A 72089-nucleotide genomic window follows, 5' to 3' on the forward strand; every position below is an offset into this window, starting at 1 on the left:
GGCCGGCGCCAATAAGGCCCCCTCCCACACCGGCGGCTGGAAATCCCGAGCCTCTCCCTCACGGCCCAGCCATAGGATCTCCGTCTTCGACGGATTCAGTTTCAGCCTGCTCTGCTGCAACCAACCAGCTACCGCCTCCAAACAATGCTGTAGAGCCGCAGGGGCGGCAACTGCTCCCCCCTCCATCAACAGAATGAGCTGAGTGTCATCGGCATATTGATGACAGATCAGCCCAAAACTCCGTACCAGCTGAGCAAGTGGTCGCATATACATCCTTAGGAATGTAAAGCTAGGGGGTGTATTCAGTAAAACTGAACAGAAAAAAACATTTTTTCAGTATTTTGGGGGGTCAGGGGGGTCATCCCCCAAATAAGACAACAATACAAAGGAGCCAAAAAATAGATACTGAAGTTTGGAGAACATATGAAGAGTTCAACTCTCAGCCACCTGCTTTCAAACACCACATGAGTTTTGGAGGGAGTATTAAGGTCCAGACTCAGCTCTCTGCTGCCTGTGACTTTCCAATACCAGGCTGGCTGATGTTTTGCATTCGGGCTCAATAACAAAAAAAAACCAATTAAAAACTCTAGAAAAGCCAATATGAATATTCTTTTACTTTTTTAAAAAAAGTTCTGGATCTTTTCAACCACAACCAGAAAAATTTAGAAAAAGAAAATAATGTAAACCCCAATTTCAGGCAACTATTCCATGATAAAAACTGTTGATTTGATTTAGGTACAACCTCTGTCACTGTGCAGTAAGAATTGCAATCCTGGGTATAGGATGACAAAACGAGAAGGGGAGCCATTCTGCTGTTATGATTGTATCCAGTGTCCAGAAGGGACAATCTCTGATCATCACGGTAAGAGATGTACACTACAGAGTCATCGGATGGGTTTTCTGCATCCTTACAGGAATATGCCTACAAGAGGAGCAAGATGTAAAATCCAGAAAGGACTCAAGATTAGATATCAAGTTATGAAGAAATTGAAAGCTGGCAGCAGATATCATAGGCCAATATCAATTACAACACACATTCCTGTACTTGCCTCATATTTTAACATTGTTTCATGGTAGAATATCCACTCATCCAGGCTAGCTTCCTTCTGATGTAGATATCAGAAAAATGTACAGTGTACTGATAGTCACAGAAAACCCCAAGGAAAATTTGTATGCAAAACAGTTTCCACTAACATCCACCAAATTCTGGGTGGGTTGTATCGCTGCTACTGTTTTTATTGGGTTTATGTATTTCAATGATGTTATTCAATGTTTTTTGTATACTGTTATTTATAGACCTGTAAACCGTTCTGAGCCCTCAAGGGGTAGAGCAGTTTATCAAATTGAATATACAAATAAATAAATAAATAAAGTTTTTAAACCCTTTTGAGTCATAAAGTGGTTGATAAACTGTTTGACAACATTTCTTGCAATTTGCAGTCAGGTTTCAAGTTGATTGACGTTCATCCACCATCAGACATTAATTATGCAACAGGAAGTGGTTCAGCATGTTTGTTAAATTTTTAAATTGAGTTATATTTCTAGTAAAGTTATTTTGCAAACTAATTAACAATATGGGAAGTTTACATGTCTTAAAACACTGTCTCCTCCCTGTTGTTGCAGACATGCCGGACTGTTTCTGGTGCTCAGTTGATCATTTTCCGAACAAGAACCAGAATTATTGCATTCCCAAGAGGGTGAGCTTCTTGTCTTATCAAGAACCTTTGGGAGCTGGTTTCCTTTTGGTCTCTCTGTCCCTTTTTTTGATCACAGTCGTTTTACTTGGAATATTTATAAAGCACCACAACACCCCCATAGTGAAAGCAAACAACCGGAGCCTGACATACACACTTCTCAACTCGCTTCTGCTCTGCTTCCTGTGTGCCTTGTTATTCATCGGCAAACCTGGAAAGATAATGTGTCTCCTTCGCCAAACTGCTTTTGGCATCATTTTCTCCACTGCAGTTGCTTCTGTGTTAGCAAAAACGATCACAGTGATTGTGGCTTTCAAGGCCACCAACCCTGGCAGCCAGATGAGGAAATGGGTGGGGAAAAGACTGTCCATTTCCATTGTCCTTTCCTGTTCCTTTATTCAAGTAGGTATTTGTACCATTTGGCTTCTAAAATCCCCCCCATTCCCAGATGTTGATATGCATTCAATGGTGGAAGAAGTTGTATTGGAATGTAATGATGCCTCTCCTACTATGTTTCATTGTGTCTTGGGCTATATGGGCTTCCTGGCCAGCGTGAGCTTCCAGGTGGCTTTCTTTGCTCGGAAACTACCCGACAGTTTCAATGAAGCCAAGTTCATCACATTCAGCATGCTGATCTTTTGCACCGTTTGGTTATCCTTTGTTCCAGCCTACCTGAGTATCAAAGGGAAATACATGGTGGCTGTGGAGATCTTCTCTATCTTAGCCTCCAGTGCTGGCTTACTGGGCTGTATCTTTTTCCCCAAATGCTACATTATTTTACTTAGAACTGAGCTGAATAACAAAGAACATCTAATAAGGAAAAAATAGAGAATGTGTTTTATCCATCTAAGGTTATGACATACACTGTAGTTTCATAGCAATGGAATTATTCCATTAGAGTGTAAAAAACACTTGTAACTTTGCTTACTTGTAACTTTGTTCATCTAGTGGCTCTTTGTGCAAGCACACCTTCACTTATGCAGGTCAGGCACTAGGGTTGGTCAATACCAGCCAGATTCGTTCCAATTCGGATTTGGCCCAAATTCAGATCAATGGGTTCGGATTGGCCGATTTCCAAACCTTGCTGGGCCGAATCCTGGAAAATCTGGGAATTTGGGGTGTTCTTTTATTTTTTGGGTGTTTTTCCACGTTCCGGCCTGCAGGGGGTGCATTTTTGACATATTGGCACCAAAATGTCAGGGTATCATCAGGAGACTGTTCTTATGCTACCCCCTCCCCCAAGTTTGGTGAAGTTTGGATGAGGGAGGGCCAAAGTTATGGACCTTCAAAGGGGGTGCCCCTAACCCCCATTGTTTCCAATGGGAACTAAGGAGATTGGGGCTACCCCTTTGAAGGTCCATAACTTTGCCCCCCCCCGATCCAAACTTCACCAAACTTGGGGGGGTAGCATAAGGACAGTCTCCTGATGATACCCTGAAATGTTGGTGCCAATATGTCAAAAAATGCACCCCCTAAAGGCACCCCCTGAAATTTGTCCAAGATTCTTTGTTCTACATTTACACAATCCATTGCTGTCAATGGGGAATTTCTGGGGGTGCCTGCAGGGGGTTCATTCTTACAGCTAGCAGCACCAAACCTTCAGGGTATCACCTGGAGTCACTCCTGATGACACACCCAAGTTTGGTGAAGTTTGGATCGGGGGACCAAAGTTATGGACCCTCAAAGGGGGTGCCCCATCCCCCATTGTTTCCAATGGGAGCTAATAGGAGATGTGGCGACACCTTTGAGGGTCCATAACTTTGGCCCCCTGATCCAAACTTCACCAAACCTGGGTAGTATCATCAGGAGAGTCTCCGGATGATACCCTGAATGTTTGGTGCTGCTAGCTTTAAAAATTCTAGTTTGTGTTTTTCACTGCTCACTCACTCCAGCAGGCTTCATGTGGAGGAGGGGTGAAAAACACAAACTAGAATTTTTAAAGCTAGCAGCACCAAACCATCAGGGTATCATTTGGAGACTGTCCTGATGATGCCCCCCAAGTTTGATGAAGTTTGGATCATGGGGGCCAAAGTTATGGACTCCCAAAGCGGTAGCCGCTATTTTCTATCAGCTCCCATTGGAAACAATGGGGGATGGGGCACCCCTTTGGGAGTCCATAACTTTCGCCCCCATGATCCAAACTTCACCAAATGTGGGGGGCATCATAAGGACAGTCTCCAGAAGATCCCCTGAAGGTTTGGTGCTGCTAGCCTTAAGAATGTGCCCCCTGCAGGCACCCCCAGAAATTTCCCATTGACAGCAATGGATTGTGTAGATGTAGAACAAAGAATCTTGGACAAATTTCTGGAGGTGCCTGCAGGGGGTGCATTTTTGACATATTGGCACCACAATTTCAGGGTATCATCAAGGGAGATCAACTGTCCTGATGATACCCCCCAAAGTTTGGTGCAGTTTGGTTCAGGGGAGCCAAAGTTATGGACTTTCAAAGGTGTAGCCCCCATCCCCTATCAGCTCCCATTGGAAACAATGGGGGATAGGGGCACCCCTTTTGAGGGTCCATACCTGAACCAAACTGCACAAAGCTTGGTGGGTATCATCAGGACAGTCACCTGATGATACCTTAATAATTTGGTGCCTATACATCTAAAAATGCATCCCATGCAGGCACCCCCAGAAATTTGTCCAAGATTCTTTGTTCTGCAGTGACTTAGCTGTATTGCTGTCAATAGGGAATTTCTGGTAGAGGGCTGTGAGGTGCAGATTTCTGAAGGTATGGTCACAAAACTTTCAGGGTATCTTCAGGAGAGTTATGGACCCTCAAAAGGGTAGCCCTCATCTCTTTAGCTCCAATTGGAAACAATGGGGGATGGGGCACCCCTTTTGAGGGTCCATAACTTTGGCCCGCCTGCACCAAATTGTACCAAACTTGGGAGGCATCACCAGAACAGTACCCTGATGATACCCTGAAATTTTGGTGCCGATATGTTTAAAAATGCGCTCCCTGCAGGCCAAAATGCAAAAAAACACCAAAAAATAAAAACGCAATTCAGCTGGTGATCCGAATCTCATGGATATCTCATGGATATCTCATGGATTCGGATCTGATGGGATTCGGACAGCTCAGATTCGGCCCCTGCTCATCTGAATCTGTCCGAATCAGTGCAGATTCGGTCAAAATCCAGATTCGGACTGTCCGAATCTCCAACCCTATCAGGCACAGAACATTTTATTTAGCATTTTAAGAGCTTATAATTATTAGATGAGTACTCTCCTCACCCAGCCTCTGGCTGGGGTGATTTTGTGCAGAAAAATGGCATTTAGCTTTTCTGAACTTTGCGTACTTTTTAAAAAAAAAAGTGGTTGCAAGCTTTGAAGAAGTCAATATATGGCTCTCCCCAAGGCAGAATTCATACTCAGTATGGTTGTCAGATGCCTACAGGATAGAGCCACAAGAGTGGCATGACTTGAAAGGTTCCATTTTAGCTCACCATGAGGTGATGCGGATAGTTTTTCAAAGGAATAACACCCCCCCAATAAAGGAAAACTAAAACACTCCAGCCCAAAAGGTCATCCTAAAATAACTTCTCAGTCCCAACCAGGAAGCTTAGCTGACAACTCTGTAAGACCATAATCACTCCATACGACAGCCCTCCTTCATGGTCATATGATCCTGGGTGGGAAGAGCAGCTAGCCCAGGTTTGTGACTGGGAGGAAGAGAGGAATCATCTAATAACTAAAAGCTCTTCAAATGTTAACCAAAATTCTCCGGAGCTGGCTTGCACAAGCACAGTCCCCACGTAGGACTGCACAGAAGCCACAATGATGAATATTGACATTGGTAACACCCAGTGGTGGTATTCAAATAATTTAACAACTGGTTCTGGTGGTGGGATTCAAATCATTTAACAGCTGATTTTTTTTCAAGCACCATTTTAACAACCAGTTCTGCCAACGTGGTGTGAACCTGCTGAATCCCACCACTAGTAACACGACAATTGAGTAACATTTCAAAGACAAAACTAGTGTGGAAAAAACAGTGAAGTAATTGTATGCACCTAAGTTAATAAGCTACATCATCCTTTCATGGCTATGAAATCATTTCATAGAAGGATAAATATTGACACTTACTACTGCTGCTATTGTTAAGCAACTTGATAGGCCAAGCTTCTTTCATTTCAATAAGACTAAGTGGAGAGATTAGAATGCATGGATATGAAAAATTATACACATAGTTCTTGCACTATTCTTCAAACAAAAGATAGCTGCTAATAAGGGGAAATCAGTGAAGAAGCTGTGAATTTTAGAAAGGATTCTTGAAAATTCTTCCTCAAGGCTATAAATATTGTCACTTCTATATGGCTTAGCCTAACGCTAAGTCACTCACCTTTCTAAAAACACAATTCTTTAACATTTCTTGGCATTTCAAGGGAAGGATTGCAGTTTATTTCTGTTTCTGGTGGTTTAAATGCACAGGTATGAAAATCTATAGAAACATTTCCTTCACCTTCCTCTGCCATGAATTATGAATTTATAGAAAAGAAACTCAAAAAATGCTTGATCTGGGAGTCTGAAAGAGTATCTGACTAGTTTGCATAGACTCCTTGGAGCAATATTTTAAAGGGCATCTGAATAACATCTTTTTCTAGCTTGGATTCTTTCCATGAGTGGAATAGAAGATAATGACAATAGTCATCTTTTTGTTACATTCGAGATATGTTATATAATTTTCATGACTATATTCACAATTTTTAGGAGATATATGCTAATGATTACCCTCATATTCAAGTCTAATATGATGGAATATTAATTATTGATGACTGGAATTTAATGGTTGTTCTGTTTCTTGATCTTTATAAGAATGGATGGCACTAAAAAAAATGAAAACAAAAATAATTTAAATCTGTCTTTCTCTGGTCAAGCATTTAACAATAATAATAATAAAGACACCAGCAAGCAGTGGTCAAGAAGCAAAGGAAAGTTCAATGGTCAAGAAGCAAAGTTCACAGGTCACTGCAAGAGCAATGCTGAGTAAATGTTTAACATTCTCATTCAAATCAATCAGACAACTTTTCATGGTGTTGATTTAGATTTGTTGGGTTGTCTATTATCTTTCTCCTTGGGTTTCTCATGGGAGTTCCTTCATATGCTTACCGCCAATGCCACGGAAATTTACTCATCGACTCAAAGGACCAGACTGTATGGCCAGGAATACTCAGTCTTTCCTGGAGTGCTGCGCGAGGTAAAAGCTCTTGTTCCCCCTCTATACTTTGGGAATCACACCCCAGATATCTAGCCCTGCTGTATATTTAGAACAGCTTGTCAACTCTAAGTGCAGATGGGTCATGACTCAGAGGAAGGTGCGCAACTCATTCCCCAATGTCATATCTTCAAGGTCGTTCCTCAATGATCCCACGAAGTGCGAGCCGCTTGTTGTCGGTACTGTCCCAACACTATGGACTCAATTCCTCATCTCCTGCTTTACTGTTCGAGGTATAATGATATTAGAACTGATCTGGTAGCTTTACTACCTCTAGAATTTATATTTTTCTTAGACAAACTAAAAATGTCTATTGAACAGCCCTCAGGTAGAAGTTTCTGAAGCAGTGGCCACATTTTTAATCTGAGTTCTACATGATGTGTAACAATGATCCTGTTATTGTACTTGGAATGTATGGTATTTCTGGTTTTATGCCTAATAAAGGTTTTTGGATTGGATTGGGTTGTCGGAAACAGAAAAAGTACGAGACATCGGATCCATGGTAGATGGGGATGCTGCAGAGTGGTTTGTGGAATTACATGAAATAGGTGGGCCCCTGAGCTTCAAACTGTGGCTGCCTTACTCCAGGGGCTTAGACTGGTTTCAAGATCCGGAGGAGGCAGTAAACAAGGCTATTAAGACTAGCTTAAAACCATCAAACAAGGTACCAAACCTTTGCTGAATTCGCTTCGAGAATTCGCTTGGCAGCAAGCAAACTACCAGACTGGCCTGAACGCGTGAAATGTGAATATTTCCACAATGCTGAAATCTGATCCCGAAATCTGCACCTGGGCAGTGATGGTGCATGAGCCACGCACCATCGCAGAGTGGATTGAAGTAGGCAACATCATCGCGGCCCGACACCCCCGTTCCAAGACGAGAAAAACTGCAGCTGCCAAACTGGCTGCCAAACCTGCCACTGCAGCTACCGCCGCGCCGCTGAAGAAAACAGATGGAGGGCCATCAGTCACCGAGTCCACCTCGGATCGCCGCCGCCGCCACCTTGGATTATGTCTCTATTGCGGGGGATCTGGACCCACATGATGCTAACCGCCCAAAGAAGCAGAAAGCTCCCACCCCCCCCGCCCCTGCTAGTAAGTCGTAACAGCATGGACTCCCACACAATGCCAGGGTCCTAAGGCTCTGGCCCTGCATAAGCCGCGCAAGCCGATTTGATGATCTAACCAGGAGACCGATGACATCCGAGCCCTGGAAGGAATGAGCATCTTCGTCAGCCCCTGCGGAAGAAAGTCCAGCTCCAGATGTGGTGAGTGACGGGTGCCCCTACAACTATTATGAATCTCTTTTAACCAACACATCCAAAACATACGCGATATTAGCATGCCATCTTAATCTAGTGTGGATCTCAGGTTGCTCCCACTTCTTTATGGCGGCCTCAAGTGGCAGAGCAATTAGGACCTCGAACGATAGCATTGCCCAAGCCCATTCCCTTTCTACACTCAAATGGATGGCAGTCCTTTAGGCACCGATGGGTCCGCCCGCTTTAAGACCCAACCAGTGCTCCTTTACTACGCTATAAACACCGGGGAGAGACGTAGCTTATCCTTGCTCCAGTCAGCCAAACACCCCATCGTATTGGGGATGCCCTGGCTACTCTCCATGAACCCACCATTTTCTGGGGCAACGCGACGTCCGGTTCCACGGATCCTCGCTATGTGGGGATCAAGATGCATGGAGGAACCACCGAAGATTCTACCAACCTCCCGATGAACCCCCTTCAACCAATGGTTTCGATGTCACCCCCCTAGTCCGGGTTGATCAAAATCCCTGAAGTCTACTGGGATACACTGGCCAAAGTTTCTTTGAGGAACAAGAGTGCAAACCAACTACCTCCCCATCGATCACAGATCTGTAAAATCCTCTTGGTTCCAGAGACGCAACTTCCCAAAAGGTAGAATATACCCGGATGAGCCCCCAATCCGAAGAGAAGGAGCCTCGTGCCTTCCTAGATAACAACAACCTGGCCTCGCTGTTTTCATTCGCCGGGCCACCAAGAAGCACCCATGCAGCCCTCGCTCTAAGTTTGTAAAAGAAAAGATGGGACGCCATGACTTTGCACTGATTATTATTGAGGGGTCTTCGAATGCCGCCTCTATCTCAAATAAGTACCCCTTTGCCCCTGATCCAAGGACCTCTCGATGCATTGGGAAGGGCGATTTTCACAAAACTGGATCTACTCTGGTGAAGCCCTATTTACCGAAAAAGCGCGATCACCGAAGGGAGTTTGAACATTTAACAGCTTTAATACGAAATTTGGTCAATAATATGAATACCTTTGTAATGCCTTTCGGATTATCCTGAGCCCCCCAGGGGCTTTCTTGCCTCGCTATTAATGATGTCCTGCAGGATTTTCTGTTTAAGGGTGGTGGTGTATTTGTAGACGAATGTCCTTTTATATACTCCCAATTGGAGAGGAAGAGCGCGCGCTCTGGTCAGAGCTGTAGTTAAATGTCTACTCGGCTACCAATTCTCTATTCTCGCGGAAACTGTCTAAATGTGCCTTACATCAGACCTCCATGGATAATTTGGGTTATCGGATCTCTCCAGAGGGCCTGGAAATGGATCCGGCAAAGGTGGCTATTGTTGTTAGTTGGTCCGGGCCTCACCACCACAAGAGTGAACTTCAATCCTTTTAGGTTTTGCCAATTTCTACCGACTTTTTTGTATTCCCCAATTTGGTTAAAATTGCCCTGCCTCTCTCACAGGATTTGCTTCAGCACTAAAGGAAAAGGTCCTCATCACCGCCCAAACCCGGGCTTCCCCTTCCCTGGTCCCCAAGTTGTCAAGAATCGTTCCAAGCTCTAAAAACCGCCTTTACTACAGAACCAATTTTGAAACACCTGGATCACACCCTGCCCTTCATCGTCCATGTCGATGCGTTGGACAAGGCCTTAGAAGCGGCCCTCTTGCAGAAAAATAAAAACAATAAACTTGTTCCGTGTGCTTATTTGTCGAAAAAAACTATCGGGTCCTGAACTTAACTGGACTGTTGGAGACAAAGAAATGGCTGCCATCAAGGAGGCTCTTAGTACTTGGTGGCACTGGCTGGAAGGTGCTGCTCCACCCCTTCCAGGTTTGGTCTGACCATAAAAATCTGGCGGCTCTATCCACACCACTTAAAATGTCAGCTAAACAGTTGAGATGGGCCGGATTTCTTCTCCAGGTTCACATTCACAGTCCATTTTTTTCCAGGCAATAAAGCAACAAGTTGGTCTGGCGCCTTGTCCCGCCTCGCCTATAGGGGCGGATACCTCCTTTACGTGGATATACACTCGCATTCATCCCCTGCCTACAATTAGGGATTGAAAGTGCAACCCCATCCCAGATGGCCGCTTCCCCGCACCTCCCGCCGAACATTCTCCTGACGTTGTCTCGCCATTTCTACGCCACTTGGAGGAGGTGGGGCTTATAGTGATGTTCCTTTGGCGAGGAATCCGACCCCCCTCTTACACAATTGGAAAGGAGTGTGGAGTGATGAGGGTGACTGGTGCTGGTATGTCCTCACCACCCTAATCTCAATGCAGGGCAGGTTCTTCTGGCAGGCCATTTCCACGCCAGACAAGCGGGACATTTCGATTTTAAAAAACGCCTCCACTTCATCTAAGAGGCTTATTGTTTTGGTGGCTTACACCCATGCGAAAGACATTGAAGCCGCATATTAAGGGTTGTCCGACATAATGTGCGGAGGCTAAATCCATCCCCCGGAAAGTTCCATGGATTGCTTTGCGCCATACACCCCATTCCTCCAGCTGCCAAAACGGTAAGTAAGCGGAGTGATATCCATGGATTCTCTATTACGGATCTCCTGAGAGCCATGGGAATACATACAGTCTTATGGGTGGTGGTGGATCTTTTTCAAACAGGCACACTTTTGTTCCATGTCCCACCATCCCCTCATTAGTGCTCCAAGTTGGGGCCAAATTGTTCATTCTAATATGCCAACGCTTGCACCTCTCAGCCTCCCGAGAGAGAGTGCGCAAATCTCCCGACTGCGCCCCAATTCATATCTAGGGTTTTGGAAAGCATTCCTGGAGATTCTGGGAACCCGCTGCAGCTGTCGCTGCCCCGTACTGACGCGTGCAAAGTGACAGCCAGACCGGAACGGACCAACAGAACGCTGGAGCGAGTACCTACGTTGCTACACCCGCCAACTACCATCAAGACAACTGGTTGAGCTTCTTCCCTTTACTGAGTATGCCTTATAATCAATGCAGTTCATAGTAGCACCAATAAAACCCCGCTTAGGTGGTGTCTGGTCGCTTCTTTTCCCACCCCTGCCTCAACTTCCCTCGATCAGGTAACCCTCGGATTTTGGCTTTACTGATCCAGTCTTTGGCTGAGGGCTGGGAGACGGTGTCTTCTCGCTTGCACAAGCGCAGGAAAGCGCAAAAACTCAAGCAGACAAGCTGTAGGAACTGACTTTCCTCTCTACAAGTTGGGGACGCGGGTTTATGGGCTTGCTCGGTTCACTAGAAACCTTAGAGACGGTGCACAAAATATTCCCAAAGCCAGGCAAGAAATTCATAGGGTTCGTTTCGATCACCCAGGTGATCAATGATGTGGACTGCTCGCCTAGAATCAAGCCGTAAATTCATTGGGCCATATTCATCTAACTTGTGTTTCATTCTAGCTTACCTTCACAGCTGGCTCCAGATTCCGATGATGACTGACACGCGACTCCAACCGGAGGGTTCCCTCCCGGGTGATTGTTGATGGCCACAAGCATTATGAAATCGATGCCATTCTGGACTCGCCATTCTCTCGAAACGCTTTGCAATATCTATAGTTTCTTGGGTGGGGTATCCTCGGTCATATAATCAGTGGGTTTATGTAGAGAATATTGATGCCCCCCCATTGATCTCCTCGCTTTCCATAAGTCTTCTTCCTGCACACAGCTGGGAGGGGAGGGAGCTTTCTAGGAGAGGCGGAATAGCTTAGAATTTAGGGTAGCTGATGTGTGTTTCCTGTTCAGGCATCCTGGCCTTTGGCACATTTTCCTGCGCAGGATCAGCCCTGCGTGCCCAGAGTGGCTGGGGAAAGTGAAAAAACGGTTTCTTTTGCGATTATCATATGTGTGTGTGTGTGAAGCTTGCTTTCTTGCATCGTGGGAATAGGTTTGGGGAGGCCTGGGAGGAGCCCCATGTTCTGTAAAAGAGGCTGCCTATTCCCGGGAAGGTCAGTAGAATCTGCACATTAGCGCCGTACTGTGATCGCTGGAAGTTTATTATGAATAAAGAGCTTTTCTAAGTTGCTGTATTTCGGGTCCTTCGAGGTTCCTTACAGTTACTATGTGAAAAACGTGTTTCTTTGTTGAATCCATGATTTTATTGCTCTTTACTCAAAGATTTTCAGAGTAGCATGTTTGGACTCTCTGAATGTCCCCCTAACAGTGGCTGTGTGCATTACGACTTGGTGAAGTTAGTACTTCATTATGAAAAGTTCATTGGCATACACAACTGTGTGACTTTCTTTGAAAATAATCATGTTTAAATCACTTGTCCGTTAGGAATTCGACTGACAGATAAGAAGTTGGGCCCCCTGTAATTACCCAAAGGACTGTAATTAATTCAGTGACTGCCTGAATTTCCCTGCAGAAGCCAGGAAAATAAGTGTTCAGAACTACAGTGTCATGTGGCATGTAAACTGCTCTTTGTTTCTCAGAACTGGAGACAGCAAGAAGTCTGCCTGGGGTGATTTAAGTATAATTGAATCAAACCTTTGACTTCAGGCTTAATTCATGTGTTCACCTGTTCCCTATTTAGGACAATGTAACCATAGAAAGTTATCCTCTTCTTTTAACCAAAGGTGGCACACATTGAACAATAGAAAGTGCTAGCACCACAGCAACAGTATAGGTGTGTTACTGCTATAGAAAGAAACTGGGGAGCCTATTATCAGAAAAATTCGTGGTAATTCCTCTAGGATGCTGATATTAGTGATGGTGGTGTTACTGGTTTTTTGGACGTGTTGTGGGCAAGGCGCGTGTTATTCAGTGTGCTGGTGTGTGATAGCTTACTCCATTCTTCTTAAGTATCTTTCTAGCCAGGGAAATCTCTCATCAAGCCAGTGCTCCTTGTATCTCTCGGTGGACCATTTTTTCCCACCAGTCCACAGTAAGACTTCAAGTGCCAACCTCCTGGGATACTATCGGAAGAATTTATTTATGTAAATTGAACAACATTTCTTTTAAAAAAATAGAATATTCCCCAGTTTATATTTCCTACCTGAATAATCATACAAGTGCTTTCCATCACATTTTGTTGTTGCAAGTATTTCCAGAGATTGTGTCAGTGTACCCAGATCTTGCATCATCACCATTGTTATTACATATAGAGACATCTCAAGGTGGGAGGGAGGTCCAAGTCAAAGCCAGTATTTTCTCTAAAGAAAGAAGTTGCTCATGATCCTAGGCAAACTGCGGATTTGGCTAATGTGATAGTATCCAAATATGTGGTAATCATGGTGCTATTTTATCAAGATACCTAGCATGATGAAATCAATTAAAATGCATACCTTCCTTGGCTCTGTGGTGCTTAGCATATGATCATTTAATGCTACACTTAATAAATCAAAATCATAAGTCACAAACTTTGATCCATCTCTTAATGCTCAATGTGTTAATATTGTTATATTGAAAGAGATCAAGCTAGATATATGTTTACTAAATAATACTATAGTTGTAATTATTATATACATAAATTATTATCTCCGTATTTTCTAAACTTATGTCTAATCGGGCAAATAATCTTATGAGAGACTGCGCATGGCGCAAGGATCAACCCTTGGGTGCGCATGTGGATGGCATCATTCAAACCTTGTATGCAGCTTTGTGGCACCCTAAGGACGACAGAGATGAAGCTTGGCACCTCTCTGCATCTAGTGATAGTTGTCGCCAGCAGAAAGGAGGCTAACAAAGGCAATAAGCAAACTTTTAGAGCCACAGAGGGGACTACCCCCTTCCCACAAAAATGAAATCAATCTTAGCAGAGGCTACCCTCAAAAGTATAAAGTGTCGCTTTTGAATGAGCAGTGATTTGGACCAATGACTTAGTTATCTGAACTAGTGAATAAAACCAATGAAACCCTCACATGTTTATCTTGTGTGACACATATTTCAACTTGAGGCTGGGGATGAGAGACAGGTGTAATTGAAGGAGATACATTTCTGGAGTCTGGGGCAAAGTGTAATAACAGTATGTTAAGCCAGTCATGGCTGTACTAGAAATATGAACCATCATTCCGTGGTATTACATAAATAGCTAAGTCTTGAATAATTATTGCCACAATAGTCAAATGTTGTCTGGTGATGTTTCAATGCAACATCAATCAAAAAAAGGTTTTTTATGGTTTAAGCCTGCATTGTAATTTCAGCTAAAAAAATTATGTGCATGATGTGCAAACAATAAATCTTTTATTTTAAGGACAATTCCTCAGAACTACAACAAAAAATAATAACAATTGGCTTTTGGTGGCATTTGCTGTCAAGGAGATCAACGAAAATCCACAGATCTTGCCAAATCTCACGTTGGGGTTTTACATTTATGAAAGCTATATGAATCCAAGATTGACATATCGTGCTGCTCTACAGCATATTTCCCCAAGGAACAGATTTGTCCCCAACTATAGGTGTGATATGCAGGACAAGGTAGAAGCAGTTCTTGAGGACATTCATACAGAAAATTCAGAACTTGTCCATGAACTTTTGAATATGTACAGGATCCCACAGGTAGGCATTTGGTCTGGGATACATAATTTTGCCAGTTATTTACCTGTACCATTACAAAGTAGATGCTGATTTCTTTTTACATTCTCATGGTCTGATTTAATCTGTTTTGTTTGACAACAGAATATGGTATAAGCATTCCTTTACAGATATTTCTCGGCCTTTCTACCTCTTCATTTTAGTATTAATCTCTGAAGTAGTTCTAGGTGTATGTTCTGAAGGGAATTTTTTTGAAAAAAACCATGCATTAAATTCATTATCAGTATTACTTTACATACTCTATGCAGTTCATAGTGCATTCAATATTTCTGGAGTGGTTAAACTTTGTGGCTGGTTTATTTCTACTCACAAAGCATATTCTGATTTGAATTCTGTAACATTGCTGAATAACAGTTCAATTGTGCATTAATATCAGTCATTTCCAACGGATGGGAAAGCACAGTTTGGGAACAAAACACAGTCTATTCTTGGCACATTACTACAGATATCTCAGAAATAGGATAATGTTTGAGGATGAGCTTCCCATATCATAAGCCCTGAAGCAATACAATACAATAAGCCTTTATTGGCATATACAGGATAGTATAAAAATACAGTTCCAGTTTAAAAGTGAATAGTAAAAAACTTCGGGTTTGTCATACATTCAGTTTACAAACTTCTGACAAAAACTTTGCCACTATAAGGCAACAATGAAAATCCTGACAATTTAAAAGCGTAACTACTTTATCTGATTCAGTGTAATCAATCATAGGGTCTATAGCTTGGGATAGCAGGCTGGATAGCAGTTCTTGGTATAATACGCAGTTCCGGAGAATGTGTGGGATGGAATCCAGCTGTCCTATGCTACCGGTACAAAACCTGTTATCGCTTGGAAGACCTTTAAGTCGTCCTCTACGAAGCCCTGAAGCAGAAGTGCAGTAATGAATAGTTTAAGTTTTTCTTGCCTTCAAACCATAGAGGACAGGAAGTAGGACCTATATGTTTTTGGCATTTGTGTGTGTGCCCATGTACTATTCGCGTGTTTTTTTCTAGCTCCTCTGGTTGACAGAGCAGGTTGACGCTGCTAATGGACCTTGGTGCTGGAGGAGCTACTTTGCTTTCTCTCTCACTGAAAAACCCTTTAGCTTCTCAACATTATTGCAATTGGGTGGGACATTTTTGCAGCTTTGTACATTCAGGTATGATTTACACAAAGGATCTGACCAGGTGGACAGATTTAGAACAGCCACGTTGACCCCCCCGCCCGCCCCCCCGTGCAAAGTGGCAATGTGCTCCTCAGCTTAATGGTTACATGGAAATAGATGTGAGTTTAGCCTGGTTCCTTTGATGTTGAGAGAAATGGTTGTTTATTTGCTGGCCTCAAGAAAAGTATCTCTGTTTTTCCCTGTAATGTCACAAATACATTTCTTTTACAAGGTAATATATTAAGGTAATATGAACTGGTTATTAGTTTTATATATTATCCCTGGTTTTTGCAAGCCCTGCCAATGGCTAGAAACTCACCATAATTCTTTTTAAATATCTCGTTCTGTTCTCTCTTATTTCTTATTTATATTTTTTCATATTTTATGGTCCTTACAAGAAACCGTGAAATATACCAATGCATGCACATGCACCTCTTTCATTTCTTAAATCTATCTTCAGATCTTATATGGTCCTGCTCCAGTGATGATGGATAACAGCCAACTCCCATCCTTCTATACGATGGTCCCTAATGAAACACAACAATACCTGGGGATTCTCCAATTACTTCTGCATTTCAACTGGACATGGATTGGGTTTTTTACTATGATTGGTGAGATTTTAGAATGGTTCAGGCAGAGGATGTTTCCTGTCTTTTCCCAGCATGGCATCTGTTTTACCTTCATGTACTCAAAGCCAGACACAGAACAAAATGATTATATGACAGACTTTTTGAAAAGCTTTTCAGAACTGTATTTAAAAATGTTGGGGAGCACCGCTAATGTCACCATCTTTGGAGGACAAGCTCGTAATTTTATACATTTCAGATGTACTATGCGATTAATGCAAACCAAGTACAAGCTGCCAAAACCAAAAGGTAAAGTATGGATTGTAACAGCTCATGCAGAACTGAAAGCCTATGGCAATGGAAAATGTGGGGATGTGCAAATCTTCCACGGCATGATATCAGTTGCAACTCACTCCAATGAACTTCAGGGATTCCAAGAATTTTTCAAGAGCAGAAAGCCATCCAGTGCGGAGGGAGATGTGTTTCTCAGGGACTTCTTGTCATACACATTTCATTGTGCATTCCCAAATTCAGTTCTGGGCTACATGCATCAGACTAACTGCACTGGAGATGAGACCCTGAAGGACCTTCCTGCATCTGAAATGAGCATGACTGGCCACAGCTACAGCATCTATAATGCGGTCTATGCTGTTGCATATGCTTTGCATGCTTTACATTCTACAAAGGTCAGACATGGAGAGAGAAGGAAGCTTCAAAGTCAGCAGCCCTGGCAGGTAGCTCCTCCCTTTGGTAATCTGGAGATCAACATTGTCACAGGCTGAGAGCATTTGCAACACAAATGTTCCCTCCCCTACACTGAAGTTCCAGAAGGGTCCAATACTCATAGGTTTTCTACCTTATAAAGGGTTATTGGGGCATTCTCTTGTGAGATTTTAGATTGTCTTCGGGCTTTTCAAATGTGGTTTTATTGTGATTTTATCATTGTTGAGTTTTTTTGTGATTTTTACAGTAACCTGTCCTGCGACCATGATAAACAGCAGAGAATAAGAGCCAATAAATAAATATATAAATACATGAACAAATAGATAAACACACACACACACACACACACACACACACACACACACACACACACACACACACACACACACACACACATACAGTGGGTGCCCAGTGATGGCCACATATATAATCATTTGTTTGGCTGTTTGAAACATCTGTTTGCAATGAACAAATCAGCTACTATTATTTTGATACGTGTTGCTTTTTGTTTGTTTGTTTCAGCCTATGTTCTAACAAAGAAGATTGCACAAGATTAAATTTTCATTAAATAATGTTCAAATGTCCTCTAAATTCATTGTCCATTCATTTGTGGGAGAAAGGATATAATTGTTTCTATTCCAGGCTCAGATCAGCTTATAATCATATTCAAATGAAAAGCAGATGCAATGAACTCTCCTTACAAACAATGGTGAAGTGCAAACTGGTGCTGATGTCACTTATGCTTTGCATGCCATGCATTCTTCAAAAGTTCAAGCAAAGATGCAAGGAAATAGAAGGAAGATTCAAAATCAGCAACCCTGGCAGGTAGCGCATCCCCTTTGTAATCTGGAGGTCAAAATTGTCACATGCTGAGACTATTTTCAACACAAATGTTCCCTTATTTACACTAACGTTCCATAAAAGTAATCCTTTATGGCATCATGTTCAACATGGAATCACTTGGAATGCATTGCTTGTGCCAATCAAATGAAGACTTATAATTAATGCCTTAATTTCCTCCAGTGTTTTCTGACAAAATGTCCTAATCCAATACAAATACATGCAGGTACATGTGTAATCACTAGGAAGATGTCAATTGGCATTTTCAGACTAAAAATAATGATATACGTAGCCATTTATTTATTTATTTATTTATTTATTTATTTATTTATTTATTTGTTTGTTTGTTTGTTTGTTTGTTTGTTTGTTTGTTTGTTTGTTTGCTTAATTCCATTTTTATCCTGCCAATCCACCAAAGGGCTTGAAGGTGCCTTACAAAATAATTAAAACATAATGCAATAATTAAAAACAATACAAAAATATTGCAAAAATAAATATTCACATATAAATATGAAAATACAAATATTAAAATTAAAAATTAAAAATTTCACTGAACAAATCATAATCACTGGCGTATTTAGACATAGGATGTGGTGGCCTCTGATATTTGGATTTTTTGTATCTTCAGACTTTTGTTTAATTTTTCAATGTAGCTTCATCACTTTCTTGGACGCATCTCATTTAACAACAGTGCTGGAGACCAGATTTCCTTTGACCACAACAGAGAAATGATAGCAGAATTTGATATTATCAGCTGGTTAACATTTCCAAACCAATCTGTTGTTAGAGTGAAAGTTGGCAAGATCTCTCCCCATACACATCCAGCACAAAATCTTCAGATAGATGGAGAAGCCATGGTTTGGCCCACCCGATTTAATCAGGTAGGATCCTTTTAAGCAAATATGGCATAATGGAATGGAAGAGTATCTATGTTCAGGGATGTTATCTCATTATTCTTTGGAAATTAACAGTAGGTGCGAGCTCTCTTTATCCTTAGGAATGTAAAGCTAGGGGGGTGGATTCAGTAAAACTGAACAGGAAAAAACATTTTTTCAGTATTTGGGGGGGTGGTCAGGGGGGTCATCATCCAAATAAGACAACAATACAAAGGAGCCAAAAAATAGATACTGAAGTTTGGAGTCAATATGAAGAGTTCAACTCTCAGCCACCTGCTTTCAAACACCACATGAGTTTTGGAGGGAGTACTGCGGTCCAGGCTCAGCTCTTTGCTGCCTGTAGCTTTCCAATACCACACTGAGTTTGAAGGCTGGTTGATGTTTTGCATTCGGGCTCAATAACCAAAAAAAAAACCATTTAAAAACTCTAGAAAAGCCAATATGAATATTCTTTTACTTTTTTAAAAAAAGTTCTGGATCTTTTCAACCAAAACCAGAAAAATTCAGAAAAAGAAAATTATGTAAACCCCAACTATTCCATGATAAAAACTCTATTGATTTGATTTAGATACAACCTTTGTCATTGTGCAGTAAGAATTGCAATCCTGGGTATGTTTTCTGTTCAGGCTGAATAACCAAAAAAACAAATTGAAAAAAATCCAGAAAAGCCAATATAAAATATAATGTTTCCCCATTTTATTTTAATTCTGGGTCTATTAAACCAAAACCAGAAAAATTCAGAAAAAGAAAAACGTGTCCTCCCCATTTTCAAGCCATTGTTACAAGATAAATACTCTGTTTATTTGGTTTAGGTACAACCTCTGTCATTATGTAGTGAGAATTGCAATCCTGGGTATAGGATGACAAAGCGAGAAGGGGAGCCATTCTGCTGTTATGATTGTATTCGATGTCCAGAGGGGACAATCTCTGATCATCATGGTAAGAGATGTACAGTATAGAGTCATCAGATGGGTTGGTTGTACCTTTATACAAATGTGCCTGCAAGATATGCAAGAAGTAAAATACAGAAAGGGCTCAGTATTAGATGCTAAGTTACAAAGAAACTGAAAGCTGGCAGCAAATATCATAGGCCAATATCAATTACGACACACATTCCTGTACTTGCCTCATATTTTAACATTGTTTCATGGTAGAATATCCACTCATCAGTTTCAATGAAGCGAGACATTGTTTCCATCTGATGTAGATGTCAGAAAAATGTATAGTGTACTGACAGTCACAGAAAACCCCAAGGAAAATCTGTATGCAAAAAAGTTTCCACTAACATCCACTAAATTCTGGGTGGGTTGTATCGCTGCTACTGTTTTTATTGGTTTCATGTATTTTAATGATGTTATTCAATGGTTTTTGTATACACTTATTTATTGACCTGTACGCCACTCTGAGGGGTGTAGATCAGTTCATTAAATTGAATATACAAATAAATAAAGAAATAAAAATTAAAAACCCTTTTGAGTCATAAAGTGGTTGTTAAACTGTTTGACAATATTTCTTGCAATTTGCAGTCAGGTTTCAAGTTGATGGACGTTCATCCACCATCAGACATTAATTATGCAACAGGAAGTGTTTCAGCATGTTTGTTAAATTTTTAATTTGAGTTACATTTCTAGTACAGTTAGTTTGCAAGCAAATCAACGATATGGGAAGTTTACTTGACTTAAAACACTGTCTCCTCCCTGTTGTTGCAGACATGCCGGACTGTTTCTGGTGCTCAGTTGATCATTTTCCAAACAAGAATCAGAATTATTGCATTCCCAAGAGGGTGAGCTTCTTGTCTTATCAAGAACCTTTGGGAGCTGGTTTCCTTTTGGTCTCTCTGTCCCTGTCTTTGATCACAGTCTTGGTACTTGGAATATTTATAAAGCACCACAACACCCCCATAGTGAAAGCAAACAACCGGAGCCTGACATACACTCTTCTCAACTCGCTTCTGCTCTGCTTCCTGTGTGCCCTGCTATTCATCGGCAAACCTGGAAAGATAATGTGTCTCCTTCGTCAAACTGCTTTTGGCATCATTTTCTCCACTGCAGTTGCTTCTGTGTTAGCAAAAACGATCACAGTGATTGTGGCTTTCAAGGCCACCAACCCTGGCAGCCAGATGAGGAAATGGGTGGGGAAAAGACTGTCCATTTCCATTGTCCTTTCCTGTTCCTTTATTCAAGTAGGCATTTGTATCATTTGGCTAGTAAATTCTCCCCCTTTTCCAGATGTTGACATGCATTCAATAGTGGAAGAAGTTGTATTGGAATGTAATGATGCCTCCCCTATTATGTTTTATTGTGTCTTGGGGTATATGGGCCTCCTGGCTAGCGTGAGCTTCCAGGTGGCTTTCTTTGCTAGGAAGCTACCTGACAGTTTCAATGAAGCCAAGTTCATCACTTTCAGCATGCTGATCTTTTGCACCATTTGGTTATCCTTTGTTCCAGCCTACCTGAGTATCAAAGGGAAATACATGATGGCTGTTGAGATCTTCTCTATCTTAGCCTCCAGTGCTGGCTTACTGGGCTGGATCTTTTTCCACAAATGCTACATTATTGTACTTAAAACTGAGCTGAATGACAAAGAACATTTAATAAGGAAAAAAATAGACAATGTGTTTTATCCATCTAAGGTTATGACATACACTGTAGTTTCATAGCAAAGGAATTATTCCATTAGAGTGTAAAAACACTTGTAACTTTGTTTACTTGTAACTTTGTTCATCTAGTGGCTCTTTGTGCAAGCACACCTTCACTTATGCAGGTCAGACACAGAACATTTTATTTAGCATTTTAAGAGCTAATAATTACAGGATGAGTAATTTCCTTCCTGATTTTAGCAGAAAACAGCATTTAGCTTTCTTGAACTTTTAGCCAAGTGACTTTTTTTTTTTTGAAAAGTGGCTGCAAGCTTTGAAGAAGTCAATATATGGCTCTCCCCAAGGCAGAATTCATACTCAGTATGGTTGTCAGAAGCCTACAGGATAGAGCCACAAGAGTGGCATGACTTGAAAGGTTCCATTTTAGCTCACCATGAGGTGATGCGGATAGTTTTTCAAAGGAATAACACCCCCCCCCAATAAAGGAAAACTAAAACACTCCAGCCCAAAAGGTCATCCTAAAATAACTTCTCAGTCCCAACCAGGAAGCTTAGCTGACAACTCTGTAAGAACATAACCATTCCATACGACAGCCCTCCTTCATGGTCATATGATCCTGGGTGGGAAGACCAGCTAGCCCAGGTTTGTGACTGGGAGGAAGAGAGGAATCATCTAATAACTAAAAGCTCTTCAAATGTTAACCAAAATTCTCCGGAGATGGCCTGCAAAAGCACAGTCCCCACGTAGGACTGCACAGAAGCCACAATGATGAATTGGTAACACCCAGTGGTGGTATTCAAATAATTTAACAACCGGTTCTGGTGGTGGGATTCAAATAATTTAACAGCTGATTTTTTTCAAGCACCATTTTCACAACCAGTTCTGCCAACGTGGTGAGATCCTGCTGAATCCCACCACAGGTAACACGACAATTGAGTAACATTTCAAAGACAAAACTAGTGTGGAAAAAACACTGAAGTAATTGTATGCACCTAAGTAAATAAGCTACATCATCCTTTCATGGCTATGAAATCATTTCATAGAAGGATAAGTATTGACACTTACTACTGCCACTATTGTTATGCAACTTTTGATAGGCCAAGCTTCTTTCATTTCAATAAGACTAAGTGGAGAGATTAGAATGCATGGATATGAAAAATTATACACATAGTTCTTGCACTATTCTTCAAACAAAAGACAGCTACTAATAAGGGGAAATCAGTGAAGAAGCTGTGAATTTTAGAAAGGATTCTTGAAAATTCTTCCTCAAGGCTATAAATATTGCCACTTCTATATGGCTTAGCCTAACGCTAAGTCACTCACCTTTCTAAAAACACAATTCTTTAACATTTCTTGGCATTTCAAGGGAAGGATTGCAGTTTATTTCTGTTTCTGGTGGTTTAAATGCACAGTTATGAAAATCTATAGAAACATTTCCCTCATCTTCCTCTGCCATGAATTATGAATTTATAGAAAAGAAACTCAAAAAATGCTTGATCTGGGAGTCTGAAAGAGTATCTGACTAGTTTGCATAGACTCCTTGGAGCAATATTTTAAAGTGCTTCTGAATAGCATCTTTTTCTAGCTTGGATTTTTTCCATGAAAGGAATAGAAGATAATGACAATAGTCATCTTTTTGTTACATTCGAGATATGTTATATAATTTTCATGACTATATTCACAATTTAGAGGTATAGTTAAGGATACCATATTCAAGTCTAATATGATGGAATATTAATTATGATGACTGAATTTAATGGTTGTTCTGTTTCTTGATTTATAAGAATGGATGGCACTAAAAATAAAACAAAGTAATTTAAATCTGTCTTTCTCTGTCACATGCACACACACAAAGACACCGGCAAGCAATGGTCAAGAAGCAAAGTTCACAGGTCACTGCAAGAGCAATGCTGAGTAAATGTTTAACATTCTCATTCAAATCAATCAGACAGTTTTCATGGTGTTGATTTAGATTTGTTGGGTTGTCTAATCTTCTCCTTGGGTTTCTCATGGGAGTCTCTTCATATGCTTACCGCCACGGAAATTTACCATCGACTAAAGACCAGACTGTATGGCCAGGAATACCAATCTTTCCTGAGTGCTGCGCAAATCTCTTGTTCCCCTCTATATTTTGGAATCACACCCCAGATATCTAGCCCTGCCGTATATTTAGAACAGCTTGTCAACTATAAGTACAGATGGGTCATGACCAGAGGAAGGTGCAACTCATTCCCCTCTGTCTATCTTCAAGGTCGTTTCCTTAGCAACCCATGAAGTGAGCGTGGTTGTCGGTACTGTCCCAACACTATGGACTCAATTCCTCATATCCTGCTTTACTGTTTGGGGTATAATGATATTAGAACCAATCTGGGAGCTTTACTACATCTAGAATTTATGTTTTTCTCAGGCCCTTTGCGCACCGCAACGGTGTGGGGATGCGTCGGCATAAACAATGTCGATGCACCCCCCCGGACCATTCACATGGATGGTCCCGGGGGGGCGGCAGGTGGCAGTGCAGCCTTTGCACAGGCTGCGCTGTCACCACATGCCTACCTTGTTTCCTGGCTTCCAGCTTGTCGTAGCCTGGAGCGATGACTCTGGAGTCGCAGGCCAGGGGGGAATGTCCCCTGGCCTCTGCAACAAGCCGGAAACCAGGAGACAAGGTAGCCATTATGGAAAGGGAAGGGGAAATGCCGCCTTGCAGCCGCTGCTGTTCTCATTGCAGCGTTTAGTAGCTGCTGTTTCCGAAATACCTCGCTCAGGGAGCGAAGTTCGGAAACAGCGGCTTCGCGCCACTCAGGGGTTGCGAGGCTGCCGCCACTGTGATGCGGCGGTGGCGGCCATGCGAACCCCTCCCCAGCGATGCTGTTTTTTGCATCCCTGGGTCGCTGTATTCCGCCCGTGCGGAAACAGCCTCAGACAAACTAAAAATGTCTAAGCTATTGAACAGCCCTCAAATAGAAATTTCTGAAGCAGTTGCCACATTTTTTATCTGTGTTCTACATGATGTGTAACAATGATCCTGTTATTGTACTTGGAATGTATGGTACTTCTGGTTTTATGCCTAATAAAGGTTTTTGGATTGGATTGGGTTGTCTAAGAAAAGAAGAACCTCCCTGGAGTTTTCCCCACGGACCATATACCCTAGGATAAGGAGATGAAACATCCCGGTTCAACCATGGGATGTGTCAACTCAAAAGTGTGATTTGCTCCCTCACTTGGATTGGGCTGTTAGTGTTCTATTGCTGAACATCATTGTTACTATGTGAAAAACGTGTTTCTTTGTTGAATCCTGTATTTTATTGCTCTTTGCTCAAAGGTTTTCAGAGTAGCATGCTTGGACTTTCCAAATGTCCCCCTAATTGTGGCTGTGTGCATTACAACTTGGTGAAGTTAGTACTTCATTGTGAAAAGTTCATTGGTATACACAACTGTGTGACTTTCTTTGAAAATAATCGTGTTTAAATCACTTGTCCATTAGGAATTCGACTGACAGATAGGAAGTTGGGCCCCCTGTAATTATCCAAAGGACTGTAATTAATTCAGTGACGGCCTGAATTTCCCTGCACAAAACAAGCAGCAGTCAGGAAAATAAGTGTTCAGAACTACAGTGTCATGTGGCATGTACTGCTCTTTGTTTCAGAACTGGAGACAGCAAGAAGCCTGCTGGGGTGATTTATATTATAATCAAACTCTTGACTTCAGGCGAATTGGTGTTCACCTGTTCCCTATTTAGGACAATGTAACCATAGAAAGTTAACCCCTTCTTTTAACCAAAGGTGGCACACATTGGACAATAGAAAGTGCTAGCACCACAGTATATGTGTGTTACGGCTACAGATACAAACTGGGGAGCCTATTATCAGGAAAAAAAATTGCACTTAGGATGCTGATATCAGTGATGGTGGTGTTACTGGTTTTTGGACGTGTTGTGGGCAAGGTGCGTGTTATTCAGTGTGCTGCTGTGGACAGCTTACCCATTCTTCATAAGTATCTTCAGCCAGGAAATCTCATCGTCAGTGCTATTGTATCTCAGACAATTTTTGCCACCAGTCCAAAAGACTTCAAGTGCCAACCTCCTGGGATACTAAATGAAGACCATGCGTATGTAATGGAAGATTTCTTTTTTTAAAAAAAAAAATAGAATATTCCCAGTTTATATTTTCCACCTGAATAATCAAATAGGTTCCCTTCACATTTTGCTATTTCCATTTCAAGAGATTGTGTCAGACCCAGATCTGCATCACCATTACATATAGAGACATCTCAAGGTGGGAGGGAGGTCCAAGTCAAAGCCAGTATTTTCTCTAAAGAATGAAGTTGCTCATGATCCTAGGCAAACTGAGGATTTGGTTAATGTGATAGTTTGGTATCCAAATATGTGGTGATCATGATGCTATTTCATCAAGATTCCTTAGCATGATGAAATCAATAAAAATGAATAACTTCCTTGGCATGTACAGGTAACTCTGTGGTGTTTAATACTACATTTAGTAAATCAAAATCATATGTCACCAACTTTGGTCCATCTGTTAATGCTCAATGTGTTAATATGGTTATGTTGAAAGAGATCAAGCTGGATATATGTTTACTAAATAATTCTATTTAGTTGTCTTTTGTATATACGTACGTCACTATCTCCATATTTTTTAAACTTAAGTCTAATCTGGTAAATAATCTTATCAGAGACTGGGTGCAGTGTGAAGGGGTGGGATGTTTCAAACCTTGTAGCAGCTTTGTGGCACCTAAGGACAGAGAGATGAAGCTTGGCACCTCTCTGCATCTAGTGATAGTTGTTGGCTGTGAGAAAGAAGGCTAACAAAGGCACAAGCAAACTTTAGAGCCAGAGGGGACTGCCCCCCCCAAAAAAATATGAAATCAATCTTTAGCAGAGGCCACCCTCAAAAGTATAAGGTCATTTGAATGAGCAGTGATTTGGACCAATGACTTAGTTATCTGAACTAGTGAATAAACCAAGGGGAAACCTCACATGCTTATCTTGTGTGCAACATATTTAAATTTGAGGCTGGGGATGAGAGGCAGGTGTAATTGAAGGAAATGATACATTTCTGGAATCTGGGGCAATAACAATGTTGTCAGTCATGCTTACTCCAATATGAACCATGTTCAGGTATTACATAAATAGCTAAGTCTTGAATAATTATTGCCACACAAATGTTGTCTGGTAATGTCCCAATGCAACATCAATCAAAAAGGCTTTATGGCTTAGCGATTGTAATTTCACTAAAAAAGACTATGTGCATGATGCAAACAATAAATCTTTATTTTAGGTTGATCCCTCAGAACTACCAACATATACTGGCTTTGGCATTTGCTGTCAAGGAGATCAATGAAAATCCACAGATCTTGCCAAATCTCACCCTGGGGTTTTACATTTATGAAAGCTATATGAATCCAAGATTGACGTATCGTGCTGCTCTACAACATATTTCCCCAAGAAACAGATTTGTCCCCAACTATAGGTGTGATATGCAGGACAATATAGAAGCAGCTCTTGAGGACATTCATACAGAAAATTCAGAACTTGTCCATGAACTTTTGAATATGTACAGGATCCCGCAGGTAGGCATTTGGTCTGGGATACATAATTTTGCCAGTTATTTACCCGCACCATTACAAATTAGATCCTGATTTCTTTTTACATTCTCATGGTCTGATTTAATCTGTTTTGTTTGACAACAGAATATGGTATAAGAATTCCTTTAAAGATATTTCTCAGCCTTTCTACGTCTTCATGTTAGTATTAATCTCTGAAGTATTTCTAGGTGTATGTTCTGAAGGGAATTCTATTTTTTTTAAAAAACATGCATTAAACTCATTATCAAAATTACTTTACATACTCTATGCAGTCCATACTGCAAACGATATTTCCGGAGTGGTTAAACCACTCTGCCTCGTTTACTCACAAAGCATATTCTTATTTGAATTATGTAACATTGCTGAAAAACATTTCAATTGTGGGCTGCTGTGTGGTTTCCGGGCTGCATGGCCATGTTCTAGCAGCATTCTCTCCTGACGTTTCGCCTGCATCTGTGGCTGGCATCTTCAGAGGAACTGATAGTAGGAAAGCAAGTGGAGTATATATACCTGTTGGAGTGTTCAGGGTGAGGGAAAGAACCATTGTCTATTAACAAGTAAAAGGTGCAATTAGCAAGCTAGATTTACATGTGTTGAGTGGTATCCATCCATTAGCATGTGAGTAACAATGAAGGTAGCAACATCACTAGGTGAGGGCATATGAATAGAAGTGATATAAGCATTCCTTTACAGATATTTCTCGGCTTTTCTACCTCTTTATGTTAGTATTCATCTCTGAAGTAGTTCTAGGTCTATGTTCTGAGGGGAATTCCATTTTTTTTAAAAAAAAACATGCATTGAACTCATTATCAAAATTACTTTGCATACTCTATGCAGTCCATACTGCATACAATACTTCTATAGTGGTTAAACTCTCTGGCTGGTTTATTTCTACTGTGGGGCCAGGACCGCGTTACTGGTCCTACACAGCTGAGTTAGTTTTGAGAAAAACTTAAAATTTGAAATAAAAGCAAAAGATATCTGACATTAGACACAAACAGACAGTTTTTACTTAGCAGAATATAGATAAGATTACAGAAGGTGACCTCTCCCGAGGGAGAGACACACCCCAGTGCTCTTGATTGAGAGACATGGAATTTAGAACGTTACAGGAGGTTACCCCTCCCGGGTGGCTCTCGAAAGAGGCACACCCTCTAGAGGAAGAACCTTATTTTTTATAGATGCAAAGACGTCACACAATCCATCCCCTTAAGTTTCACGTATTACAAGCATGTATGGTCAAATCCCATTGGTCAGATCTGTCTCCTGGTCACATGAAGACAGCCTGTATTCTACGTATATTCACATTCCTTCCATAATTCAAACGCTGCTAGCGCATGCCCTCTCTGTCTGCCCATATGCAAAAGGGGCAGCCATAAAGCTAGCTTGCTCCTCCAAGAAAAACCCGTTTTGCTAAGTTTCTCCCAGAGAGAGAGCTGTCCTTAGGCAATGCAGAATTTAACATACTTTTAGATCCTTCGATTCTAATACAATGATTTTTCCTATTAACAAATATTGATTCTAACAACAATTATGCCTTTGATTCTAAGACAATAGAATTATGATCAAACACTAATACATGTGAATATCTCATTATCATTTATGTGTTCATTTAACTATATAGAAAAACACTTTGTAATTTAACTAATCACATTCATTTCTAACCCAAAAACCAAAGTTATAAAATGCATTTGTCTTCTGTCACGTAGTAACCTGTAGTTACAAGATGCTAAAGATGTTATCTTAGCTGGCCTGCATAGTCACTGACAAGCCTGGCCTTTTGACCTACTGCAAAAATGCAGGCTTTTGGTCACTTACACAGAAGCTCCCATTTTGATTCTTAGCTTCTTTGGTTCATTTGGATTTTCCATATTTCTTGATTAAATACAATTTATACACATTCTGGCCTGTCTCCACACTACTCACCAAGCATATTCTGATTTGAATTATGTAACATTGCTGAATAACAGCTCAATTGTGCATTAATGTCAGCCATTTACTATGGATGGAAAAGTACATTTTGGGAACAAAACACAGTCTATTGTTGGCACATTACTACAGATATCTCAGAAATAGGAAAATGATCAAGAATTAGCTTCCCATATCCTTAAATCAAGCCCTGAAGCAGAAGTGCAGTGAGGAAAATTTGAGCTCCTCTTGCTTTAAAACCATAGAGGACAGGAAGTAGGAGCTATATATTTTTGGCACTGTGTATGTGTGGCCATGTACTATTTGCATGTTTTTTTCTAGCTCCTCTGATTGACAGAGCAAGTATGAACACAAGAACATAAGAAACAGCCTGCTGCATCAGACCAGAGTCCATCTAGTCCAGCACTCTGCTACTCGCAGTGGCCCACCAGGTGCCTTTGGGAGCTTACATACAGGATGTGGCTTTCTGCTGCTGCTGCTGCTCCCGAGCACCTGGTCTGCTAAGGCATTTGCAATCTCAGATCAAAGAGGATCAAGATTGGTAGCCATAGATTGACTTCTCCTCCATAAATCTGTCCAAGCCCCTTTTAAAGCTATCCAGGTTAGTAGCCATCACCACCTCCTGTGGCAGCATATTCCAAACACCAATCACACGTTGCGTGAAGAAGTGTTTCCTTTTATTAGTCCTAATTCTTCCCCCCAGCATTTTCAATGAATGCCCCCTGGTTCTAGTATTGTGAGAAAGAGAGAAAAATGTCTCTCTGTCAACATTTTCTACCCCATGCATAATTTTATGGACTTCAATCATATCCCCCCTCAGATGTCTCCTCTCCAAACTAAAGAGTCCCAAACGCTGCAGCCTCTCCTCATAAGGAAGGTGCTCCAGACCCTCAATCATCCTCGTTGCCCTTCTCTGCACTTTTTCTATCTCTTCTATATCCTTTTTGAGATGTGGCGACCAGAACTGAACACAGTACTCCCAAGTGCGGTCGCACCACTGCTCTTTATAAGGGCATGACAATCTTTGAAGTTTTATTATCAACTCCTTTCCTAATTATCCCCAGCATAGAGTTTGCCTTTTTCACAGCTGCCATGCAGTGAGTTGACATTCCCACGGAACTATCAACCAAGACTAAGAACTATCAACTAAGAACTATCAACAAAGTAGGCAGCAAGATGCTGCTAATGGAGCTTGGTGCTGCAAGAGCTACTTTGCTTTCTCTCACTGAAAAACCCTTTAGCTTCTTAACATTATTGCTACTGGGTGGGACATTTTTGCTGCTTTGTACATTCAGGTATGATTTACACAAAGGATCTGACCAGGTGGACAGATTTATAACAGCCACGTTGACTCCCTCCCAAAGTGGCAATGTGCTCCTCAGTTTAATGGTTACACGGAAATAGATGTGAGTTTAGCCTGGTTCCTTTGATGTTGAGAGAAATGGTTGTTTATTTGCTGGCCTCAAGAAAAGCATCTCTGTTTTTCCCTGTAATGTCACAAATACGTTTATTTTACAAAGTAATACATTAAGGTAATATGAACTGGTTATTAGCTTTATATATTATCCCTGGTTTTTGCAAGCCCTGCCAATGGCTAGAAACTCACCATAATTCTTTTTAAATATCTCATTCTGTTCTCTCTTATTTCTTATTTATATTTGTTCATATTTTATGGTCCTTATAAGAAACCGTGAAATATACCAATGCATGCACATGCACCTCTTTCATTTCTTAAATCTATCTTCAGATCTTATATGGTCCTGCTCCAGTGATGATGGATAACAGCCAACTTCCATCCTTCTATACGATGGTCCCCAACGAAATACAACAATACCTGGGGATTCTCCAATTACTTCTGCATTTCAACTGGATATGGATTGGGTTTTTTACTATGAATGGTGAGATTTTAGAATGGTTCAGGCAGAGGCTGTTTCCTGTCTTTTCCCAGCATGGCATCTGTTTTACCTTCATGTACTCAAAGCCAGAAATGACACACAATCAATTTACGACAGACTTTCATAAAAGCTTTTCAGCGCTGTATGTAAAAATGTTGGGGAGCTCTGCTAATGTCATCATCTTTGGAGGACATGCTCGCAATATGATACATTTCAGATGTACCATCATGCAAAGTGAGCACATGCGGCCAAAACCAAAAGGTAAAGTGTGGATTGTAACAGCTCACGCAGAACTGAAAGCCTATAGCGAGGGAAAATGTGGGGATGTGCAAATCTTCCACGGCATGATATCAGTTGCAACTCACTCCAATGAACTTCAGGGATTCCAAGAATTTTTCAAGAGCAGAAAGCCATCCAGGGTGGAGGGAGATGTTTTTCTCAGGGACTTCTGGTCATACACATTTCATTGTGCATTCCCAAATTCAGTTCTCGGCTACGTGCATCAGACTAACTGCACTGGAGATGAGACCCTGAAGGACCTTCCTGCATCTGAAATGAGCATGACTGGCCACAGCTACAGCATCTATAATGCGATCTATGCTTTTGCATATGCTTTGCATGCATTACATTCTACAAAAGTCAGACATGGAGAGAGAAGGAAGCTTCAAAGTCAGCAACCCTGGCAGGTAGCTCATCCCTCTGGTAATCTGGAGATCAATATTGTCACAGGCTGAAAGCATTTGCAACACAAATGTTCTCTCACCTACACTGAAGTTCCAGAAGGGTCCAATACTCATAGGTTTTCTATCTTATAAAGGGTTATTGGGGCATTCTGCTGTGAGATTTTAGATTGTCTTTGGGCTTTTCAAATGTGGTTTTATTGTGATTTTATCATTGTTGAGTTTTTTGTGATTTTTATGGTAACCTGGCCTGTAACAATGATAAAAAGCAGAGAATAAGTGCCAATAAATATATATATAAATACCTGAACAAATAAATACATCAATAAATAAACACAGTGGGTGCCCAGTGATGGCCACATACATAATCATTCATTTGGTTGTTTGAAACATCAGTTTGCAATGAACAAAACTGCTACTATTATTTTGATACATATTGCTTTTTTTGTTAGTTTGAGGCTATGTTCTAACAAAGAAGATTGCACAAGATTAAATTTTCATTAAATAATATTCACATGTCCTCTAAATTCATTATCCATTTATTTGTGGGAGAAAGAATATACTTGTTTCTATTCCAGGCTCAGATAAGTTTACAATCTACATTCAAATGAAAAGCAGATGCATTGAACTCTCCTTACAAACAATCTGCAGTTCTAAGTGTTGCTGATGTTGCTTATGCTTTGCATGCTATGCGTTCTTCAAAAGTTCAAGCAAAGATGCAATGAAAAAGGAAGATTCAAAATCAGCAACCCTGGCAGGTAGTGCATCCCCTTTGTAATCTGGAGGTCAACATTGTCACATGCTGAGACTATTTTCCACACAAGTGTTCCCTTATTTACACTAAAGTTCCATAAAAGTAGTTCTTAATTTCACCACACGCAACTTGGAATCACTTGGAATTTGTTGCTCGTGCCAGTCAAATTAAATTAGATGTATAATTAAAGTCTTAATTTCCTCCAGTGTTTTCTGACAAAATGTCCTAATCCAATACAAATACATGCAAGTACATGCCTGATCACTAGGAATATGTCAATTGGAATTCTCAAACTGAAAAATAGTGATATACACAGCCCATTGTTTATTTATTTATTTTATTCCATTTTTAACCCGCCAATCGACCAAAGGGTTCAAGGCGCCTTGCGAAATAATTAAAGCATAATACAATCGTTGAAAAGTATACAAAAAATACTGAAAAAATAAATATTAACATATAAATATTATAATATAGATATTAAAATTAAAAATTTAGAAGTTCTCTGAACAAATCACTGGTGTATGTAGACACAGGAAGTGGTAGTCAATGGAATCTTTTTTTGTATATTTGGGGTTTTTTTGGTAGTTGCGAACTTCTGTTTCATTTTTCAATATAGCTCCATCACTTTCTTGGACGCATCTCATTTAACAACAGTGCTGGAGACCAGATTTCCTTTGACCACAACAGAGAATTGGCAGCAGAATTTGATATTATCAGCTGGTTAACATTTCCCAATCAATCTGTTGTTGGGGGGAGGTGAAAGGATTGGCAGAGATCTCCTCCCAAGGAGCACATTCAACTTTCAAAATCTTCAGATATCTAGAAGGAATCCATGGAGTATGCTCCACTCCCGATTTAACCAGGTAGGACCGGAAAACAGCTTTTTTAGCAAATATGGCACGATGGAATGGAAGAGTATCTGTGTTCAGGAATGTTCTCTCATTATTCTTTGGAAATTAACAGTAGGTGTGAGCTCTCTTTATCCTTAGGAATTTAAAGCTAGATACTGTAGATACTGTGAAGAGTTCAAATCTGAGCCACCTTCTTTCAAATGCCACATGAGTTTTGGAGGGAGTATTGCGGTCCAGACTCGGCTCTTTGCTGCCAGCAGCTTTCCAAAAACACACTGAGTTTGGAGGCTGGCCGATGTTTTGCAATCAGACTCAGTAACCAAAAAAAACAATTAAAAAAACTAGAAAAGCCAATATGATTTTTTTTCTACTTTAAAAAAAAGAATTCTGGATCTTTTCAACCAAAACCAGAAAAAAATCAGAAAAAGAAAATAGTGTAAACCCCAATTTCAAGCTTTTATTCCATGATAAACACTCTATTGATTTGATTTAGGTACAACCTCTGTCATTGTGCAGTGAGAATTGCAATCCTGGGTATAGGATGACAAAGCGAGAAGGGGAGCCTTTCTGCTGTTATGATTGTCTCCAATGTCCAGAAGGGACAATCTCTGATCATCACGGTAAGAGATGTACAGTACAGAGTCATCGGATGAGTTGGCTGTATCTTTGTACAAATATGCCTGCAAGAGGAGCAAGATATAAAATATAGAAAGGTCTCAGGATTAGATGCTAAGTTACAAAGAAACTGAAAGCTGACAGCAAACATCAAAGGCCAATATCAATTATTACAGACGTTCCTATACTTGCTTCATCTTTTAACATTGTTTCAAGGCAAAACATCCACTCATCAAGCAAGGCATTTTTTCTTTCCGATGTAGATGTCAGAAAAATGTACAGTGTACTGACAGTCACAGAAAACCCCAAGGAAAATCTGTATGCAAAAAAGTTTCAAATAAAATGTGAAACCCATTTGAGTCAGAAAGTGGTTATTAAACTGTTTGAAAATATTTCTTACAGTTTGCAGTCAGCTTTGAATCTCATTGACCATCCACCACATTAGTTATGCAAGAGAAAGTGTTTTAGAATGTTTGTTCAATTTTGGAATTGTTACATTTCTGGTAAAGTTAGACTGCAAGTAAATGAACAATATGGGAAGTTTACTTGACTTAAAACACTGTCTCTTCCCTGCTTTTGCAGACATGGCGGATTGTTTCCGATGCTCAGTTGATCATTTTCCGAACAAGAACCAGAATTATTGCATTCCCAAGAGGGTGAGCTTCTTATCAAGAACCTTTGGGAGCCAGTTTTCTTTTGGTCTCTCTGTCCCTGTCTTTGATCACAGTCTTGGTACTTGGAATATTTATAAAGCACCACAACACTCCCATAGTGAAAGCAAACAACCAGAGCCTGACATACACTCTTCTCAACTTGCTTCTACTCTGCTTCCTGTGTGCCTTGTTATTCATTGGCAAACCTGGAAAAATAATGTGTCTCATTCGCCAACCTGCTTTTGGTATCATTTTCTCCACTGCAGTTGCTTCTGTGTTAGCAAAAACGATCACAGTGATTGTGGCTTTCATGGCCACCAAGCCTGGAAGCAGGATGAGGAAATGGGTGGGGAAAAGACTGTCACTTTCCATTGTCCTTTCCTGTTCCTTTATTCAAGTCTGTATTTGTACCATTTGGCTAGTAAATTCCCCACCATTCCCAGATGTTGATATGCATTCAATGACAGATAAGGTTGTATTGGAATGTAATGATGCCTCTCCTACTATGTTTTATTGTGTTTTGGGCTATATGGGCCTCCTGGCTAGCGTGAGCTTCCTGGTGGCTTTCATTGCTCGGAAACTACCCGGCAGTTTCAATGAAGCCAAGTTCATCACTTTCAGCATGCTGATCTTTTGCACCGTTTGGTTATCCTTTGTTCCAGCCTACTTGAGTATCAAAGGGAAATACATGGTGGCTGTGGAGATCTTCTCTATCTTAGCCTCCAGTGCTGGCTTACTGGGCTTCATCTTTTTCCCCAAATGCTACATTATTGTACTTAGAACTGAGCTGAATAACAAAGAACATCTAATAAGGAAAAAATAGAGAATGTGTTTTATCCATCTAAGGTTATGACATACACTCTAGTTTCATAGCAATGGAATTATTCCATTAGAGTGTAAAAACAGTTTTGCTTTCTTGTAACTTTGTTCATGTAGTGGCTCTTTGTGCAAGCACACCTTCACTTATGCAGGTCAGGCACAGAACATTTTATTTAGCATTTTAAGAGCTTATAATTATTAGATGAGTACTTTCCTCACCCAGCCTCTGGCTGGGGTGATTTTGTGCCGAATAATGGCATTTAGCTTTTCTGAACTTTGTCTGCGTATTTTTTTAAGTAGCTGCAAGCTTGGAAGAAGTCAATATATGGCTCTCCCCAAGGCTGAACTCATACTCTACGTGGTTGTCAGATGCCTGCAGGTTAGAGCCACAAGGGTGGCATGACTCGAAAGGTTCCATTTTAGCTCACCACAAGGTGATGCAGATCGTTTTTCAAAGGACTAACACCCCCCCCCCAATAAAAAAAATGAAAACACTCCAGGCCAAAAAGTCATCCTAAAATAACTTCTCATTCCCAACCAGGAAGTTTGGCTGACAACTCTGTAAGAACATAACCATTCCATATGACAGCCCTCCTTCATGGGTCATATGATCCTGGGTGGGAAGAGCAGCTAGCCCAGGTTTGTGACTGGGAGGAAGAGAGGAATCATCTAATAACTAAAAGCTCTTCAAATGCTAACCAAAATTCTCTGCAGTTGGCCTGCACAAGCACAGTACCCATGTAGGACTGCACAGAGGACACAATGATGAACACTGACATTGGTAACACCAGTATGGAAAAAAATAATGGAGAAATTGTATGCACCTAAGTAAATAAGTTACATAATCCTTTCATGGATATGAAATCATTTCACAGAAGGATAAATATTGATGCTTCCTACTGCCACTATTGTTAAGCAACTTTTGATAGACCAAGCAGTGGCGTAGTGGCTAAGAGGCAGTGGCTAAGAGCAGATGCATTCTGATCTGGAGGAACCGGGTTTGATTCCCCGCTCTGCCGCTTGAGCTGTGGAGGCTTATCTGGGGAATTCAGACTAGCTATACACTCCCACACACGCCAGCTGGGTGACCTTGGGCTAGCCACAGCTTCTTGGAGCTCTCTCAGTCCCACCCACCTCACAGGGTGTTTGTTGTGAGGGGGGAAGGGCAAGTCTCTTTGAGTCTTCTACAGGAGAGAAAGGGGGGATATAAATCCAAACTCTTCTTCTTCTTTCATTTCAATAAGACTAAGTGGAGAGAGCAGAACGCACTTCTGCTTCCAGTGGTTTAAATGCATGGATATGGAAATTTATACACATAGTTCTAGCACTATTCTTCAAACAAAAAACAGCTGCTAATCAGGGAAAATCAACAAAGAAGCTGTGAATTTTATAAAGGATTCTTGAAAATTCTTCCTGAAGGATATAAATATTGCCACTTCCATATGGCTTAGACTTATGCTAAGTCACTCACCTATCTAAACACAATTATTTAACCTTTCTTGGAATTTCAAGAGAAAGACTGCAGTTTATTTCTGTTTCTGGTAGTTTAAATGCACAGTTATGAAAATCTATAGACATATTTCCCTCATCTTCCTCTGCTATGAATTATGAATTTATACAAAAGAAATTCAAAAAATGCTTCATCTGGAAGTTTGGAAGAGTATCTGACTAATTTGCATAGTTTTCTTGGAGCAATATTTTAAAGTGATTCTGAATAGCATCTTTTTCAAGTTTCCATGAGGAGGATAGAAGATAATGACAATAGTCATCTTTTGTTACATTCAGGATCGATTATATAATTTTTATGACTATATTCACAACTTAACAATATAGTTAAGCATACCATATTAAAATCTAACATGATGGAATATTAATTATGATGACTTTGAATTTAATGGTTGTTCCGATTCTTGATTTATAAGAATGGATGGCACTGAAAATTAAACAAAATAATTTAAAACTGTCTTTCTCTGTCACATGCACACTCACAAAGACACAAGCAGACAATAGTCAAGAAGCAAAGGAAAGGCACAGTTCACAGATCACTGAAAGAGCAACGCTGAGTAAATGTTTGACATTCTCATTCAAAGCAATCAGATAATTTTCATGGTGTTAATTTAGATTTGTTTGGTTGTCTAAGAAAAGAAAAACCTTCCTGGCGTTTCCCCACTGACCATATACCCTGGGATAAGGAGCTGAAACATCCCCGTTTGGCCATGACTTCCACATAGCTCCTGGGTCTAACTTGGGCCCACCCTACATGATTTCCCTTAACCCACAGAAACAATGCAGGTTGCTGTTGCACCTTCGCACATGTGTGCGTATATCTTTTTACTGACCTCTCACTGATGCGTAGCTATGCAGGCATGCAGCCATGCACAAAAGAACTCCCACAGCCATGCTGATGTCTCACTATACCACAGTACAACCATTTGTACCTGCATGGCTATGCAGATGTAAGCTGGGAAATTTTTTAAAAGGAAAGCACAGCTGAATGAAGTGCCTACTGCCTGGCCATTAACTCGCAAGCATCTGCAGCAAAGGATTTTTAAAAGACTTTTGAATAGTGTGATACTAAAAAAAAACAGTTTGTGGAAAATAGCACAGGGCAGACTCACTTTAGGGGCAGGAGTCAGGACCTATGTGAAGTTCCCCTCCCCAAAGCATAAGCATAAGCATAAGTATTTGTTGTCATTGTGCACACACAACGAAAATTTACAGCAGCATTCCTCGATGCACACAATTTCATACTCATATCCCGTCCTCACTTTCCTTCCTCCACCCATCCCTCCACAGCCCCAAACACATCATCACGAAGCCCCGAAGTTCAGCATCGCCACAGCTGTAAAGTAGAAGCTGTCTCTAAGCCTAGTTTTGATAGACCTGTATCGTCTGCCGGATGGTAACAGTTCAAAAAGAGAGAGTGCTGGATGAGATGGGTCTCTCAGAATATTCTGGGCTTTCTTTAGGCTTTGGGAATTATAGAGTTCTTCCAAGGAGGGGAGAGGAGAAACCAAGGAAGGGAGAGGAGAAACCATTTTTTACTGTCCTTAACCCATGTTTATTGGCATAAGAGGAAAGGGCCTGAAAGCACATGATTCAACCACACACACATACACACATTGTAATAGAAAATGGCAAGCACACACAACTGCAGTTTATAGGGGTGTGCACATGGATTTGCTGAAATGACAAAAATAGATACCCTTTAATAGCATCTGAAATAGCCAAATTGGATGGTTTGCAAATAATTCCGTTACCGGCTTAAACCCTTTGAGGAGTGATGACACAGACAGTGAAGAAGGCTCCAAGACAGTAAGAAGTACAAATGTACTTCCGCGTATTCACAGAAATACAGTTAGTGACAAGAGATAGACCAGGTTCAATTATTTCATGTTAAAGATTGTGAGGAAATAATGAGACTGAACAGCAATATCATTGTTGTGTTCCTAAAGATGTTCAGTATAGTTTTCTAGATCCAAATCGTGGACTGTGTGCGGATAGATTTGCATTTGTGGCATGAATGGTGCTACTTCTGTTGGCTCACATCATGTGCAGGACTCATGGTGTTCAAAGTGGCATGTAAACATTTTATTTGAACAGATCTGGACCTTGGTTGCATTGCTTCTTAGACTTAAGGTTTTCTCCCCATTTGCCAAGTTTTAGTGAAAAACAAGATCAAGGAACACTTCTTTATGAGACAGAAATATTACATCCATCCAGGTTTCTGCTTTGGGAATACATGCAGTCTTCATTATTAGAACACCAATGAGCCAAATCCTTATCCTGCCCCTAAATGTTCCTGTCTATTCAACGGTCGTTTCTCCACTTACCTGGGTGAGTGGTTGCTGCGCGCTTCTCCCAGTGCGCGTCATTTCTGACGCATGCCCGGGCTTCCCCACAACCCCGCACTCTGCGTGGGGTCATCAAAAGGTGCCATTTCAAAAGGTGCCAGGAATGTTGTGCGCTGAGGGGGCGTGACAGTGGCAGCGTTGGGGCGGCTGCGTTGTCGCCGCCCCTGTTATGGGGAGTGCCGGGGGACCCCGTGCTACTTGGGGAGAGTAGCGCGGGGCACAAGGTAAGTGGGGAAACGCTCAACATTACTTTCATAGTGGTCGTACATAATTGGAACTTTCATGTGGAGCCTTCATGAGGAGAAGTGAGAATCAAACCTGATTTTTCAGATTAGAGGCCTTTACTCTTTACCTGTACATCACTCTATTAACTATTTTTATACATGTTATTCTTGCCCCTGTTCTGCCTGTTCACAACCAGGGCTGAAAGCTGAGCTTGAATATAAGCGAAAGCACTGAACAGGGTTAAGTTTTGCCATTATAACTTCTGGCCCAACTATGCTGAAATTAAAGTAGCATTTCCCCAAAGTCAAACCTTCCTGGTTGACCCACTAAAGTAGACAGAAGATTTATTATGAAATCATAACAAATGTGTTTCCTTCAGATGTGCCACGGAAAACCACTTGGAGGAGGAGATGGTCTTCTTAGTAATTATCGCAATCCCTATGATTAATCCTGCTGCACATTGAAATCCGTAAGGGAATCTATAGACTGTTTCCAAAACTGGTAACGGAGAGTATAAATTTTGCTTTGAATTTACCATATTCAATTCAGATACTGGCATAGGAGCACGAGACAGAAAAGACTGTTTAGATAGTTTTAAATTTAGTGGCTACAGGGGTACCTAAACAGAGGGTTCAAAAGTGGGGGGAACCATTCAGTATGATATTGTTCGATGCAATGCTTCTACTGCTGCTCCTACTCACTTTTTGCAGGACACATATCACTAAGTGCACTGTCAGTGATCCACTCCCTATATTTCACAAGTATTACCAAGAAGGAGATGCTGTAATTGGGTCAATCGGTTCTCATATCTATGTCCCTTCAGAAATGATGTCCTTCAAGGACCAGCCTCATTTCACATCATATAGCATTCCCTTGTAAGGAGCTTTTTCTTTTTTGGCCCATCTTAAAGGGGCTGGGGGCTGGGAAAGGCTGTGAGGGGAAGCCCCTTCCCACAAGATCCCCGGCCTCATGTCCTGTTCCCTCACCCAGCCCAACCAGAGCCTAAAAGACCCAGCTGGGGGAAAGTAGGTCATCCAGTTAGCCAAAGAAGGTTGCCCAGCTGGGAAGAAAGTCAGACCAGCTGACAGGCCTCGGCTGCTTACACCTTTGCTGTGGCCTCCCTGGCCATTATGCCACCATGTGGGAGAAGCCCACCCAACATGAGAAAGTCACCTTTCTTCCCTCATCCCCACAGGCCTGCAAACAAGACCCAGGTAAGTCTAGGGCCCCTAGCTTTTTCTCCTATTTGTCCACAGACATGGGAAGAACAATTTTATGGATTGTCTAGAATTCCAGCTGTTTTGAGGTTTACTAGCAGTCTCCTGTGTGAGCTTTACTACCAGTCTCCATCACACTTCAATATTATAATTCTTGAAGGATCAGATGGAGACCTTGTTCTTTGAAATTTAGAAGGCACTAAATCAGAAGAAATGCCACCTACTACTGCTGGGGGGAAACCCTATTGCTCAAGCATCACATTCTCTGCAAGTTTCTGTGTAATAGGATTTGAAAGTACTTTTCCAGTATTCAATATCTGCTGAGTCCAAATTTCAATGAGGAAGTATTGGGAGTGCTGTGTTGAAGGAGGGTCACATTGTGGAATACCACACAATGTCCATGATTGTCCATGTCAATGGTTGAAAATCTCTATAACTCTCATTGTAGTGTACTGACTAAAAATTATCAGCATATCTTGGCCTTGGTGTTTGCTGTGACAGAGATCAATGGAAGTCACCAGATCTTACCCAACATCACTCTGGGCTTTAACATCTATGAAAGCTATTACAATGCAAAAGGGACATACCATGCAACAATGGAACTTTTGTCCACAAAAAATAGATTTATCCCCAACTACAGGTGTGTCATCCAAAACAACCTGATAGCAGTCATTGGAGGTCTTGAACCTGAAACTTCTCTCCACATGGCAACTATGCTAGGAATCTACAATATGTTACAGGTAGTGTACATTTTTGAAGCATAATATGATTCTGTGATTTGGAGACAGGGATGTAGTATAGTAGATAATTGAGAGTCATATCCAGGTGAAGAGAATCAAACCATAACAATTGTTAGTAACTTAGGGATAAGTTTGTTCTCTATCAATTTATTCACACAAGCATCTATAGATGTCAAAATCAGAGTGTTTCCGTTATGTTTCAATCCATGCTCACATGCCATTTTGAAGAACTAATCTTGCAGTTTTATTTCCAAACGGACTTTAACTACAGCACCAAAGATATCGTAGCAAAGATAAAATCAGGAAAAATGTAGACATTATCATACTGTGAGCCAGCTGTCATTGTTTTAGAGAAACCAACAGATGTGCATACACACAATATTTACACACCTAAACAACTCATACAAAGCCTCTATGGTTTAGTTCTTATGGAGGTGGTAGATTTTGCACTACAGATTACATTTCTGAATGCTCTTATGAATGAAAAATTCCAAATACATAGAAAACTAGCTGTATATGTGAGGAACCTTTTTTAAAAAATCTATAAGCCTTTCAGATAGATAGATAGATAGATAGATAGATAGATAGATAGATAGATAGATAGATAGATAGATAGATAGATAGATAGATAGATAGATAGATAGATAGATAGATAGATAGATGATAGATAGATAGATAGATAGATAGATAGATAGATAGATAGATAGATAGATGAATGAATGAATGAATAGATGAATGAATAGATAGATAGATAATTGAATGGGATAGATAGATAGATAGATAGATGAGATAGATAGATAGATAAAGATAGATAGATGAATATTATTACGACCTTTTGGCCCAGCCAATAGATTAAAATCAGAGGACATGTGAAAACATAACAGTCGACTTATACAAAAATATAATGAAATTAAAGTCCATTATAAAATCTATTAATAAATAACATTAGCTTCAGGCATTATTACGGTCCTCATCACACAGTCAAACTCTTTGTTTTAATAAGGAACTACGCTTGTTGTGTACCAATATGCAGAATTTAGCCTTTCCTTCTGTGAAATGGCAGAAACCACGATCTTCTAATAGCATTCTTGTAGAATTTGTATCGGAGTTATCTATGTAAGGATATACATAATGAGTTAACAATGGTTGGATCAACAGCTTTCTTTGACCTGCATGTAACTTGCAATGCAGTAAGATATGTGACAGTGAGTCCTCACTTCCCCTGAGCCACACACACACAGGTTCTCCTGTGCTTTGGAATGTTGGGAATGGTACATCAGATTAGCTGACGGGAAGGCATAGAAGCGAGGCCTAGAAAAAGCCCATGTCAAGCTTCTTGCTGATGTTATTACAGATAGATAAGGTGCAGCTGAAATACCTATCCATGATTTTAATTAGTTTACTTATAGAACAGGTATCAGGGGACATTCTGTTTTGATCTCAATGTCAGTAAGATGTTGGTGGACCATACCCATTGCTCTGCTACTTCCAATCTCCAAAAGTTGCATTGGATCAAGACCACACTGTCTAAGTTTTGATATAATCTTTTCTAGCCATCCAGGGTAGGGTGTTGCTGGCAATAATGAAGGCATTAATCCCTGGGGACAGGAAAGCCAGTATTTGATGGTTAATTTCCAAAAGATGGTCTCAACTTTGGCCATCCCTGCTTCTTGCCTTAATACCACATTGGCTGTACATTTCGGTGTATTAAAATCTGCAATTTTGATGTGGATGGTTTTTGCTGTGATATATAAAAACATTTAGTTGTGAGAATCGGGATGTGATAGTAATCAGCAACATACTGAGAACAGGTTCAAAGCCCAACTAAGCATGAAGATAATTCAAGCTAGTCACTCTCTCTCAGCTTAACCCCATATAAAAGTTTATTGTGAAAATGAATCAGAGAAAGACAAGGCTAGGTCTGACATTTTGCATTCATTGAGGGAAGGGTGTGAAAAATATGATAGTCAGGAGTTACTGTTGTTGATCTCATGTGGGCTAGGCAAAATTCAAGTCGCTGCCTCTGTGACAATGAGCCATAATATGTGTGTTTCTGTGCATGTGTGTGAATTGTTACATGAGCTGAACGGTACAGAACTTTACCACAGAACATAGGAATATGTAATACCCAACAGTGAAGTGTTGAAATGTTATGTCTGGTACAGAAAAAAATATGGTCAAGCTACCAGAATGAAACAGTCTTTCATCCACATTATCTAGCTTGTGAAAAGGTTACCAAAATGTCTTATAAAGAAAGAAGTTTTATCCAACCAGTTTTGCTATTGGTAAAAAAAAGAAGAGGGGTCCCCTTTGACTAGACAAAAGAAAAAGAACAGTTTGGATTTATCCCATCCTTTCTCTTCTGTAAGGAGACTCAAAAGGACTTACAAACCCCTTCCCTTCCTCTCCCCACAACCGACACCTTGTGACATAGGTGGTTCTGAAGAACTGACTAGCCCAAGGTCACCCAGCAGGCTTTGTGTGGAGGGGCAGATAAACAAATCCAGTTCACCAGATTAGAGTCCATCTGCTATTAACCACTACACCACGCTGGACTTGGGATAGTAGAACTTGCATAGACGAAAGCCACATAGGGTGCCATAAGGAAGAAAAGTGGGTGATACCAAATGAAAAAAGCTAGCTGGATCAACCCCAGTATCTTGCCATTAAGATCTAGTTGGTCTAATAGTCTAGCTCAGGAATAGGGAACCTGCGGCTCTCCAGATGTTCAGGAACTACAATTCCCATCAGCCCCTACCAGCATGGCCAATTGGCCATGCTGACAGAAACAGTTCCTGGCTATCTGGAGTTCGCCTAGTCTAGCTGCTGAATTGGCCTTCATATTACAAGAACATGGACATGTTTTCATTATTTCTCCATGAAACGTATTATGCTTTTTTCCTTCACCTCCTCATTCCAAATGTTAACTACTTGTAGCTCTCGTATGGTCCTGCTCCGGTGATGCATGATACAACCCCAGGCTTTTCCTATTTCCAGATGGCCCCCAATGAAGCCCATCAGTACAAGGGGATTGTCCAGTTGCTTCTGCATTTTGAGTGGAAATGGGTTGGAATTATTGCTGTGGATGATGATCATGGAGAGAGGTTTGTGAGGAACCTGCTTCCAGAGTTTTCCCTCAATGGAATCTGCTGTGCTTTCATAGAAAAGATTCCTCAAGTAACATTTCTTAATCTACATATTGGTGATGTGTTGGTAAAAGGAGTGAGAATATATGAACTTATGATGACCAGTCAAACCAATGTATTGGTCTGTTTTGGAGATACAGAGTCTACTGTAAAACTTAGATGTTCGATGTATCTATCACGTCTGTATTTTATGTCAACACAGCCAAAAGATAAAGTGTGGATTATGACTGGCCAGATGGATTTCACATCCTATTTTTTTCAAAGGAGTTGGGATCGACAAGACTTCCATGGTGCTCTGTGCCTCACGAGCCACACAAATGAACTAGTAGGATTCCAACAATTTATTCAGAGCAGAAATCCCATCCGGACAAAGGATGACGGCTTCATCTGGGACTTCTGGGAACAAGCATTCCTGTGTCAGTTTTATGACTCACTATTAGGGAGGAAGTTTGTCGAAAACTGCACTGGGGATGAGAAGCTGGATAACCTTCCTGGAGACGTGTTCGAAATGAGCATGACTGGCCACAGTTACAGCATTTACAATGCTGTGTTTGCCGTGGCACATGCTTTTCATGCCTTTTATGAATCTCTTTACAAATGCAGAAAATGGGTGGGTGGAAAGACACGAAAGCCTCTGGAATCACAGCCCTGGCAGGTAATTTCAAGGAAATTTCAAGGGAGAAGCATTTGCGGGCAGATGGTGTAGACCAGGGGTAGGGAACCTGCAGCTCTCCAGATGTTCAGGAACTACAATTCCCATCAGCCCCTACCAGCATGGCCAATTGGCCATGTAGTTGTAGTTCCTGAACATCTGGAGAGCCGCAGGTTCCCTACCCCTGGTGTAGACCCTTCCCCGGCAAATAAACACAACAAGGACTTGGAAATAGATTGGGCTATTTATTAATTACAAACATTACACTCAAGAAGCTGGGAGTCAAACGGATTGCAACATCAGCAGATCAGCACCGTTGCTGACCCGACCATGCTGTCCCCAATCCCTATTGGGGTGTTGGCAAGAAGCCGGGAGCCACCGGGGTGGATACCCTTGGTGTCAACCCTTCCTGCTGGGGTGGCGGGCACCAACTAAGCCTACCGGCTTGCTTACCAGCCCGCCCCGCCCCCAGGCCCTTCCTTAAGGGCACCAACCATGGAGAAGACCGGCCGCCCGGCTCGGCTTCTCCCCACAGATGTTGCGATTCCGTTGCCAACCAAACAAAAGTACAAGTATACCAATAAAACCATTTGCAACATGTCAACCATTAACAATTGTAACTAGGGAGGGAGGGTGGGTGGGTCACGTCGCTCTTGAGCCTTGGCTAGCCAAGAAGGCCAAGGCTCGGGGCGTGGCACTTATAAGTGCTCTGCTGTTCCCGCCTTTGCAGCTTGGGCCAATCATTGCAGCTCCCTGCAACTGCGCCCTCAGAGCTGGCTGCCCCATTCCTTTTGCCTCATGCTGCTCACCTCTGCCGCAATGGCTGCCACTGGTGACTCGATGGCTGCTATTTCCATAAGTAGAAATACAGCAAACTCTCTCTCCACCACTTATGAAGTTTACTGTTTTAAAATGGGACTGTATCAGTCTACAGGGTCATCATGATAAAGCAGAAGAGGAGAGAACCATGTATGCCACCTTAAAGTCCTTGGAGACCAGCAGTGAATAAACATGTATTGTCTATCCAGCAGTTCTTTTTTGCTTCCTTCTTAACAGTACTTCCATAAAACTGGAAGCAAAGAATAGAAATAACAAAGAGAAAAAATAGAATCCCTAAGTCTCTTGAAATAGATATACATGACTTCTGTAATAAGTTGGTGCTCTGAACTGAACCTACACCATACCAAACATCTTTAAAGCCATTTCACTTAGGCTGATTCCGCATGGGCCAAAAACAGTGGTGTGAAAACGGTGTGAAAACAGTATAAACCCTTTTACACCGGCCCCTTCCGCACACGCAAAATAATGCGTTTTCAAACCACTTTCGCAACTGTTTGCAAGTGGATTTTGCCATTCCGCACAGCTTCAAAGAGCACTGAAAGCAGTTTGAAAGTGCATTACTCTGCATGTGCGGAATGAGCCACCGTTTTAAACCCTTTTACATCATTCTCACACTGTTTTCACACCGCAGTTTTTGGCCCATGTGGAATGAGCCTTTGAAACCAGAATTTTCCTGCAGAACTCTTAAATATAGACCTCTTTGAATTTCATGACATGCCTGTGTTTTCTTTGCTAATCTAGCTCCACTATTTTCTGAGAAATGTGAGGTTTAACAACAATGCTGGGGAAACAGTTTCCTTTGATCCCAATGGAGAATTAGTAACCGCATATGACATCATCAACTGGGTCGCTTTCCCAAACCAATCCTTTCATAAAGTGAAAGTTGGAAAGATTGATGCCAAGGCAGCTCCAGACCAAGTATTCTCGATTAATGAAGATGCCATCACGTGGTGTAGCAGATTTAACAAGGTAGGCTCCCAGTGTGATTAATGAGGAAAATCTCAGTAGTTTGAACGAAGGGCAAAATAGACAGAATGTATAAATGCATGGAAGAGTGCCCTGTTGCCTGGGATTCAGCAATTTTTTTAGTTGATGAAAAAGATAGGAAGGGACCTTATTGAAAATCCCTTTGATCAAGTTGTGCTGGAGACCTGCTTTGACAAAAGCTAAGTAGGAGAGGGGCTAAAGTAAGAAGAAGAATTGGGTAAGGCTGAGGAGAGAAAAAACTATGTTGACCCATCCCATGTAGTTTAATTGCCCTGGAGTGGGGAATAAATATGGTGAAATTTAGAACTTGGAAAATAAAGTTTTGGGGAAACTTACCTAGTCTTATCTTTACCCAGCATTTCCCCCCAAGATATTACCTGTTTTAAACATGATTTAACCATAAGCAAAAGCATTGGGAATTTTCACTGGGGATAGACTGGGCTGTTAGCTGTCCTTTGTAGAGGTCTATAATGCCAGGTAGCATTGGGCTAAATGGAACTGGGTTTGATTCCCAGCTCTGCCGCCTGAGCTGTGGAGGCTTATCTGGGAAATTCAGATTAGCCTGTACACTCCCACACATGCCAGCTGGGTGGCCTTGGGCTAGTCACAGCTTCTTGGAGCTCTCTCAGCCCCACCTACCTCACAGGGTATTTGTTGTGAGGGGGGAAGGGCAAGGAGATTGTAAGCCCCTTTGAGTCTCCTGCAGGAGAGAAAGGGGGGATATAAATCCAAACTCTTCTTCTTCTTCTTCTTCTTCTTCTTCTTTTAAAATGCTAAATAATAGCATATAGATTCTTTGCACCTAAGCCCCTTCAAAAACTGACATTTTGGTTTGAGAAATATCCAACTGAAGGAACACTTCTTAAAGTAACCATTTATGACAGTTTGAGAACTGTCTAATAATAGGATTATAATGCCATATGGGATAAAAACATAGAAAACTAAGGATAAATAAATAGGATAAAATTGAATGGACAATTATTACACACTCTGTCATTTATGGTTTTGGTTCAAGTGGATATCCTCCCATACAACATGAATACAATACTGGGTCCAAGAATGAAGTGAACTAGTTTGGGGCACTTAATATCATTGCTTTATCATTTTCTTCCAGGCGGCAAAACATCCCAAGAATATTGGCTGCCCTGCTTAGGAAAGTACCAGCATACTATTGAATACAAACTGCTATTTGGAATCATCCAGTAACATTGTCTTTCTTTCCATTGTGGATCAGGTACTGCCTACTTCTTTGTGCTCTAACTTTTGCCATCCAGGATTTAGCAAAGAAAGGAGAGAGGGGGAGCCATTTTGCTGCTATGACTGCATTCCATGCCCTGAAGGCAAGATTTCCAATCAGAAAGGTAAGAAGTGGTTTGTGATGAGGTACATGTATGCCAAATTCCTGCACAAATCAGGATATGGATTACAGGAGCAACTCACACCATTTCTAAATGGAACTAGTTATGGCAGAAACAATCAAAGGCTGATTCCGCATGGGCCAAAAAACAGTGGTGTGAAAATGGTGTGAAAACAGTATAAACCCTTTTACATCATTTTAAACCCTTTTACACCATTTTCACACTGCTGTTTTTGGCCCATGCGGAATCAGCCCAAGATTAGGCCTGTATGACAGGATCAAAACTCACTAAGGCTCATTCCGCACATGCAGAATAATGCACTTTCAAACTGCTTTCAGTGGTCTTTGAAGCTGTGCAGAATGGCAAAATCCACTTGCAAACAGTTGTGAAAGTGGTTTGAAAATGCATTATTTTGCGTGTGCGGAATGAGCCTAAGATCATATGAAGAAGATGAACAGAGATTCTATTCTGAACTAATTTGAAGGCAGCCCCCCCTTCTTGACCAAATTAACTAAAATATTTGTTTTTCTTTGTGCAATATGAAGCATAGTTGGAAGGAGGGGAGTTGAACAATTTCAGTTTTATTAGGATTGTAGGGTGTACCCACACTACAAATTCAATGTGGTTTAATAGCCATTCCCTTTCTTCAGGAAACCGCAGGGAGGAAAGGAATTCATCTATTTAAAATAGAAAGAACCAGTTTTATACACACACCAACACAAGCAAGCAAAACTCCCAGCCTCTTGAAATATCCTTTGGAAACATTTTCTGGTCTCATCAAGACAGATTTTAAGATTTTTTCACTTTTCCTTTTGATTAGTTTACTTTTTTTTGCATATTCATGGAGGATATCCAATTGCATAGAGATACGTACCATGTTTGCAAGTGGCTTAGGCTGATCCATATAGGAGCCAACTAATTTACTATTAGAACTTTTTTTTAAAAAAAAGAAAGAAAACGATACCAACATAAAACAATATTCTGCTCCTGTGTTTGCTGAGGAGGGAGGGCTACACATTAAAACAAATAAAATAAACTGTTGGTAGATACTGTATGGAAACTCCATTATGCTTCTCAGTTTAGATACTGTGATTGCATCAACACAGAAAGAATTCTCACATTGCATGTATCTATAACTTCACTGTTTGCAATGTGGCATCATTGTAACATTGGCTGATTCCGCATGGGCCAAAAAAGTGGTGTGAAAATGGTGTGAAAACAGTATAAACCCTTTTACACTGTTTTAAACCCTTTTACACCATTTTCACACTGTTTTCACACTGCTGTTTTTGGCCCATGCGGAATGAGCCATTGCTAGATATGAGTTTTGTTATGGAATTTGAGAATCAACTGAAACAGCAACTCTTTCTCTTTGCTTTGCAGATATGGACGTCTGTGTCACTTGCAGTCTGGAATTTTATTCCAGTGCAGATCAAACACAGTGCATTCCCAAAGTCATAACCTTCCTGTCCTACGAAGAACCTTTAGGCATCTCCTTAGTCATTGTCTCTCTTTCTTTTTCTTTGATCACAGCATCTATTCTAGCAACCTTTGTGGAATATCATGACACACCCATAGTCAAAGCCAACAATAAGAACCTCACCTACACTCTCCTCACATTCCTCTTGCTCTGTTTTCTTTCTTCATTGCTTTTTATTGGTCAACCAGGGAAGGTGACTTGTCTCCTCCGTCAAACTATTTTTGGCATCATCTTCTCAGGGGCTATTTCTTGCGTGTTGGCAAAAACCATCACAGTGGTCTTGGCATTTGTGGCTACCAAGCCAGGAAGCAGAATAAAGAAATGGGTGGGGAACAGATTGGCCAACTCTGTAGTTCTTTCCTGCTCCCTTATCCAAGGAGGTATTTGTTCTGTGTGGCTGGCAACCTCTCCTCCTTTTGCAGATATTGACATGAACTCAAAGACCAAAGAAATTATAGTTGAGTGTAATGAATCATCACCCACCATGTTTTACTGTGTTTTGGGCTACCTAGGCTTTCTGGCCATGTTCAGTTTCATGGTGGCTTTCCTTGCCAGGAAGTTACCTGACAGTTTCAATGAAGCCAAGTTTATCACGTTCAGCATGTTGATGTTCTGCAGTGTTTGGTTGACCTTTATTCCAACCTATCTTAGCACCAAAGGAAAATTGATGGTAGCTGTGGAAATCTTCTCCATCTTGGTATCTGCAGGTGGCTTGCTAGTTTGCCTCTTTTTCCCCAAATGCTACATGGTTTGCTTGAAATACAAGAGCTGGAAATCAAGAGAACGCACTTGACAGTTAAAGGAAACATAGGCCGCTTCGCGCCGCGGCCCATTTATGACGCTGACCTGGAAACAAAAGCGCGCAGGCATAGGCCGTCGCTTAGACAGGCGCCCGCTGCTGCAATGCAGCAGTGGCGACCTGACACTTCTTCCATCCGCCCAGGGCAGTGCAGTCAAGCAGCTTCTAAAACAACAACCCTTTAAAGGTTGTTGTTAGAGGGAACGTGCTTCATGCTGCGCTAACGCAAGCCCGGTAAACGCTGTTCCGCCCTCCCACTTCGCGGTGTCCTCCAGCCTCTGCATTAGCCTGCCGGTATTAGCCCAGCCCCACGCCATCCTCCTGACCTTCAGGAGTCGGAGGGCGGCGTCGACGAACTGCAATGGCGCCCGGAAGAACAAACTCGATCTTGAACACCGCCTGTGAGGGAGAATCTTGCGCGACCTCCGGAAGCTTCTCCGTTCGCGCTTGCGTACAGCGAACTTCTTTACGCCGCCTCGCTCTTGGCGTGGGTATAGAAAACTGTCTTGGAAATGGCCATAGAGAATTCAATTGTCTTTTCTCATTTTCTCATACGACTGGATGCCAATGTAGCATTATTGCTTGCTGTTTTAATGGGGTTTTATTGTAACTATTGTTTTATTGTGTTGTTCGCTGCCCAGAGCCCTTCAGGGGAGGGGCGGTATATAAAACCAATTATAAATAAATAAATAAATAAATTTTCTCATTTAACATGTGTTTTCTCATTTAACATGTACTTAATTATTTATACACTTGTAGTAAAATTATTCAAAAGTAACTGGTAACTAGCATCAGGATGATGGTGGGTGCCCAAGGGAATTGGAGAATCCTGGTACAGATTAGCTCCGCAACATCCCTATGCTGCTTACAAAGGAAGCAAAGGTTTCCTTGTGCAAAGTGAGGAAAATGTAGGCAGCACAAAGAGGGTGGAACAAGTCCCCTTTGTTACCAAACAAAGGAGTTTTAAGAACTATCCAAGCCTTTGTGGTATAGAACTAACAACCCAATCCAGTGTGTGAAGAGGCTCTGGACAGCACTGCTCACCTCCAAGGGGCTTCCATGTGGTACAAGGAAGAAAAAGAAAAAGAAAAAAAGCCTGGTTGCCTGGACAACTACCATAGTGCTTAATGGAATTATGTTTCAGGTGATGTAACTTAGAAAGCCCTGGCCATGGTGTCCCTGGCCCAAGCTCAGGTAGAACCCAACTAAAGTCAGCACCAAACCTTAGGAATGCCCCAGCCCCCTCACCATGCCAGCATCTGATTGGACACCAGTGTTCCTCTGTGGCTGCACCCACTTCTGGTTTTCACTGCCGTCAAGCTAATGGGTGCCTGGCCATTGGCATCTTTCCTTCTCTGCTGGCAGAGGAACCCTTTGTATCAGTAGAGGGTGCAAACGCATTGGCACAATCCAGAACTACACCACAGCCCATCCCCCATCCCCTTGGGCTGCCCAAATATATGAGACCCACAGTAGAATTGCACCTCATCCATGGAAATATGTCAGGTGATTTTGGGCCAGTCACACCCTCTCACTATTACTTGTATTGCAGTGTTGTAGTCGTGATGACAAAATGGAGGACAAGAAAACAATATAAGCCACCCTGCTGGGTCCAGTAGGGAGAAAGGCAGAGAGTGACTTTAGTTAGAAATCTAATTTTGCCTACATCTCACCAACAAAAATATATTGATGCAACTCTTTTAGCAGGAGGAAAAGCAGCTCGTTTAGAATTCAAACTACTATTAAATACCTTGAGCATAGCAATCTATGAGGTTGGTGAGTGGAGAGAGTCAGCGGGAGAAAGCTGACATAGTAAACTGAGAATTTTTGTTAGGGCTCATGACAAAATTACTAAGATGCCAAGTTGCAGAAGTGACATGTTCCTTAAAAGAAGGTGGGAAATCACAGAGGATACCACGAGGCAAAATGTTAAAATGCACGTTGAAAGGACAAAATTTGCCCCAGATAAGCCATTTGGTATTGGTGGGGACCAAACTGGCCATCTCCCTTATTCTCTCCTGCTCCCTCATTCAAGCAGGCATTTGTACTGTGTGGATGGACACCTGTCCCCCTTTTCCAGATATTGATATGCATTCAATGTCTGAAGACATTATCTTGAAATGTAATGAGGGGTCTGCAAGTATGTTTTACTGTGTCCTGTGCTACTTGGGTTGCCTGTCAATTGTCAGTTTCACCATGGCTTTCCTAGCAAGAAAGTTCCCTGACAGTTTCAATGAAGCCAAGCTGATTGCCTTCAGCATGTTGGTGTTCGGCAGTGTTTGGTTATCTTTTGTGCCAACCTATCTGAGTACAAAGGGGAAGTACAAGGTTGCTGTGGAGATCTTCTCTATCTTAGCCTCCAGTGCTGACTGCTGGTTTGCATCTTCCTCCTTAAATGCTATATTATTACTCTGAGGCCTGAACTGAACAACAGGGAGCATCTAATGAACAGAAAAGTTAAATAACTAAAATGTATGCAGAAGATTAAATTAATGCAGCTTTGACAATAAAATACAATGAAAAGGGATACTTGATTGGGAATTGCTCTCTCTCAAATAGGTCTGTAGCAAGAGGGCATCCCTGAAAAGCCAGGGGCATGGAGAGGTAAAGGAGCCTGTGTCCTGGCTTATCTGGGGGAAGACTAGGAAAATCTCCAGCCTGTTGGTAGCCCCCAGGTATGGCCTAAAATCCAATCAGTGGGTCAGTGGTTACTGCAAAGTAGTTTATAAAAAGTGAGGGAGTGCCCTTAAGCTTACAGTAAGTCTGAAGGTCAGGAGAGGAAGAGGCCAGGCCAGGAATCTGGGGAAGGATCAGTTTATTGGGGTAAACTGAATAGCTGTGGTAAGGGTGGCCAGAGTTTGAGGGTGTGAAATTGTAGGTTATTGGCAGGGATTAATGGCATAACTATCCCCCTGGGCAGCAAGGAAGGAGAACAGGTGTATCACTGTGGAAATAAAGGCTACATTAAGACACGTTTGCATGCATTTGAGCTCTTTGGTCTGGTAAGCCTCAATCCATAGCATCCTTACCTCTTCCTGAGAGCCAGCATGGTGGAGAAGATGGTATGACCCACCTAGATACAGGCACTCCAGATGTTATCAGCCACTTCCAGCATGCTGGAAGGGGCTGATGGGAATTGTAGTCCAAAACATCTGGAGTGCCAAAGGTTCGCCACCACTGGTATAGGGGTTAAGAGTGGCAAAGTGCTATCTGAAGAATAGCGTTTGATTTTCCACTCCTCTGCATGAAGCTTGCTGGGTCACCTTGGGACATTCACAGTTCTCTCAGAGCTCTCTCAGCCCATGTGGAGTCAAGCAGTGGGAAACAACCTCCAACAGTCCCTTGCCTTGAAAACCCTACGTGGTTGCCACCGCATCATGCATGAAAGGGTTTATTTTGTTTGCAGAAGTGGAGTATGAAGACAAGAAGCAATATCTCCCCCGACATATCCTCTCTGCATGGCTGTGTCTCCAAAGGAACTATGATAATGAAAATCTTAATTGATTTTAGAATGGAAAATCTTGCCTTTTCATTCCTTTACTTGCCTGAAATTTGAAAGGCTAGATCATTACAGCAAGGAATACAAGTCTTGAGAATGTCATCCCTATTAGGTTGTCTTGTGCATAGGGAAGTTACTGGAGGAAAGGAATCTCCACTCAATACAGTAAAATTTCTTCCCTCAGTGAATGGAAAAGGATAACGGGAGTTATATTTGCCTGGGTGACAAAGATACTGAATGGATATGGGAAGGGGGAAGAAGTTGATGTGTTTGTGAAATCAATTATGCTTTTTCTCTTTGCATGCCCTTAGCTGTCCTAATAAACAGTGAAGTTTTTATTCAAATTTGACATAGTTCTTTTCTCAGTGGTTCTATGGAGAACTCTCAGCTTGGAAAGCAATTATCTCCTCAGTAATTGTCAAAATGGCTATGATTAATTCCGTTGTTTCTCAGAGCCTCAAACACCTTGTCCAGTTTCTTCTAGCACACGGGCCAGGACAGTATAGGTTGATATAAACACAGCCTACTATGATAATCAAACTGAGTGTTGGCTGCTAGGTACAGACGGGCTTTTGTCATTCAGATCTCGGATATTTGAAATGAAAGCACTGGATCCAGGCAACTTTTTTCTTCAGTCCCTCCAGCTTCTCCTTCTCAATAGAGCCCCCATTCTGCACAGCATTTGTCCAGGAAAATTCCATGTTTCCTATAGGGGTGGTCAGAGAGGACTCTTCCTTTTTTTTTCACTAGACAAAGAGTTGATTCATAGTGTTCAGAAAAAAATAATTGAGATGACTCCAATCCTATGTCTAAATGAAAGATTTACACTCAGGGTGGTATTATTCCTTACACTCTTTTGGGTGATTTTGCCACACACAGTGTGCAATGTTGATATTGCTAAGTGTACCTCTGTGGCTGCTTCTCTCCATGTTCTTCATAAATATTATCAACAAGGAGATCTTTCTATTGGTGGCATAGTTTCTCAGATTATCATCGATGCAGAAATAATGACCTTCAAAGACCAGCCCAACAGCTCACCAAATAACATGCCCCTGTAAGCAGGAATTGGGTTTTTCCCTTATAATAGTTAAGTGAGATGGTGTCGGGGACAGGGGGCGTTTAGAGCAGTGGTACTCACTCAGTGGCTCAGGAGAGCCCCATTTATAATTACTGTCAACCAAAATGGGCACATTTATTTTGATCTACAGCATGAAGCCTGCACCTCAGAGAGGCATCTTACCCATTCCTCCAGCAGTAGCTAGTTCAAGGTGGGAACCAATTACCAACCATAAGCCCCATTGGGCAAGGGTCTTGGCTGCTTTCCTGAAACAGGGGTAGGCACCACATTAATGAACAGTGTTCAGAAGAGCCACGGGTGGCATGTCAAAGGGACACATGTGTCTCCTGAGCTACTGAGTATCACTGGTATATAGGTAAGCCATAACCACTTTCAAATAATTGTACTTAGTGTAAAATATCTTTATAATTCTTGTAGTAGTTTGCTGACCAAGAACTATCAGCATGTTTTGGCCCTGGCCTTTGCTGTGAGGGAGATCAACGAAAACCATCAGGTCTTACCAAACATCTCCCTAGGATTCAATATCTATGAAAACTATTTCAGCGCAAGCTGGACCTATCAGGCCACCATGCAACTTCTCTCCTCATTGGCCAGGCTGATCCCTAACTACAAGTGCGACAAGCAGACAGACCTGATAGCAGTCATTGGAGGACTTGAACCTGAAACGTCCTTCTACATGGCAACCATGTTGCATATCTACAGCATCCCACAGGTAGGATCTGTGTGTGGCAGGGATGAAGATGGACATTTAATAATGGGGGTTCACCTTTATTTTTATGCATTCACTAATTTGTATGAAATTTAAATGGAAAGCGTTGTCATTATTTCTCAGTCTAGGTTTGCGTGTCAGTTCATGTTACTTAAAATGTTATGGAATTCATTTAACTGCTCTTCCTAAAGGCTGGTTTCCACACGTATGCTCATCCCATAATTAAAAGTAGTACCTTGTATTGGAAATGCAAAAACTTTCACATTGTTGTATGTCCTTGATTGGAAATCATTGACGAACAATGCAATCCTATGCAGAATTACTCCAATCTAATTCCATTGATTCAGTGGGCTTAGACTGGAGAAACTGTGTGTACTGTTAATTAGGATATATTCCTCATTATTGTTTGGCAGTATGTGTCTTTTGGGTCATTTTTTCCTTGTTGCTATCAAATCACAGCTGACTTATAATGACTTTGGGGTGTTTTCAAAGCAAGAAACATGCGGGCTTGGTTTGCCATTGTTTGCTTCTATGTCAAGACCCTGAATTTCCTTGGTTGGTCTCCCAGGCAAACACTAACTAGGGCCAACCTTGCTTTGCTTTTAAGATCTTACAAGAATGGGTGAACCCAGGCTATCCGGGTCAGGGCAATACCAAGATACAAAATATATGAAAAAAAATACTATCTGTTCCTAATTATATCAAAGAAGGAAAATATTGTGAATAAATGCTCATAAATTACCCAGTCATAGGTATCAAAAGGATATGTGATTACCAGTTGTAAGTTGAAAATTGTATTTTTACATGTATGGTTATACACATACATTCACATATCCAGTGTAATATTTTTGGGAGCTCAAGGACTTCTGCTCTCATAGTATGACTTCCTGTGGGAAAGGGGAACTTTCCTACAAGAATACAAATGCCTCCGGAAATTCTGCTCCCGGCAGAAAAGGATGCACAGGCCAATAATTTTGGGCTATCGTGGAAAGTGAGAGAGACACTTACAGAAAGGACAGAGACACTTGCAGAAATGGAATACTGGATTATGTTTTCTTTAGCATATATAAGATGCATATGGTAACTACAAATGTTTCTACCAAGGTTGTACACCTGTTTCTGGGCGGTATACCTGCTGAACTCACATCTGTGTACAAAATTCATTTTTAAATGCATTCTGTTCAATTCAATTCAAAAACCTTTATTAGGCATCAAGAGAAAATACAGATAAAACTGTGCAGTAGTATGATCCAGAGTTTGACAGAGTAAAACAACTACTCATAGTTCATACATTCCAAACTTAAAGAAAATAAGTAAATAAAAGGCGAGCCGGAGTCTTATTTCACAATATCAAGCAGGAACTTGGCCACCATTTTCAGCTGCCTGGGATCCTCATTGTTCAAGAGGCGGTTCAATTTGGAATATGGAGGGCATAGGTAAGTCGGTGTTGAAAAAAACAAACTAGGTCTGAGATCTATGAATTTTGGGCAGACTAATAGAACATGCTCCAATGATTCCTCAGAGGTTGAGCAATATGGACATGTACGCTTTTCCTTTGAGTATGCCGTGAATCTCTCCGGGGAAAAGGTAAGAGGGAATGTGTTTGTTCTTGCTCTGGTGAATAACCACCTAGACTTAGGGTCGAGCAAGATGTTTAAGTAAGCAGCTGTCCTGCAGGTCCCGGGCATGATTTCAAAGTGAAGGGGGGAAAACAGGCTCCTTGCTTTGCTAACTAGGAGTTGATGTTCCTGGTCGAATAGCCGTTCCTTGATACGGTGGCGCAGATCACTGGGGGGAAGCATAAGGAGCTGGTCCCAAGTGAAACCCAGGGAGGAGATCTTAAGCTTGATGTGGGCCCACCAGGCAGATGACTGGAGTTTGTGGAGGGAGCAGTGAATGAGGCTGTTAGGATCACTGAAAAAACAAAGCCGGATCCAGAATTTAAGGGTGATCCACCATGCCCTTGTTTCCAAGAGATGTTGTCCTGCCTCTAGGCAGAGGGCCGCGTAGGGTACACAGTGGGGGACCCCGAAAAGCTTGTATAAAAATTTCAATTGTATAAATGCATTCTGTTTTCTCTTTCTCTGTATTTTCTTTCTCTGCCTTCCCCAACGTTAATTCCTTTTTAGCTCACCTATGGCCCTGTTTCAGTAATGAATGAACAGTTTCCAGGCCTTTCTGTCTACCAGATGGTCCCCAATGAAGCCCATCAGTTCAAAGGGATTCTCCGTTTAATTCTGCATTTTGGGTGGACCTGGATTGGAATCATAGCTGTCAATAATGACAGTGGCGAAAGGGCTGTGCAAACAATACTTCCCATGCTTTCTCAACATGGCATCTGTCTGGCTTTCGCGGAAAAAATCCTGCAAATGCATTCATTGAATGATTTCATTGAAATGGCAGAAGAGGGGGTAAAAATTTATGAGCATGTAATGGATAGTAAAGCCAACACAATGGTCTTTTTTGGAGACATTCAGACTTTTATATATATAAGATGGATCATAAAACTACCTGAAATGGAGCTTACAACAGCAAGGTCTAAAGGTAATGTCTGCATTTTGACTGCCTCAATGGATTTTGTATCCCTTTCTTATCAGAGGAGTTGGGATTTACAAACCAACCATGATTTTCTATCATTCTCATTTCACACAAATGAGCTACCAGGATTCCAGCAATTTCTTCAATCTAGAAATCCCATCTGGGTCAAGGAAGACGGCTTTCTTCAGGACTTCTGGGAATATGCATTCTTGTGCCAGTTCTCTGATTCACTTTCGGGGAAGAAGTTTGATGACAGCTGCACTGGGAAGGAGAAGCTGGAGAGCCTTCCTGGACATGTTTTTGAAATGAGCATAACTTCTCATAGCTATAGTATCTACAATGCTGTCTATACCCTGGCACATGCTTGGCATAACATGTATACATCTGGTTACAAACACAAAGAAATGAGGCATGGAAAAAGACATCTGCCTTTGACGCAGCAGCCATGGCAGGTAACTTTTCAAGTTGATTTATTTATTTTATTACCATATTTATATACCGCCCCATCCCCTGAGGGCTTTGGGCAGTGCTTTCTTTATGTGGGCAAGAGCTACATTTAGGGACACAATCATATGTTCAGCAATCTCTGCCTACATGAATGTTTCATACACATTCTTCCTCAGATTCTTCCACCTCCATATAAGCTTTTGCCTAGGAATTCCGGCTTTCAACTTGGCGAACTCAGTAATTCCGCATCAATGTGTATTTTTTCAGTGTTATGCTTCCACTGAATTTTGTGTTGGGTAGGGTAATTTGGAAATGAATGAATTCATGGGTTGAGTTTGAGGCAACAAAGATGGATTGAGCAGAATAAGTGAACAAAAACTCGTGATGAACAGAAACAAACCTAGGCTATTTTTTCCAGTGATTGTATGACAATGGTGACAGCAAAGCAGGAATGCTTCTTGACTCACTGTTGCCTTAAGGAAAACCATTAAACTAAACCATTTCAAGTAGTGAGGGGATTTTGTGGTATGACTCCTCATTCTGTATACACTTTTAATTCTAAAGATTGTTGCTAGGCATTGCATGCATAACATTACTTGCACCCCTGTTAAAGTTAAACTATTTTGTATTAGAAGATTATGGTTTTGTAAGTGATCCTGGGCCTGCAAAGGAAGGAAGGAAGGAAGGAAGGAAGGAAGGAAGGAAGGAAGGAAGGAAGGAAGGAAGGAAGGAAGGAAGGAAGGAAGGAAGGAAGGAAGGAAGGAAGGAAGGAAGGAAGGAAGGAAGGAAGGAAGGAAGGAAGGAAGGGTAAATTAAATACATTAAAACAAAAGTCCCTTTCAAAATGCACACAATTATGTTTCTAATGGGACTAGCCATCCAATCTCTCCATAAAAATTTCCTTAAAAACTGATTTATAATAATATTTTCTCGCAGACCTCTTAAAAATGGAAGCCAATCTCATCTTTGTTTTCTTCTACTTAGCTCCACCACTTCCTTAAGAGTGTGATGTTTAACACCAGTACTGAAGAGAAGGTTTTCCTTCAGTCCAATGGGGAATTAGTAACTGGATATGATATAATAAATTGGATAGTTTTCCCAAATAAATCATTTCTTAGAGTAAAAGTTGGGAGAATGGATCCCCAGATGCCTCCAGATGAAGCATTTGCAATTAATGAAGAATTAATTGTATGGCACAACCAGGTAGGATGTGAACGAAGTTGATTTATTGTTCCTGTTACTGCTGTTGCATTTGTAGGCCCACCCTTCCCCTTGTGGGCTCAGGGTGGCTCCATGATAAAATGATACAGTAAGATATGATGGGAGTGAATATGTGTTATATATTGTTATATATTGTTTTCAATGTGTTGCAGATTTTATGCAACATATGTAATTTATTGATTTGGTATTTAGTTTCTCATGGTTTTGTTATATTACATTGGTTTGTCTATTTGATCTGTTGTGATGTATTGGTTTTATGCTTAAGACCCTTTGGTCATACAAGCTTAATATAGTAAAAGGAAAGGAAAGCTGCAGCGTACTATCCAACTGGCAAAATTTCCCAGCAATGTTATCCACCATAGGGGAAAAAACCAAACTCTGGTCAGTACAAACTCTTGCCTGGAATTTATTCTTTAATATTCTTTTCCCCTCAACTTTGGTTCAGACAGTGCCTATATCTGTGTGTACTGACAATTGCTACCCAGGATTTAGCAAACAGAAGAGAGAAGGGGAGCCATTTTGCTGCTATGACTGCATTCCCTGTTCTGAAGGGAAAATTTCCAATCAGAAAGGTAAGTGATATAATATGCAGAGCTGTTGTTCCTTAGAACTAATTGGAGTCCTCTGGGTTCCCATTCTATGGGTCTGCCATGCAATTAAAAACCAAATGCATATCTGGGACTTGGGGCTTAGTTGCATTTTCCCCATCTTTTGACCAAAGCAAAAAAATATCTCAGGCAAGGAATAGCACTCCCACAATGTTCTCTCTGGAAGAAAACACTTGCTAAAAACATGAGCAACATTAAACAAAAATAAAAGTGAACTAGATGGGAGTGAGAAAGGAGAAATAGATAGGAAGATGGAGCTTTTTTGGTCTTGAAGGGGGAAAAATCAATTACTAGTTAGAAAGTTAAAGGTCAGGAACTTAATGTTAGCATTCTCAAAATTGCTGCCAGTTGCATAATGAGGTCAAGCTACAGATTAGAGTTTCAATGTGTGGATAAGAAAGTGGTGCTGAGGGGAAGGGTTTAGATTTGGTAGGCACTGAACAACTTTCTGGGAATGACTGAGGTAGTACAGGCTTCCCCGTACTTCCAGGATTCATACCCCACCTTTCTCTCCTGTAAGGAGACTCAAGGTGGCTTACAAACTCCTTTCCCTTCCTCTCCCCACAACAGACACTTTGTAAGGTAGATGGGGCTGAGACAGTTCTGAAGAACTGTGAGCAGCTCAAGGTAACCCAGCAGGAATGTTGGTGAGCGGAAACACATCTGGTTCACCAGATAAGCCTCTCCCACTCAGGTGGAGGAGTGGGGAATAAAACCTAGTTCTTCAGATTGGAGTTCACCTGCTCTTAACCACTACACCATGCTGGCCCTCACTAACTAAACTAATTCCAGGAGGAAAACCAACAGAGCTGGAGAGCCTCCAGTCTGGAAGTATTCAATCCAAAGGGACCAATGCTCAGGGTAATATTGGTAGGAGCACAAGTATGAGTAGCATCATGAAGAAAGGTCAGGGGCATAGGCAAGAAGGTTGAGGGAGAGGAGGATTCATGGGAGAAAACATGTTATAGGTGTCTGCAAAGAGCTTCTGAGTCAAGAGTTCGAGTTGGAGTATTCTGTGCTAAATGACAATTTAGATATAGTGGGTGTCGCAGGGCAAATCAATAGGATACAGTCAACCCTCGAGATAAGCTGCAAATATACAATGAGAAAACATGTTGTGGAAGAGATTATTGCACTGAGTATCAAAGAGGGACAAAGTCAAATAACCTAGAAAACATTAGGGGAATTTAATTATCAGAAGAATTATAGACGGGCATACTAGGTCCTAGTATGCCACTCAAAAATGAGTCTGTATTACACTACATCATACTATGGTAGCTCAGGGAAGTTCTGAAACCCCTTTTGTTTTGTAAAAGAGAAATCTGTTCCATCCTCCTTATCTATGCTGCTTAAGTGGCTCTCCTCTATTTTATCTATACAACAAACCTGTGAGGTGGACCTGACAGAGAGTGGGTGACTGGCCCTTCATCAGCCAACAAACTTCCATGGCAGAGGGCCATCAATTTGTGCCTGCAGCATTAAAACTCTTTAACACCAAGGTGGCCCAGCAATTATTATATGGAGTCCCACTTTGGATAGGCTCCTGGTCCAACACAGCTGAGCGAGTACAATCTCGCTTTTTATTTAAACTTTTGGGCATGCCTCACTGCATGCCTTATGCCACCCTGTGCCTCGAAACTGGGCAACATCTCTTAAAGACAAGAGCATGGCTTGCCACGCTCAAATATTGGCTGCGCATCTGTTTCAAATCAAGCGATGTAAAGTCTTCCTTTGTCATATATAATGCCCTCAAGACTTCTTGTCACTCGGAATGGTGGGGCATTATAGAAACAAAAATTAACAAATTAGGCTATTCTTTGGATTATCTGGCCATGCTACCATCTAAAGAGACTTTCCCGCTTCTGAGGAGAAGGCTGTTTGACCAGGAACATCAGATCCTACTCGAAAAGGCTTCCAGGACTTGCTCTCCTTTAGCTCTAGGTATCACCTACACTGGTAATAAGGGGGCTCAATACCTGCACCAGATAACCGTACTCAGGTTCAGAGGAGCAATGATGTTGGCCCGTTGCAATGCCCTTCCATCAGCCGTATCGACAGGGAGATTCACTAAAATCCCTTACCACCGAAGGCTATGCATATGCAACGGGAACTGTGTAGACTCTATAGATCATATTCTACTTTATTGTCCACTTTACACAGGACCCAGAGTCAAATACCTGTCACCTCTGCTACTCAAAAAAGAGTATGCATCTGACTTGCAAAAGATTACCTTTCTGTTGGACAGCTCCAGTAGTGATGCAAACGATGCAGCCACCAAATTTTTGGATTTGTATATAAAACAGCGCTTTAGGAGCAAATCCTGAACATCAGCCTTCTCTACCTGTCCATTTATTTTAGCTTCCCTCTACTTGGTTAAGTGGATCTCTGTATATAATGTTGTTATGCCAATAAAGGTTCTTTGTTTGTTGTTGATTTTAGTCTAACCACTAGACCATGCAGGCTTTGATAGGCCAGGGAAACTGCTGAACACGCTCTGTAAGGCTTTGTTCCAAACTATCTCGTATTTCTAGACATAGGAAGACCTGTGTGATGTAAGGAAACCAAATGCTGAATTTCTCTCCATCTCTCTCTCTCCCCCCACCCCCCTCTGTCACACAGACATGGATGACTGTGTCATTTGCAGAGAAGATCTCTATCCCAACATGGAACAAAATCAGTGTGTTCCAAAAGAAATAACCTTCTTGTCATACAAAGAGCCCTTGGGGATTACTTTAGCTGTTGTTGCTGTTTCATTTTCATTCACTACAGCTGTGATTCTAAGAACATTTATGAGGCATCATGACACTCCCCTTGTCAAAGCCAACAACCGGACCCTTACCTACACTCTTCTGATTTCCCTTCTGTTCTGCTTCCTTGCTTCTTTGCTGTTCGTTGGCCAACCTGAGAAGATAATCTGTCTCTTACGGCAAAGTACTTTTGGCTTTGTATTCTCAGTGGCCATCTCTTGTGTACTGGCCAAAACAGTCACCGTGGTTACGGCTTTCATGGCCACCAAGCCAGGATCCAGGATAAGGAAGTGGTTGGGGATGAGACTGGCTATCTGCATGGTTCTTTCCTGCACCCTTGTTCAAGGAGGCATTTGTGGTGTGTGGCTGGCAACCTCTCCTCCATTTCCTGATTCTGACGTGCATTCCATGACTAAAGAAATTGTTCTGGGATGTAATGATGGATCACCTATCATGTTCTACTGCATGCTGGGCTACATGAGCTTCCTGGCCTGTGTTAGCTTCATCGTTGCTTTCCTTGCCAGAAAGTTACCTGACACCTTTAATGAAGCCAAATTCATCAGCTTCAGCATGCTGGTATTCTGCAGTGTTTGGGTATCCTTTGTTCCAACCTACTTGAGCAGTAAGGGAAAATACATGGTAGCCATGGAGGTCTTCTGTATCATAGTCTCCAGTGCTGGGGTGTTGGGGTGCATCTTTTTCCCAAAATGTTATATTATTCTGTTGAGGCCTGAGCTAAACCACAGGAAACAGCTAATAAAGATAAAGAAATGAGGAATCTGTCTCCCTTTTTTATAGTGATGCAAAAAAACCCAATTAGGCTCATCTGGGTTATTTAAACCACGTTGCTTTGGCCCCTTCCGCACATGCAAAATAATGTGTTTTCAAACCACTTTCACAACTGTTTGCAAGTGGATTTTGCCATTCCGCACAGCTTCAAAGAGCACTGAAAGCAGTTTGAAAGTGCATTATTCTGCATGTGCGGAGTGAGCCTTTGAGTGGTTGTTTACCACAGTGACAAACCAGTCTTCCTTCAAGAAGTAGGATTTTTTAAAAAACTTAACATAAAGGAATACATATTAATATACACAGCGCGCCCAGACCTATTTGCCTCCGAATGGTATCAACTTCTCAAATCAAAAATTTACTCAATAGGTTTATTACTGGAAGATCTCTGTATGCTGACACCCAGAGATATTTTCCAAACCTTGAAAAGTAGACTTCTAGAACAGGAATATCATATCTTGTTGGGGCAAGCAAATAAATCATGCTCACCCCTCTCTGTTGGAATAATACCGGAACAGGGGCACATAGCCAAATATCTTGAATTATTAACTGAACCCCAACAGAGATGGATTATCACAAGGGCCAGATCCAATATCTTCCCATCAGCCATTCCCATCAGCCATTACTTATCCATCCCTCTCCAGGATCGGGTTTGTCCACACTGTAAAAATCAAGTGGAGACTCTTCCTCACATTATTCTTGACTGTCCAAGATATGTGAGCATTAGGAATTTCTCCCCCAGGCTGGCCCTAGACAAATCTGAAAGTGACTCTGACTGTTCTGTTGTGGAGCTTCTGTTAAAAACAACACAGGATATCTTCATCGCTCTTGGAAAAAGCGCTTAACATTTCTTTTACAAGTGACAAGAACTTTCTAAGTAATGCCTGTATAGTCTTCCTGACTGCGCTTTGAATGTACTCTTGATTTGTATTTCAAAAATGTCTGGCAATGCTCTAGAACCTATTTTTAAATGCCAAATAAAGGTTGTTGTCGTTGTTGTTGTTGTTATTAATTACTTTAGAAAAAACTTATAGAACCAGAAGTCCAAGGACAGGCATAAAATGTGCATTTTACTACCCTCAATAAAATAATATAAATTTGGATTTTGGAAAAAGGACACAGAGAGAAATACAGCAGGAATTTTTAATCTTGAAAGACTGCTCCAACATCTGAAAGAAACTGATTAGATCATATATCCTTTCAATCACACCCATTAAAAATGGTGCTTAAAATGGAATCTTTTCGTTTGTTGAGGGGTAGCTCTTAGAGAAAACTTGAGTAGTGAAAATTCTCCTTTTCACATGAAAAAAGCCCACATGCTGAAGAAGAGCCTGGGCCTTCAGGAGTTCCTGGAGCTGACTGTCTGCCTGCATTAAGCTTTCTCCTTCTGGAGAGCCAAACACCTGCTCCCACCACACCAGTAATCCCCCACCACCGGTGCAGAATCTTCAGTCGATGACTTACCAGATGAAGAAGTGCTAGGGGACCAATGGGAGGACCTGGAGCACTGATTAGCCTTTCCCCCCCTATGTCTGGTCCTGGACCGAGTCCTGGTGGTTTGTCCAGTCAGACCAACCGCCTCCCCGTCCTGTCCTGCCTCCCTATCTGGGTGAAGACTCAAAGTGGAAGGGGCCTAATGTTCTCCAAATTGAGACATCTCTGGGGCAGCCCTAGAAATACACTGGGGTGATATTTCCCTGGAAGGATCCGCCACACCTGCTCCCGGTGGCAAATGATTCCCCAAGACCAGGTCAGGATTCGAACCTTGAGCCTGAGGAAGCAAAAAGGAGGAGTATGCCTGCCAAGCCCCCCCCCAAAATTCCCTGGCCACTGGGTAAAGTAAGGCATAGACGCTAACAGACCTGGCCACCCCAGGGCCATATGGGGGCTCAAATATGATGAATGAGCATATGGCAAAGGAGGGTAGGAGGAGATGGTCAGATTGCTTGCACCCCTGTGGTCAGCAGAAGGTGGCACTAACAAAGCTGCCTGGATGGGTAGCTCTGGGCATGCCTCCTGGCCAGGCGACTGTTCTAAAGAAGGAGTTCACCTTGTCCCCGCAGGATTGTTATGTGTCCTGGATTGGGTCGTACCTCGAGGGTTTTCCTCCACAGGTGCTTCCTGCCCTTGCCCCCCTGTGGAGGTCAGACCTTGCTGAAATGCCCTGTTATTCTTCCTAACTTTGAGAGCCATGGCTCACTATGTCCCCTGTGATTGACTTTGACAGAAAACTGTTGATCCTCATTAATCTTCCTGTAAAACCACCCATACTTCTCCCCCCTCCTAACACTTATTATTATAACCTAAAGATTAGTTAACTGGCACGCTAGCGCAAGAAGAGTGGCTTGCGCCACCTTACTTGCTTTGAGAAACTTTCTGGATAATGGCTGCCCTATAAGTAATGCAACCACAAAATGGCCGCCTGCCTCATTGTTAGGCAGTGTGCTCAAAAATGGCAACCTTCATCCCCCTTTCTCCCAACTGAATTCCCATATGTGCCGGGGAATTGGCTAGGAACCCCTTGCACACAGAGGGACTGGGTGGGAAAGGCCTAGCAACTCAGCCCAGCGGAAAGCAGAGAGCTGCCAATGGCCACCGTGCCAATGGGCGCCTAGATGTTCGACCGAGCGGTAAAAAGGAAAAGCAGCCAGGAGGTAGGCCGTGAGCCACCAACAGTCGCAGTAGCAACAGGCGCCTAAACATAAGAACATAAGAACAAGCCAGCTGGATCAGACCAAAGTCCATCTAGTCCAGCTCTCTGCTACTCGCAGTGGCCCACCAGGTGCCTTTGGGAGCTCACATGTAGGATGTGAACGCAATGGCCTTCTGTGGCTGTTGCTCCCGATCACCTGGTCTGTTAAGGCATTTGCAATCTCAGATCAAGGAGGATCAAGATTGGTAGCCAGAAATCGACTTCTCCTCCATAAATCTGTCCAAGCCCCTTTTAAAGCTATCCAGGTTAGTGGCCATCACCACCTCCTGTGGCAGCATATTCCAAACACCAATCGTTTGGCCAAGCGGCTGAGAAAGGAAAGGACGGCCGGGGGTCAAGCTCTGTCATAGTAGGGAAAAATCTTTCTCTTCCTGAAATATGCGTGCCTTACATAATTATAATATGTGAGCTGATTCATGGAGGGAGCAAAATATTTACTCGTCCCTATCGCACTCTTGATGCTCTCCCATCTGATGGTAACATCTGATGGCCCTATGAGATCTGGGGTGCTCCATACCGCTTCTTGATTTTGGTTCTATTGGATGTTTTGTTAATAATAAGCACCACAGAGCCTCTTCCCACAGCCAACTTTATTCCACCACTTTCATACTTTTGGATAACATGTTTCCAAGGTGACACTCTTTTAAATATGTGCATATTTAGGGGGGGGGATACTTTGTGTTCTGCATCATTTTGAGATCATCTTGAGCCGTTTAGCACACTAAAACTCCTAAAACAGCTGTCACCAACTTATTTTCTTTTTTTCTACAAGTTTGAGAGTGGTGCCACAAAGGACCCAAGATTTTAGGAAAGGTTAATTACTTGCATTGCAATTCTGATTGATATACCCTGAAATTACCCTTTTTGCCTGAGTTCCCTGTGGATCTCTAGAAGCTGATCATTTCCAAATAACCTATTTGGGCCATAATTATGAACTCTCTTGCTGGACTCTCCAAGATGGACTTAAGGAGAAAAGGCTCTTTCAAACCAATCCTTCCCCACCACATTTTGAAAGCTGTCAAGTAAGGTCTTTCAATCACTCGGTCAGTGAAATCAACAGTCATTCTAAATGGGTTCATGTAGCTGAAACAATTATAATGGCATGGCTTTGTCAGCCAGTTTTGAGAACTGCAACCAGAGGAGAAGTGGAGTCACAATGATGGTGTTGCAGGTTATTGTCTTGCTGCTGCAGATACCTTGGGCTGAACTTCTGGTCCATGACATTAAGTGTTCCGTCAGAGAACCTATTCATACTTTACACAAGTCTTACAGGAGAGGGGACTTCATGATTGGTGCCAGTATGTCTCAAGTGATACTAATTTTGGATGATGAATATTTCTTCTATGAATATCCGATTCCAGATTCTGGATCTCCCATGTAAGGAATTCATACTGTTTTGTTTTGCTCACCCCTTTGATGTAGGAGTGTCAACTGATCCAGAGTTTTCCTTTGCTTGAAAATTAAAGTGGTACTTTAAGATGCATCTCAAAAGTCCTTTCCAAATCTTAAAGGTTGTATCCAACTGTTTTTTGAGAAGCAGAGTGGTATGACAGGGAGGGAGAAAAGTCCCTGAACCCGATCTGGTGTCTTAATTTATCACACACTCTATACTATTTGATTTTCTGTCTCTCCCACAATAACGCACATGAGATCCCTGATCTCATTTTTATCTCATCCTGGTCTCTTTCTTACCTTTGTCATTGCCTTCACCAGTCATCTACACTTTACCCCTAGCAAGCTGGGTACTCATTTCACCAGCCTCAGAAAGACGGGTTGGATTTTTAAATGTGAGCAGATATTTTTTACACAATTTATCACAATGTTTCTCTCCAATCAAATTAAGGTGTAGGTCCTCAAAACCTTCAGGGTGTAATTCAGGTTATCCAAGGAGTAATCTTTCTAGTCCCTTCCTGATAGCTGGGCAAGTATTTCCATTCACTTTACCACATAGTTTCAGCTTGCAATCCAAGCTATTTAAATTCTTGTTCCCAGAGAAGGAATTTGTTCTCTTAGACTGCCTCTCTGAATCTTCATAAAAGTATTCTATATTCCTTCATGTATGTATGTATGTATGTATGTATGTATGTATGTATGTATGTATGTATGTATGTATGTATGTATGTATGTATGTATGTATGTATGTTCCAACAATACAAACCAAAGCTATAATCTGTTATGATAATATTTATGTTAGGAAAAGGCCTTCCCCTGTGCAAGCACTGGGTCCTCACTGACCTATGGGGTGAAATCATATTATGCTGGTTGGTAGACATACTGTGTTTAGGGGGTGGTTTGCCATTGCCTTCCTCAGTCATCTACACTTTATCCCCAGCAAACTGGATATGCATTTTACTGACCTCATAAGGACAGAAGGCTGAGCCGGCTACCAGAAATCAGGATCAAATATTACTTATCTTCAAAAATTCATGATTTTTAAGTAGGCAAAGCTTCAATATATATTTTGCATAGCACTGCATTTGAAGAGTGTTTGGTTCAACGACTTCCTTGTTCCATCTTGATATATTACTGCATTTAATCACCACACTGAATACTGACAAAATCAATCAATTCATTTTAACTTGGGTTCTTTTCTCTGTCACGCGGACATAACAGATTTTGAAATATCTGCATCTAAAGGGTTAGCAAATATTATCCATAATATGTATTATGAATGATAAAGTAATACATTCACAAAAACATGAGAGAAAAGTGTTTGGGAGCATTACTATCATAGGCCGTTTCGCTACGGCCAGGAAAATACGCCGCCAAAGAGTTCTGGCGTGAAATTTCATTCCATTCGCATGAGCAGTGGCGGGTCTGACAGATGGCAGGCTCCGCGTAATGGAGCATACTCTTCCCGATCCCCACCCACTCCGCGATTGTCCTGCATTAAGCCTGCTGGAAACGTTGCAGCCCTGCGCTGCCCTCCAACCCTGGAGGTCGGAGGACGGTGTGAAGGCCGAACTCTTGACGCTTAACAACGACAGCAATTACCTAACAATGAAGCGAAGGCAGGCTGCTGTCTTCAATGATTTTGCGCGATGCCGCCCGGGAAGGCGCTTCCACTAACAACAACCCTTTAAGGGTTGTTGTTTAAGGTAACCTGGCAGCCCTGGGGAAGAGGCGCAGTCAGCAGCGCCTGTCTGCGGCAGCCTGGGGGGCAGCGTTTTACAACCCAGACGTCGTTAATGGGCGTCGCGGAAGCGGCCAGTTTCCTATTGTGGGAGAGTCAGGAAGATAAAGACAGGAATCACTACAGACCCTTGCATGCCGGTTGCATTCCCCACTATCATCTTCTTTGTGAAGTTCTCACAATGTTTTAGTGGTGCTATGATGTTGAACTGTATAGAGCAGGTGTGCTGATGCAACACATCTTTCAGAATGATAAAAGATGGGAACAAATACGATAAAATGTTGCCTAACCGAGGCCATTTGCTCACTTGTAGTCTGCCTTGCAACCAGCTTACCTTTCCACCAGGTTTTGTTGTTCATTGTGCACTTATTTTAGGTGCTTCCAAAGAAACTGTGCCCCAGGTCATCAAAACTCCATGGCTTCTGAAACCTGTTAAAACATGACTTTTTTGCTCTTTCTGCTTTCCCTACAAAAGAACTTGGGAAGCATCATTCTTGCTTTTGGTTTGCTGGTTTATTTGAACCTGCCTCGGCTCACACAAACAGCTCTTCTAGCCAGAAATGAAGAGCTATTTTTGTTATTTTCTTGCAAAAATGTTGTGGTGTATTGCATTTGCAATAGAGCACAGATGACATCCCCCCTCCCCCTTTCCAAAAATGGCAAGCAACCTCCTCAGAGAGAGGTTACCCAGAAAGGGGACTGGAGAAGGCAGCCAGCCAAAATGGTGGATTGGATCTGCATGGCAAAAGAAACTTCTCTTCTCAGACTTCCCTTTACGCAAAGGAAGCTGCTGGAAAACCCTAATGTCAAACACACAGTTGCGCCACAAGAGATGAGTTCACAATGGTGCTTTGTGAAACATCATTTGATTTTTTATCTTTAATTGCAGACTAGTGACAAAGAATTACCAGCATATACTGGCACTGACATTTGCTGTTAATGAGATCAATGCAAATCCAGAAATCTTACCTAATGTTTCTTTGGGATTCCATGTTTTGGAGAGCTACTATACAGCAAGAAGGGCCTATTACACTGCAATAGAACTTCTCTCCACATTTCATCATTTTGTCCCCAACTATGAATGTGAAATTCCTAGCAATTTGATAGCAGCCATTAGCGGATTAGGTGCTGAAATATCGTGCCATTTGGCAGCCCTGTTGGACATCTACAAGCTACCACAGGTAAAATGTTAATATAGATCACACAGATTCCAGACCATAAATGTGTATGTACCCTCTTTGGAATCCATGTTAGGATAACATACTTCTCTAATAAACTTCAATTTCACTTCTAAACCATCTGTTCATTTTGTCTTTTTAGTTCAGCTACGGTGATTTTTCCCCCATGGTGAATGATCAGACCAGTTCCCTTGTTCTATATCAGATGATCCCAGATGAAGTCCACCAATATAATGGGATTGTCCAATTACTGCTACATTTCAGATGGACATGGGTAGGGTTAATCACCATGGATAATGGCAGTGGAGATTTTTTTCTGAAGAATCTGCTACCAATACTTTTGCAGAGCGCTATATGTTCCGCCTTCATAGGAAGAGTTTCCGCTTTCCATTCTTTTACAGAATATTTCAGCGTGCAAGAGAGCTGGCAGAAAACATATAGCACTATTATGGGGAGCAAAGCCAGCGTTGTTGTTGTTCATGGAGAAACCGAAGCTATTATGTGTTTGAGGGGGCTGCTGTATCAAGGAGAATCATTTGACAAGGCACCACATAGTAAAGTGTGGATTATGGCAGCTCAGATGGATATCTCAGCAGTACACATCCATAAGGGTTGGTCTATTCAAAGCTTTCATGGTGCTTTGGCACTCACAGTTCACTCCCAAGAAGTACCCGGATTTCAAAAATTTCTTCAGAACTTCAGGCCTCATGATGCAAAGAGTGATAGCTTCATCCAGACATTCTGGGAGCAAGCCTTCGGTTGCACATTGCCAAGTGACGAGGATGTTGAGGGAAGCTGTACCAGAGAAGAGAGGCTTGAGAGTCTCCCTGGACCTTTCTTTGAAATGAGCATGACTGGTCATAGTTATAGCATCTA

At 41.6% G+C, this 72089-nt stretch overlaps 4 protein-coding genes and 1 pseudogene across 4 annotated transcripts in view; all 5 read left to right on the forward strand.

Moving 5' to 3' along the window:
- Positions 1–2522, forward strand: part of LOC125444231 (vomeronasal type-2 receptor 26-like) — a 9183-nt gene extending 6661 nt beyond the window's left edge. The window contains exons 5-6 of the mRNA XM_048516664.1: positions 736–862; positions 1624–2522. Coding sequence (XP_048372621.1) covers positions 736–862; positions 1624–2522 — 1026 coding nt within the window. The remainder of the gene's footprint in view (positions 1–735; positions 863–1623) is intronic.
- Positions 2523–16672: 14150 nt separating this feature from the next.
- On the forward strand, positions 16673–21524 carry LOC125444232 (vomeronasal type-2 receptor 26-like). The gene is made up of 4 exons (XM_048516665.1): positions 16673–17140; positions 18623–18850; positions 19678–19804; positions 20575–21524. The coding sequence occupies exons 1-4, from the start codon at positions 16673–16675 to the stop codon at positions 21522–21524; spliced, it is 1773 nt and encodes a 590-aa protein (XP_048372622.1).
- A 3841-nt stretch (positions 21525–25365) lies between these two features.
- On the forward strand, positions 25366–35262 carry LOC125444233 (annotated as a pseudogene).
- An 8993-nt stretch (positions 35263–44255) lies between these two features.
- LOC125444234 (vomeronasal type-2 receptor 26-like) lies at positions 44256–53021 on the forward strand. The gene is made up of 5 exons (XM_048516666.1): positions 44256–45095; positions 46674–46901; positions 48154–48280; positions 49661–50492; positions 52949–53021. The coding sequence occupies exons 1-5, from the start codon at positions 44256–44258 to the stop codon at positions 53019–53021; spliced, it is 2100 nt and encodes a 699-aa protein (XP_048372623.1).
- Positions 53022–53152: 131 nt separating this feature from the next.
- LOC125444235 (vomeronasal type-2 receptor 26-like) lies at positions 53153–64177 on the forward strand. The gene is made up of 6 exons (XM_048516667.1): positions 53153–53160; positions 55551–55845; positions 57972–58832; positions 59812–60030; positions 60494–60620; positions 63276–64177. The coding sequence occupies exons 1-6, from the start codon at positions 53153–53155 to the stop codon at positions 64175–64177; spliced, it is 2412 nt and encodes an 803-aa protein (XP_048372624.1).
- Positions 64178–72089: the final 7912 nt, after the last annotated feature.

Source organism: Sphaerodactylus townsendi, linkage group LG15 (genome assembly GCF_021028975.2).
Source record: "Sphaerodactylus townsendi isolate TG3544 linkage group LG15, MPM_Stown_v2.3, whole genome shotgun sequence".
Classification (NCBI taxonomy): domain Eukaryota; kingdom Metazoa; phylum Chordata; class Lepidosauria; order Squamata; family Sphaerodactylidae; genus Sphaerodactylus; species Sphaerodactylus townsendi.

Coding starts and splice junctions, on each gene's coding strand:
- LOC125444232 (XM_048516665.1), top strand. CDS start 16,673: ATGCGATTAATGCAAACCAAGTACAAGCTGCCAAAACCAAAAGGTAAA. Junction 17,141..18,622: donor AAAGTCAGCAGCCCTGGCAG/GTAGCTCCTCCC, acceptor TTTTCAATGTAG/CTTCATCACTTTCTTGGACG. Junction 19,805..20,574: donor GACAATCTCTGATCATCATG/GTAAGAGATGTA, acceptor CTGTTGTTGCAG/ACATGCCGGACTGTTTCTGG.
- LOC125444234 (XM_048516666.1), top strand. CDS start 44,256: ATGCATGATACAACCCCAGGCTTTTCCTATTTCCAGATGGCCCCCAAT. Junction 45,096..46,673: donor TGGAATCACAGCCCTGGCAG/GTAATTTCAAGG, acceptor TTGCTAATCTAG/CTCCACTATTTTCTGAGAAA. Junction 48,281..49,660: donor CAAGATTTCCAATCAGAAAG/GTAAGAAGTGGT, acceptor TTTGCTTTGCAG/ATATGGACGTCTGTGTCACT.
- LOC125444235 (XM_048516667.1), top strand. Junction 60,031..60,493: donor TAATTGTATGGCACAACCAG/GTAGGATGTGAA, acceptor ACTTTGGTTCAG/ACAGTGCCTATATCTGTGTG. Junction 60,621..63,275: donor GAAAATTTCCAATCAGAAAG/GTAAGTGATATA, acceptor TCTGTCACACAG/ACATGGATGACTGTGTCATT.